The 70,966-nt window shown below is 40.7% G+C and overlaps 7 protein-coding genes across 8 annotated transcripts in view; all 7 read left to right on the forward strand.

Annotated features, from left to right (window-relative positions):
- Positions 1-4,442, forward strand: part of nagk (N-acetylglucosamine kinase) — an 8,120-nt gene extending 3,678 nt beyond the window's left edge. The window contains exons 7-10 of the mRNA XM_084042978.1: positions 1,211-1,298; positions 2,136-2,233; positions 2,727-2,805; positions 3,394-4,442. Coding sequence (XP_083899104.1) covers positions 1,211-1,298; positions 2,136-2,233; positions 2,727-2,805; positions 3,394-3,596 — 468 coding nt within the window. The 3' untranslated portion in view covers positions 3,597-4,442. The remainder of the gene's footprint in view (positions 1-1,210; positions 1,299-2,135; positions 2,234-2,726; positions 2,806-3,393) is intronic.
- A 1,359-nt stretch (positions 4,443-5,801) lies between these two features.
- On the forward strand, positions 5,802-21,510 carry mcm9 (minichromosome maintenance 9 homologous recombination repair factor). Its single transcript, XM_084042580.1, has 16 exons — positions 5,802-5,853; positions 6,936-6,995; positions 7,941-8,125; positions 8,224-8,368; positions 9,032-9,138; positions 9,340-9,546; positions 12,483-12,564; positions 12,766-12,966; positions 13,382-13,507; positions 13,816-13,935; positions 16,749-16,923; positions 17,212-17,414; positions 17,524-17,733; positions 18,121-18,203; positions 18,639-18,784; positions 19,455-21,510. The coding sequence occupies exons 3-16, from the start codon at positions 7,961-7,963 to the stop codon at positions 21,457-21,459; spliced, it is 3,975 nt and encodes a 1,324-aa protein (XP_083898706.1). The 5' UTR covers positions 5,802-5,853; positions 6,936-6,995; positions 7,941-7,960; the 3' UTR covers positions 21,460-21,510.
- A 1,366-nt stretch (positions 21,511-22,876) lies between these two features.
- Positions 22,877-28,552, forward strand: LOC311035257 (uncharacterized protein). The gene is made up of 4 exons (XM_084043358.1): positions 22,877-23,407; positions 24,395-24,535; positions 26,112-26,522; positions 27,005-28,552. The coding sequence occupies exons 1-4, from the start codon at positions 22,999-23,001 to the stop codon at positions 27,274-27,276; spliced, it is 1,233 nt and encodes a 410-aa protein (XP_083899484.1). The 5' UTR covers positions 22,877-22,998; the 3' UTR covers positions 27,277-28,552.
- A 3,690-nt stretch (positions 28,553-32,242) lies between these two features.
- Positions 32,243-33,070, forward strand: LOC311034425 (E3 ubiquitin-protein ligase RNF13-like; the record flags this gene model as incomplete). Its single annotated transcript, XM_084042306.1, has 1 exon — positions 32,243-33,070. One exon carries the CDS (start codon positions 32,243-32,245, stop codon positions 33,068-33,070), a length of 828 nt encoding a protein of 275 aa, XP_083898432.1.
- A 5,724-nt stretch (positions 33,071-38,794) lies between these two features.
- On the forward strand, positions 38,795-45,458 carry LOC311035338 (uncharacterized protein). The gene is made up of 7 exons (XM_084043487.1): positions 38,795-38,958; positions 39,922-40,076; positions 41,033-41,143; positions 42,339-42,392; positions 42,722-42,922; positions 43,052-43,174; positions 44,251-45,458. Exons 1-7 carry the CDS (start codon positions 38,952-38,954, stop codon positions 44,284-44,286), a joined length of 687 nt encoding a protein of 228 aa, XP_083899613.1. The 5' UTR covers positions 38,795-38,951; the 3' UTR covers positions 44,287-45,458.
- A 325-nt stretch (positions 45,459-45,783) lies between these two features.
- On the forward strand, positions 45,784-51,566 carry LOC311035339 (uncharacterized protein). The gene is made up of 7 exons (XM_084043488.1): positions 45,784-45,923; positions 46,754-46,905; positions 47,133-47,243; positions 48,349-48,402; positions 48,526-48,696; positions 49,328-49,450; positions 51,029-51,566. The coding sequence occupies exons 1-7, from the start codon at positions 45,917-45,919 to the stop codon at positions 51,065-51,067; spliced, it is 657 nt and encodes a 218-aa protein (XP_083899614.1). The 5' UTR covers positions 45,784-45,916; the 3' UTR covers positions 51,068-51,566.
- Positions 51,567-51,668: 102 nt separating this feature from the next.
- On the forward strand, positions 51,669-55,545 carry LOC311035337 (uncharacterized protein). Of its 2 annotated transcripts, none has more exons than XM_084043486.1 (7): positions 51,669-51,790; positions 51,883-52,201; positions 52,309-52,422; positions 53,860-53,913; positions 54,012-54,212; positions 54,819-54,941; positions 55,184-55,545. In XM_084043486.1, exons 2-7 carry the CDS (start codon positions 52,064-52,066, stop codon positions 55,220-55,222), a joined length of 669 nt encoding a protein of 222 aa, XP_083899612.1. In that variant the 5' UTR covers positions 51,669-51,790; positions 51,883-52,063; the 3' UTR covers positions 55,223-55,545. The 2 variants fall into 2 exon arrangements, with proteins under 2 accessions (XP_083899612.1, XP_083899611.1); XM_084043485.1 differs by having other exon boundaries at positions 51,670-51,790; positions 52,050-52,201.
- The last annotated feature ends 15,421 nt before the right edge of the window (positions 55,546-70,966 follow it).

Raw genomic sequence — 70,966 nt, forward strand, 5'->3', positions numbered from 1 at the left:
GTGCCATCCGAGCACCCGACAGAAAGAAAATGTTGATTCACTTAATACGCCTCCAGTTGACATTTAAATGTCAAAACAAAGGTCTATGGAAATAAAGTGGTTTCACAAGCAAGTGTGTTATCTACCAGGTCAGCCAAGCTGTGAGCTGAACAATAATTATCAGAGTTTTTATTGCGTTTAGTTGCATTTGGGAGAGTTTCTGCAAATCGCCAAATTCAATTCCTGTGTACAGACGTGGTGCAGACATGTCGCTGTTGATGATGAGGTGAAAAGTGCACGTGTAAGGTGGCGATCACACCTAAAAGCGTCACCAACAAAATCATCTTCTTGTGGTTTTGAGACACTCATGAAGTTAAAATATTCTCATCTTTTCAGTGCAAGGTGTGGAGTCGCATCGCTCGTCACAGTATTTGTCCTAATGTAACTCAAATTAGTCGAAGCATATACCTGTATAGCTTGCTGCTTGGCAGAAATGAGAATTCAAAAATATATTTTATACATTTTTGTGAACGGAAATGACGAACAGATGACAACTTCCTTTCTAGGCTTTCGGGAGTTGTAGTTCCAGTCTCTATATAGCTTTCAGAGATTGTGGAATAGTTGTCTGGCTATGTTTCATGTCTCTCTCCCCTGTAACTATCCAAAACGGGCAGAAAATATCTGGGACCTCCATGGTTCCATGAGGGGGTTCCAGGGGATCCCCAGCAAAATGAGTCACAATTTAATTTCAATATTATTTCATTGGCTAGAAGTATGAGAGAATGTATAAGAATGACCATTCAGAGCCTAGGTTTCACTCTCTCCACTGTTATCTCCCCACCTACAGTAATACACAGTTGTAGATTAAAATAATTCTGTCCCTGGCATAAAACCTTTTCCAATGGGGGTTCGCGGCCTAATATTTATTTTTGGGCATCCATGATATGAAAATGTTTGACAATCACTGCCATAACTGACCAGTTAAACATAGCTCCTTTTCAGACACGTCCACTAGCCAGCATGGGTCATAATTGACATTCTGCTACATTGATCGTTTGCTTGAATACTTTATTAACACATTTGCAAACAGTTGGACAAGTACAATTTAACAAGCTATGCTAAAAGGATAACACAAAAAGTCGTGGGGGCTTGTTTCCATTGTGGTCCTAAAATAACTGTGTGTTTTTCTGCAGTACTAATCCACCCTCATGTGTTTCCCCCTCCCTCTCAGGTGTCAAATCTGATGGGAATGCTGACCCACCTCTACAGAGACTTCCAGAAATCTCACTTTGCTGGCTTCTGCAAGAAGCTGGCTGAAGGTATGCATTACTTCCTGCTTGGCAGGGGAACGTGAAGACAGATTAAAGGGGTGGAGGACGTGATTCACAGGTCAAAATGGGAACATTCATTGGTGAAAAATGAAAACATATACAGTAACAGGATAAGTTCAAAGTACAGCATGTGATTGGTCTGTACTTTTACAAATTCATTTCACACTCATCGTCGCTGATGGGCAGAAACCTTGTATCTCCATATTTTATCTTTTTAACGTTCTTTTTTATTCATAATTAATGCTTACGTTGTGTGACAGTGTTACATCAAAGTAATGGAAATAGCTAGCCTACAAGCTCACAACGCTGCACGATGCAATGTGTTGTGAGCTTGTAGATATGCTATTTATTACTTTTGATTTTTTTTTTTCGCCTATAATGCCATGCCCTAAATAGCTACACCAAGTTGAAAGTGGTTAAATCTGTCTGTGTTTTCTTTTAATATTTAACCAATGAAAAGTATTAAGGAGAGCTTAGTAACTAAATAAACTCTATAAAACACAGGTTATTTTTTCAATTTCCTGAAAAGTAACGATTTTTGACATACAGCGTTTCCACCCGACAGAAACAATTTTAGAAAAGGGATTTGCTCAAGATCGGAGACAGATTATTTAATGTGTGTGCACGTGTTTCAAGGTTCAAGGTTATCTTCTTTATTATCCCAGAGGGGCAGTTCGTAGTACAGCAGTAACCACATAACCATCATAAATAGACAATTAATAATACAATAAAATCACATTGAATTATTAAAAAAATCAATGGCAACAGGGACAAATTATTTCTTCAGTGCATCTTTGAATGTGCATCTTTATATATGTGTTTCAGGTGCAGCAGCAGGTGATGCGTTGTGCCAGTATGTGTTCACTCAAGCAGGAAGCGTTCTGGCAAAGCATGTTGAAGCAGTCTTACCTAATGCACAAGAGGTGAGCTAAACACAAAAGATGAAAACAGAAAAATTAGGTCTGCACACTAGATCATGCTCCCAGGCATATTTATTATAGGGCTGCAACTATCTTCTTTTTTTCCCCCATAACAATCATTCTATCGATTACTTTTTCTGTTAATTGAATAACTGATAAGCCATTTTGCTTCAACAAATCAGCGTAATTCTAATCGAATAGATTGATTAACCACTTAAACCTTATTTTATACAACTTTTTACAACACGTTCACACAATGTGTTGGCGATAATGGATTGGTGAATGATGCTGAACAACCACTGATGGTTGCATAATCTCTCTCTCTCTCTCTCTCTGTCTCTCTCTGTCTCTCTCTCTCGCTGTCTCTCTCTCTGTGTGTCTCTCTCTCTCTCTGTCTCTCTCTCTCTCTCTCTCTCTCTCTCTCTCTCTCTCTCTCTCTCTCTCTCTCTCTCTCTCTCTCTCTCTCTCTCTCTCTCTCTCTCTCTCTGTCTGTCAGTCTCTACTTAGTGGAGAACAGGGTCTGCCCATCCTCTGTGTCGGAGCAGTTTGGAACAGCTGGGATCTTCTGAAGCCAGGTCAGTCAGTGCTGATGTAGAATGATTAAGCCTGATTTATTCTTTGTTGCGTGCCGGTGACACTGACATGTAACTGAGTATAAATTAAGCATTACAGTATAAGAAGCCAGCAGTGACATGTATTAGTTTTGAATCCACTTGATGGGACACTGTGAGGTCTCACTTGTCTTCTCTCTTTTCCTCTCTTTACACTCCCTCTGCATCTCTTTTAGGGCTGAAACTATCGGTTATTTTCTTAGCGATTATTCTGTTGATTATTTTTTGGATTAATCAAATAATCAGGAAGAGCGTTTTTAAAATGTATTTTTTACATGTTTTATCAACAAATTGATTAACCAATAAGTGTTATTTTAAACTTCGTCGCACAACAGTGTTTTGCAAAAATAGTGAAAATAGTCAAGCTCACAATGTGTCGTGATGCAATGCTTTGTGAGCATGTAGATTTACTATTTTGCTTAGTTTTTGCCTATAATATCATGGCCAAAATAGTGATTGATTATAAATCAATTATTTTACTAAAGGATCAATTATCGATTATTGTTTATAATCGATTAAATTGGTCAGAATCTTTTTTTTCTCTCTCACCAGGGTTCACGGAGTTCCTCGCCAGAGTGGCATCATCTGAGAAGTTCAAGGGTTGTTTCCGTGGCTACAGCCTCCTGACTTTGAAGCAGTCCTCTGCGCTGGGTGGGGCCTTGCTCGGGGCCCAGAGCGTGGGCGCCAAGATAGCCCTGGATTACGCGGCCAATGCCAACGTGTTCTACCAGCACACCTTCAGCAGCAGCCAATGAGAATTTGGCCTCACGACCACCCAGCCTTAACCAATCAGGATTCACTAAGATGGACCAACTAGTCTGTGATGGGAGTTGTCCATTGTGACAGAATGGGAGATATGTTCAAATTCCATATAAATGTGCGGGAATAGAAACTGCTTTATTGCTTTAATCACTTAACAAAGGAGGACAGGTCCATGTAATGTTAATATTATAATACAAATTTGGCTGCATCCTTAATCCAGTCTCAGGATTTATGTAAAATGTAACCTGTTATATAAGAACTCGTAAGGCAGTAATAAGAGTATCATTGGAAGCTGTCTGTTTTTTTTACTTGAAGAAAGCTCTACATCATCAGGTTTCAAAATTGGAGAAGCAGTTGGAGACGACGGTGCAGAAAAATTAAAACAATTTGAAATGGTAAGAAACACATTTACAGCATTTTTATTTTAAATGTAAAGTGCTTCAAGAACCACATTTAATCGATTCCACTCCAACATTTACAATGGAATTTGTAATGTTGAGCTTTTTGCAAACAAATGAATGCTATTTCTCTGGCTTGTTATTATTATTAGCCTGGAACAAAATCCAGGCTAATCTGCTGAGCCTGCAGTCCTTCAGTAGTGGGGCTTTTTGGTGCTCTTTTGACAGCCTTCCAACATACTGCAACTCAAAAGAGCAAGTCTTTAGTAAAGACCTTTCCGCACAGACTATTAGCCTTTGTTAAAAAGAATTATGTCTACCTATGGTCTGACAAAAATGCTTACTGGAAAACATCATTATAGCCTTTGTGAAATCCTTTTCTGTAAAACTTGTATAATGTTTACCAATCACTTTTGTAATAAAAGAAAAATCATGCATAGACCAGTTTGTCATCTTGTCACCTAGATGGATGTGCCATTCTATCATACAGTGGTTCTACCACTGTAAAAAGTTCATAAGGTATGAAATTATCAATCTAGCGCTGCCCTTTTGTATATTTTAGTACTTCTAGTACGTCTTCAAAAAAGGGAAAAGTCATACTATAGGCCTACTACAGTACTGTATGTTGTGAAAAAGAAGAGCAAGGGTGCCATTTCACAAGCTCTTAAGTTGATGTTTAAACGAGGTGAAGCTATTAAAGACAATAGGATGTAATGCACAATCTGTATGGCAGGAGTAGCCTGTTGGTTTGATAATGAAACTGGATGACATCTTCAAAGACGTGGTGCTGGGAGGATAGTGGACTAGAAAACAAAGGGAGGAAAATATGACTTGTCTGAGAGTAGGTCAGGTCGGATGGAGGGATAGACAGACAGACAGACAGACAGACTGACAGACCATTATTGATCCCAAAAGTAAGCACCCATCTGTAACATGCAAAAACTGTAACCAACCAGAAACTTTGGAACATTTCATAATTTGTTGAAAATATATTAAGGTCACCTTCACCTTCAGTCACTAAGAATGACAAAACAGCATTAGGTCTCTTAGGGACAACAGCAGGTAAGATATAGTGTCACATTATTATTATTGTCTCTATTGCTTGTACCTTAGATCTTACATTATATTAATTATGTTGGAATATTAATGTGAATAAATTGACTATGACTAAAATAATAGTTTTATAATGAAAGAGAAAATCAAATATACATTTTAAAACTATATAGGCTACATTTACAATATATTGACATAAACAAAATTGATTAGAAAAAAATACTGATTCACATGACAATAGTACTGTTGTAGGTGTGCAACAGTTTATCGAACAGTAACCGTAGAGTGGGCACCTAAACATTGTGGGCTCCACCAATGTTAAATTGGCATTTTTTTTCTCAAAATGTAAAATAAAAGAATTTGGAAAATAGTCTGAAGTAACGTAAAGCATACATGATTTGATCATGCATGGTATACAAACCTTGTCAGACTTAAATTTACCCTTCAACTAATTGCCCCTAATGACTGGCTGGTCACATGGTTTTGTAGCAATTTGTTGCAAGTGTAGAAGTATTAGGCCTTAAATGTCAAATGTTCAAACCTGTTCAGATCGTGTATACTTTAAATGACTTCAGAGTATTTTCCAAATTCTTTATAGTTTTACATTTAGAACAAGTAACATTTTGAGGTGCCCGCAATGTTTTATTAATAAATGAATCTAAAGATTTTTTTTCTCTCCTTTCTCCAGTTGGTGGCAGTAATGCGTCTCTAAACTGGTTTACCTTCCTGAAATAAAACTACAAAGAAGAAGAACGCGGGAGGTTTTGTTTTGTTTGGTCATCATGTAAATATAAACTGGGTACGTACTGTACTTTACTTAACTCACATTTGTCGCCGTATCGTTTGTCTTTATATGGATCGTGTTGTCAAAGACGACACACCGATTCAATGATGTCGGGTTGTTGTCTGTCTAGCTTAGCTCTGGTCCATAACGTTATAAGGAGTTCTAATGCTATGTTACTTTTCAGCCGTTGCCCACACACCCCCGGTAGCGCAGAGTCTCCTCTCTTGTAAAAGATAAATACAAATAAAACACTCTTTCGCTACTCATCAAAACAAAGACGGTGTTAAGATGTTGAAAGCCTACTTCCCTTAGTGGGAACACTCAGCGCCCCCCACCTCACGTATAAAATACACTTTTTGGCCAGAAAAGAAAGTATTGAAGGAAAAATGTTTTATTTACTCTACTGACGCCCCCTACAGATCTTGTCAATAGGAAAGGTCCAGTGACCAGATCTGTAGGGGGCGCAGTGGAGCAACTAAAAATATTTCCATCCGGTGACATATTTTCTTTTCTGGCCTAAAGTGTATTTTAGGCCTAAGGTGGGGGGCTCCGAGTGTTCCCACTAAGGAAAGAAGGCTTTCAACATCTTAAAACCGTCTTTGTTTTGGTAAGTAGTGAAAGTGTATTCTTTATTTTTACTGGAGACGAGAGGCCGCGCCACCGGAGAACTCCTTCCAACGCTAAGGACCAGAGCTATGTCTAGCTCAGTGGTTCTCAAACTTTTTAATTTCAAAGACCCTCATAACTCTGAGAGTGTACAAATCAAATGGGTCCATTTGACCGACCCCCGTCTAGGAATCGTGCACGCGTGCGTGCGTGTGTGTCTGTACCCCACTTTGAGAACCACTGGTCTATAGCTGTTTACTTCAGACATTTACTGTCTGTCAACAGATAACAGCTGCATTCATTAATACAGGAGGAGGTAATTATAATCACACTTGAAGTGTATGTGTTGTTCATTGAGGGACGTTAGTATGTGTTTAGTGCTGCTGTGAATGCCATCCCGTCGCCTACATATAATGTGCTCCGTGTTACTTTATCTCGTGGAAAAGTGAGATTTTTTACTAAATATACACGTTTTCTGCTGAATCTTTCAGTTTGATATGAAACTAAATGAGAAGAGCTGACTCCAAGTCACAGCAGCAATTAATTATTGGGTGAGTACACATGGCAATGCATGCGTGACATGTTGTAATCTATGGCTGTGAATTCAACATGCAATATATGGAATATCAACTAGATACTACGACAAAGAGAATTGATTGATTGATGTACTTTATTTAGTAAGACATGAGAACAACAGTACATGGAAGTACTGTTGAAGGGGAAGGGGATTATGTCACAGTTTATAGATATCTGAAAATCCTGTGTTTGCTATATGTGTTTTTTTTTATTGATTGAATACTTTATGAACAGTTTGCAGATTGTACAGAGGTATGGTTTACAAAGATTGTTAAAAGGATAACACAAAAAGCCCTAGGGGCTTGTTTCCATTGTGGTCCTGTAGTGTAGTTCTCCTCCTTAAACACCTTGATAGTAGAATCCTCTCACCCCAGCCCCCACCCCTCCATCCTCTGTAAATATACCTTATGATTCTACTAAGCTTTATTCAAAAATGTTTTGTATTGTATCATGTATTATATATATGTATGATGAATTGAATATGAATTGAGTGCAATGGACCACAATGGGAAACAAGACCCTTTTAGCCTTTGACTGTACTACCAGTACTGTTAATAATCATGTTAATAAAGTACCGTATTCAATCAATCAATCTGCTGTTCAGCTAGCCTTGGACAAGACGAGACTGACAGATTTTGTGTATCGATTCTGACGTTTTTGTGTCTCTGTCAGATATGCAAATGTCAGAATTAATTAAATAAAGTCATGTCCCAGGCTAGACTATTGGTGACACTACGTCCACTATAATATGGGTTGATGATCATTACAAGGAAGGTATACTGCCCTGTTCACTCTGTGAGAGGTGCTGTGAACTCATTTTATTTATTTTCTAACAGACAGAACAAAGCTCTATCCCTCCAATGAGTTGTACACCACTTGTCTCTGTTGTTAAGCAGAATGAATGTGCTCTCTCCCCCCAGCTCATGGGAACAGGTCCATCATGTTGATAAGTGCAGAGCAGAAGGCCCTCATCAGCCAGGTGTTTGAGGCCTACGTGACTGAGCATCATCGTGGTGGCATACTCCAGATTGTCACGGAAACCGATGAGAGCTTACACCATGCAATCGTCATTAACGCCATGACGCTGTTTGAAGCCAACATGGAGGTAATGGCAGCAGTAGCTAGATTTAGCATATGAGGATATAAAAAAACAACTCGGGAAGGTGTTTATACAATTTAATCTCTGAACTTCTCTGGACACAGGTTGGTGACTATTTCAATGCCTACCCCAATGAAGTACTGGCTATATTCGATGAAGCTCTGCACAGAGCAGCAGAGGACATCGTTCAGGGGGCTTCGCAGGCAGGTGGGGTGAAGGTCAAACCCTCTCTTCACACCCGTATTACAGGTTGGTGAGGTTTAAGGTTGTTCATGTTTTTCTGTTTTTCTGTTTTTCATGCCCTATTACTCCTACTCTTAGTCAGGGCAAAGAATGGATGGAGATGTCACACAAGTCATGAACTGCATTCAACCATCTTGATTAAGTGTCTTCCTGTGTGGTATGACCAAGATGTGATCTGTTTGGAGATGTTCAACCCAATTTGTTAGTGACTTCCAGGTCTTTCTTTGGAATCCAAATCACTTTGTGGATTTGATTGTGATGTGATTGTAACAAAGGTAACAAAGGTAAAGGTCTGAAGGGTAGTTTTTGTGGTGTGGAGCTTGTTAAGAATGTATTCTGATGTGCTCTGACACCTCAGTCCTTTATTTACAACAGACTGAGATATACAATATGGTTCAGCAGGAAAACGGCATCTCCATTTTAATTAATTTGAGAAGCTTCTCTCAATGAGCCATTATAGAATAGCCCAACCAAGTGTTTTTATGCTATAAATTACTCTGTTGAATTATCAAGATGTGTGCAAATGCACTTTTGTGTATGCAGGCACAGACATGTTGTGAAAGCCTTTAATTGTATTATATTGTCTGTTTTTGATTTGAAGACTGATTTCCAAATGTGCGCATTAAAGTTTCTCTTGTATTCTGCTTTATATGAAATGCTCTTCCACAGGTCTTCCAGTGTGTCCAGAGCTGACTAGAGACACCATTCCTAGGTCCAGGGATGCAGGACACTTCCTGTCTGTTACTGGGACTGTCATACGCACAAGTGTCACTAAGGTAACATCATGGATCGGATTTTGTAGTCTGTAGTCTGTACAGGAACAACTTTTAACACCTTTTAAGCCACACTACGTGTCCCAAACTGATCTCCCGACATATTCTGTTATAGTCGGCACAAGTCAGTTTGGTATTTCGGGAGGCCTTTTATGTAGTGGTCACATCCCACTAATTCATGAAATTAATGTGCACCCCCCACAGGTCCTGGAGTACGAGAGGGATTACATGTGTGCCAAATGTCGCAATGTGTTCACAGTGCAGGCTGACTTTGAACAGTTCTACACCTTCGTCCCTCCTTCCTCCTGTCCCAACGAGGACGGCTGTAACTCCTTCAAGTTCACCTGTCTGTCTGGGGGCTCTGAGCCCGCTGCCTGCAGGGACTACCAGGAAATCAAGATACAAGAGCAGGTGAGGACACCTTTAAAGACGCACTGAAGTGACATTTTCGGTCATTTTATTTTGAAGGTTCAGCCTGAAACGTCGGCTCAACGACTCTAAACCAATCAGAAGGTCCCATCCCTTCAGGCTATGGGACGTTGGATCTCAATCACTTCAGCCTTGTGCAACACGGCTAGTGTTTGTTTACAAGTGAGAGAGAGACGGCCAGTGAAGCACGTTTGCTACTACCTGGCTTATTTCTAACCTATAATGTTTTCAGCTACATATTTTAGTGTGCAGATGAAGTTTAAAATGAGTAATACACTCATCTTCAATGAGATTCAAAACAGAGTATCTCTGTAATTAAAGTCAGCTGTGTTTGAAGAACTTGCAGCTATGGGAATCAAACAGGTGCATGTAATCAAGATTAATTTATTTTCATGAAGGCTGCGTTATGTCATCACGCAGCACGTTTTCGTTTACAGGAAGTAATTAATATTGGCTTTTTAGGGACTTTAGATGTAAAAATAAACAAAAATGTTTTTTTTTTCATTTTTTTTTGCATCTATTGTTAGGTATGCCCATATGATGACCACGGATATGCTCTAAAAGTGTGAAAAACATATTTTTCATTTCACTACACCTTTAAGTACACCAGCAGTGGGTTGTGTGTGCAGTGCACATTTGTGGCTGTGATCCTCCACTTTTATAATTATTAGCCGCGAGCTGAAAGCGCTGCGGCTCTACAGACAGCCTCAGACATCGTCACTCGCGACACGACATGTTTTCGACATGTTTTCGGGACACCTATTTGTCTATTGGCTGTCCTGGCTGTCCTTCACTACTTTACAGCCAATGGGGAGACACTACTTTAAAGCCCATGGACGGCCAATGGACGGCCGTCATTCACAGCACCCGCCTCCCCTCGCAGCACCCCCCCCCCCCTCCGTCTCCATCTGTCCCTCTCCCAAGTCCCTCTCTCTCTCTCTCTCTCTCACACACACACACACACGCACGCACGCGCGCGCGCGCACGCTCTCTCTCTCTCTCTCTCTCTCTCACTCACTCACTCACTCACTCACTCACTCACTCACTCACTCACTCACTCACTCACTCACTCACTCACTCACTCACTCACTCACACACACACACACACACACACACACACACACACACACACACACACACACACACACACACACACACACACACACACACACACACACACACACACACACACACACACACACACACACACACACAGACACACCAGCTCCAGCGAAAAGTTTGTGGTTGCTTTGTTGATGTGTTAGCAACATGCTATGCTAACCGTAATAGTGAGAGGACAGAGTGAGAGGCTGAGAGTCATAAAGTCATTAAGTCATAAAAAGTCGGCCAGCGGAGAATCTTCTAATCATCTGTGACTTACAACAGCCGCAGGGGCGGCAGGGCTTCAGTGTTGATTTAACTCTGAGGAGCAGTGGAAGTACTCAAATGTTTTACTTGAGTAAAAGTATTAATACTGCAATGTAGAAGTACTCTGTTACAAGTAAAAGTCCGCAATTCAAAATTTACATGAGTAAAAGTACAAAAGTGTTGGTATCCAAATGTATTTAAAGTACCAAAAGTAAAAGTACACAAATGTTTGAAAATAGCCTTGGTATAAAATAGGGCTAAAGTGGTTAATGTATGTTTTATAATGTAATAATTTATATCTGCAAAGTAACTAGTAACTCAAGTTTTCAAATAATTGTAGTGGAGCAAAAGTACAATATTTGCCTCTGAGATGTAGTGGAGTAGAAGTACAAGTACTGAAAACTGGAAATACCACAGTAAAGTGAAAAATACCTCAAAATTGTACTTAAATACAGTACTTGAGTACATGTAGTTACTTTACACCACTGATGACATGCCTGTCTAAGACAAGTCCCAGAGTATTCCTAAAACTGTATATATCTGTAGGCTATTTTTATTTAGTTATTATTGTCCATTTTATTTTCTTGCTTAATATTTTCTTTTCTTCATTATATCAATTATATGTAGAACCATCTGTGGTACAAGTTCCAACAACATTTCGCTGCTTGTATCTTTATGAGTCAGTAACAAATAAAGCTTCTTGAATTCTGCACAATCCTAATGTTGTAATTCACTGCAGAAGGACTTGTTTTGTACCACAATAGGTAGCCTAGTCCTATACCGGTTACTTATTTTTATTTTAATGTTAAGACATTTATGCTTGAATGACAGTGATTAGGCCATAACATGTTACAGCACTATACAAAAACAAGACATGACAAAGTCATAATATAGCCGCAAAATGTCATATTGAGGTATGCCATTTTTTGGCAGAGTTCTTCTACATTGCAGTATTGATACTTTAACTTGAGTAGTTGGGGGGGGACACACACACAATACAGCTGCTAATAATATGAATGTCAAATCCTATTCAAAAGGACATATTTTTTTTTTTTTTTATGTTTTTTTCAAAAAGTTTTTTTTTTTTCATTTTTTTTTTACATTTCAATTTCTCAACGGCAGATTGGGGCAAAAAAAGCCTGCCGCTCGCGGCTAAATTATGACTTTAGTCATTTCTTGTTTAAAGCAATTAATCATTTATATTTGAGCTATAGCATGGCACATCGGATATCCTGAGAATGATGAAGTGTATCTTGGATGGATCGCGTCAGTTACCTGACCTAGCCTAGTCTTGCATTGTGCATGTTTATTATCTATTTATTACGGTGTGGCTTTTATTTTATAAAGTAAGTAAGTAGGCTGTGACTGTGATCATGCTGAAAATTGCCCAAATTTGAGCCATGCATTTTCTATGCGGATGTCGAGATCCACATGAATTTCTACTTATACTTTGCCTACTTCAATCCCAACATGCAGTCAAGTAACAAAAGAGGTTCAGAAATGTGTGCAGGAGAGTGTTACCATTTCTATGTGGCTGTTTGTCCCTCCAGGCTCAGAGGCTTTCAGTGGGCAGCATTCCTCGTTCTATGATTGTCGTCCTGGAAGATGACCTGGTGGACAGCTGCAAATCTGGTAAAATATTTAAATGGCAAGGTGCTTGAGATTACATTAAGTCACTAATGCGAAATTAGCAGCTCTACAATCTCACAATGTATGTAATATCACAAAACCATGAGCTTGTAGATTACCTATTTTCGGTCGTAGTAATGCCTCTGATGGAAGCAATGTCCAGTATAGCTGTAAGTGTGTCTGTCTGTCTGTCTGTCTGTCCAGGAGATGATGTAACAGTGTATGGTGTAGTGTGCCAGCGCTGGAAGCCCCTCAATGATGACACGCGCTGCGACGTAGAGCTGGTCCTCAACGCAAACAACCTAGAAGTCAACAACCAGCAGGCTAGCGCTGCTCTCTTCATGGAGGACATTCAGAAGGACTTTGATGCCTTCTGGGACAGCTACCGACATGACCCCATCTCTGGTACCCGTTACTGACCTCTCACACTTTATTACCTTTTGTCAGGGAGCTTTTTTGACAACCTCTGTATCTGCAATCATGCAGACTCACACTCACAGTCACACACACACGGGGGCAAAGGCATGATCTACTGGCCGCAATAATAATGTGCAATGCATGTATGTTGTGTGCGGCACTAAGAAGAAAAAACAATGTATTAGACAGTTGCTAGACAGTGAGTGCGTTTTATATTGGACAGAAAATATAGTATGTTAGAAATCCGCATATCAATAATTCAATGGTTAATGGCGGCTGGCTGACCCCAGCCAGGACATTCAATTTGTCCACTGTCGTGAAATGAGACATTTGACATGCTCTCTCTTTCTCTCTACCCCGTCCCTCCACAACTTCGTTGTGTCCCTGCCTGTCCTCTTCCAAGGAAGGAACCACATCTTGCTGAGTCTGTGTCCACAGGTGTTTGGCATGTATGTGGTGAAGTTGGCGGTGGCTCTGGTGCTGGCTGGGGGTGTGCAGAGAATAGATCCTTCTGGAACCAAAGTCAGGGGTAAGGTAAGGAAGGCATTTTGACACTAATGCCTGATTTATACTTGGTCGTGCAGACGCGCCGCTAAAATAGCTGATCTACAAGCTCACAACACGTTGCTGCGCAACACATGAGCTTGTAGATCTACTATTTTAGGTGCACAGCCCAGGTGACGTGCTTCAGTCTTCATGCTTTGAGTCATGTTTAATATCTCATTGTATGTTATATACTAGAAATGAATAGTTTTTTAATACGCTGAATGTTTTTCATATTTGTTAAACAGTAGTTGAAGTGTATTGTTGATTATCAGGGTTGTGTCCCATGTATAGGTGAGTCTCATATGTTGCTGGTTGGGGACCCAGGAACAGGCAAGTCTCAGTTCCTGAAGTACGCTGCCAAGATTATACCTCGCTCTGTGCTCACAGCTGGAATCGGCTCTACAAATGCAGGTACTCCTTCCACAAGCTAGGCTGAAATGATTGGGTATTACTGTTATATATCCCAATTTAGGTGCACAGACTGCACACATCCACTGCCCAGTGCCAACTTGACAGTTAAAAGGTCCACAATTGCTTGACTTCTTTGATATTTCTTTACATTGACATTTCAATTATTGTTATTTTGAGCGATGTGATTCAATATTTAGTCAATGTGATGGCTCCCCGTAGCAGCTCGCATTCAGTTTAAAACCCTGGTGCTAGCCTATAGAGCAGTGAAAGGAACAGCTCCTTCTTACCTCCGGGTTTTGGTCAATGCCCACACCCCTGCCCGACCACTCCGGTCTGCCACCTCGGGGCGACTGACTCCCTCGCCACTCAACGGTCCTTCTGGTCGATCGACACGGTCACGACTTTTTTCTGTTCTGGCCCCACAGTGGTGGAATGAACTTCCCACTGATGTCAGGACAGCAGAGTCACTGCCCATCTTTCGCCGCAGGCTGAAAACCCACCTCTTCAGGAAACACTATCCTTCCTCTTTGCCTGGCCTACTTGTTGTTAACTAGTTGTACAAACTCTTGTTTTATTTTTGTATTGTTTTATTGGATCTTGTTTAGTCGATACACTTATTTGTTTTAGCTCGTGCTCATTTGATTTTGCCATTTTTGTCTCATCTGTTTAAGAAAGTAGGTAGCTGATATATTGCACTTTTACCTTAGCGCTAGGTATACTCTTGGTTGCTTGTTTTTGCAGGAAATGTACTTAAAACTTCTGGTGATTAGTAGTTTTCGTTCCCTACCTATGTTGAATACACTTATTGTAAGTCGCTTTGGATAAAAGCGTCTGCTAAATGACTGTAATGTAATGTAATGGAGGTACATACATGGTCCTGAACCATCAGGAGTCCAGTCTGTTCCATTTACCCGTTTGCCAGAGAAGCTTGCAACTTACAGTGGCCACAGTTACATGGACCATCATGTATTCATTCAGAATGAATTCATTCCGAATGAACTCATTCTGAATAGAGGAATCTGATCCACTCACCTGTTTACATGAGACCTGAATAAAAGTATTCCTCGTTTACATGACCAAAGCATTCATTCAGAATATAACTTTTGACATGCGCAAAGTGGTTCCCGCCTACGCCCGGGCATGGACCAGGGGCCACTACCCGGAGCAGAGCTTCCCCTGGTGGGCATGGGAGGAGGCAATAGCCCCCTTGTGCCTCCGCGGCGGAGGTCTATCGGTCGTAGGCAGGCCCGGAAGCAACGCACCAGGCAGCGTTGTATGCGGTGCAAGCCTGTGTTCCTTTGTCATCGGCGTTTTAATGCAAAAGTAGCAGATCTACAAGTTCAGACCAGTTTATTTTTTTGTATTGGTACCAGACACGGTAAAACGTAGGCTAGCCTATAGTATTTGTCACATTTCTCATGTAGGTACCGTACGATGATGAGAGAGAGAGAGAGAGAGAGAGAGAGAGAGAGAGAGAGAGACTATAAAACAAGGCACGCTCATTTATGGCAAAAGTAGGCCTACAAAAGTATTGGCATCAAAATATACTTAAGTAGAAAGTATAAGCTACTCATTATGCTGAGTGTCACGTTTTCTTGCTTTGAAACATCCTGTAACTCATTCACTGTGACGAAAACCCTCTTTCTGCGCCGAGTAGCACGCGGTGCGCACACAGGGTCTGTCCATAGAGGTATAATATGACGGGTCTGTCGCCCTAAAACACAATCGCCCCGGGTCAAAATCCAGCCACCATGGAGCAGCCGTGGATGGCCCGCTCAAAAGGTGCGTGGGGCGGGGTTTTTTGGGACGACCGTTCCGGCTGCCCATGTAATGAATTGATGAAGACTCATCTGTTTCCGCTGCCGTTGCGCCCTAATAATGTTGTTTTCATTTATTTTTGTTCACGTATGCTATTAAAATATTGCAGTATTGGGCCTTAACATGTGATTAAAAATGTATATGTATTTGGCCCCTCATATATAAAATAAATAAAAATAATAAAATAAAATCTGATTTAAAATTGAAACTTGCATGCTGATCAATGCGTTTCTGCGTTTACGTGTGGACAGGGATATTTTTTTTTTAAATCTTTGTCATGTGGCCAGGGATTCTTTTTAAAAACTGAGGACTAAAATACCTGTTTAGAAAAAGATCCATATAAGTGTAGCCTAGGCCAGCAATCCTCGGAGCGTCCGTTCTCCTGGACAAGTCTGGGCTTAACCATTACAGGCTTATTAAATGACGCTATTAGAATCATTAATTTTATCCCGCAGGAGCGAGCGCTTCTCAGCACCAACCGTGGCCGAATTAGAGATTTGATAGGTCATTTTTGGACAATTCTGACAGCCCTACTAAGCACGGACATGCGCAAAGGAATGCATGTATTCCAAACAGACAGGAGCGTTTGGAATAAAGTGTTTACATGGTCAATTCTGATTGATTTAACCCGATTCAAATGGTCTATACCACCCCTCCTATTCCGAATGAAAATGCATTCGGGTCAGACTGGAATGGAATATTCTATTCCAATTGGGGTGTTTACATGAGCAAATCTATTCGGAATGAATTCATCCATTCATTCATTCCGAATAGAAGTGTATTCATTCCGAATACAACTGTCCATGTAACAGCAGCCAATGAGAATCCTAAAATATACAGGCAAGATATACTCCACATTTTAACCACATTGGGTGCGATCTAGAGAAGTAATGTCAAGTCCTTAGACAAATGAAAAACTGAAAACATACCAAAATCACGGCACTGCTGATAGTTGATTGTTTATTAGTTCTGTCATTTTGTGTAATTTAATCCAGGTTTGACCGTGGCAGCAGTGAGGGATGGAGGGGAGTGGCATCTGGAAGCTGGGGCTCTGGTGCTGTCAGACGGTGGACTGTGCTGCATTGATGAATTCAACAGCATCAAGGAACACGACCGTACCAGCATCCATGAAGCTATGGAACAACAGACCATTAGCGTGGCTAAAGCTGGGTATGGCAAACACACCAAGATCTAGTCACTTGCTTAGATGATTTGTTAAACTATAATTACATTTATATTAATTGTCTTCACCTCACTTAAATTAAGGAGAATGATTAAGAGAAATACCTTTTGAGACCTTAAAGAAAATATTAAGAAATGAACTGGAAGGATGCACAACTTAATTAATTTATCCTTGATGTCTAAACATTTTTCTCCGCTGTACAGTATGGTCTTTAATCTTCTTATCACTCTTCTTCTGTGTACAGTATGGTGTGTAATATGATGTTCTGTGTCCAGTATGGTGTGTAAACTGAACACACGCAGCAGCATCCTGGCAGCCACTAACCCCAAAGGCCAGTACGACCCCAACGAGCCAGTGTCTGTGAACGTGGCCCTGTCCAGCCCGCTGCTCAGCCGCTTTGATCTGGTTCTGGTTCTCCTGGACACCAGGAACCCAGAGTGGGACCGCATCATCTCCTCGTTCATCCTGGAGGAGAAAGGTACAAACTGGTTCTGTTTCTATATCAGGGGTGTCAAATTGCCCCCCGACCCCAGTGGGAAGACAGGATATTGCCCCTCATTAAGTGCCTGATTCCTCATCTCTACCAGGAGAGGCCAGTGATGCTTCTTCCTCCTCGCTGTGGCCCATGGAGAAGATGAAAGCCTATTTCTGTGTGATAAAACGGCTGCAACCGCAGGTATCCGAGGAGGCCAACATGATCCTAACACGCTACTACCAACTGCAGAGGCGGAGCGACAGCCGCAACGCTGCGCGCACCACCATCCGCATGCTGGAGAGCCTCAGTAGACTGGCTGAAGGTACGCAGAGACAAATTAATTGACAGAATTACTGCTTTACTAGATAGTATAGTACAGTAGAGGAGATACACAGTAGAGATACAGGAAATACACCTTTACTTTTGGTAGTTTTATAAGACGTGTGTGGCTGTGGGTTGAGCTTGTAGTTGTAGATTATCTATTTTCGCTCTTTCACCTATAATGACATGAAAGTCCTTAAATCTGTCTGTGGGTTTTATAAATATTGAATCCCTGAAAAGTATTAACAAGAGCTTTTGACTAAATAACTACACTGGAACACAGGTTATGTTTTCCATTTCCTGAAAAGTAACGGTTTTGGACATACAAGGTTTCTGCCTTACAGAGACGATATGATATGACTATCATTAAGGTGTTTTTCCTGTGCAGCCCATGCCAAGCTGATGTACAGAGAGACAGTGACCATAGAGGATGCTGTGGTAGCCGTCTCTGTCATGGAGTGCTCCATGCAGGTGAGTAAAATCGGCAAAAGACACCATCCTTGAAGTATGTCTATGTCCAATTATAAAGTGTGCATGCGTATTTCCATAGCCAAGCCACTAATAGACTTTTTCAAGAACTTCTACTTCTTGCCACGTACAGTATTATTGACTATAGCCTTATTTATACTTAGTTGTGCGTCATGATTGTGCACCTAAAAGAGACGATCTACAAGCTTATGTTGCGACTTTATAGATGCTATTTTAGCCAGTATCTTATCTGGGGAAAATGGCTCATATTGGGGCTAGGGTATCACCTTTCATCAAAACCTTTCCACAAGAAACAAATGAACTGAGTTGACTTGATTTCTATCACTGCATCCTCCCCTAGGTTCAATTTTCCACCATTGTACTGTTATCTGGTATTCTTTGTTTGCCCATTGGTGTTTTGTCTGCTCTTGTCCCCAGGGTGGCGCATTACTGGGAAATGTGAATGCCTTACACACCTCCTTCCCTGCTGAGCCCTGTCAACAGTATAGAACACAGTGTCAGATAGTGCTGGAAGGGCTCAACCTGCCTCACCTACTCAACAGAGACATGGACAGACTGGCCAGGTGAGGATACGCTTTATCTACATAGAATGTGCCATTTTCTTTTAGGATAGTTCAGACTAATTAGGACTTCAACTATCGTTTACTTTGTTTGTGATCGATTACTTTTTGGATTCATTGAATAATCAAGCTAAAATCTAATGGATTGTTTTATTATCAACTTAATTGATTATTGTGATTAAGCAGTTAAGCCCTACTTTATACTTTGTCGTACAACTGTCACAAAAATAGCGCAATAGCTCACAACGCGTCGCATTGAGCTTGTAGAGATTATTTAGAACGTATGTATTGTGAGCATGCGTTCTGAACGAGAGTATAAGTGGGCCTTAACCACATACACCCTATATAATTTACCAGAATCCCCCAGGGGTCTTTATACTAGCCTCATCTTTTTGTCCCGCTACACCAAATATTTTCGCCGAATGTTTGCCCCAGAATAGGGACGCTAGGGCTAGTGGTTAACTACGCTAGTCTTGGAATACTGTGTTCATCTCACTCCATATTCCCTCTCTTAGTCTTCGCTGTCTCAATTTTCTCTCATTCCTCACACTTTTATCATGTTTCCATCTATTCCTGTTTTGTGTTTTAAGTACATAAGTTATTATAATGATATATAATTATAACAGTGCTTACCAACATTAGGCTAATTATTTATTTTGTTTGTGTCCCCTAGCCTGAAAAGTATTAGCCCGGGCTCTGACCATACAGATTCGCAGATCCTTCCGCCCCACAACCCAACCACTCCCGACAACAATGACGTGACAATGGACAGCAGCCTGGACTGGTTCCAATCTCTAGCAGCCAGCGAATCCGTGTCTTCCCTGAACATCACCTCCCCCACCATCACTTCAACGCAACAAAACCTCAACAGACAAGCGAATCGTACGAAATCACCAGAAACAGCCATGTTACCCCAAAACCACAACAACCATACTTCAGCGCAAGTCCAGCGAGCATCGAAAATTGGTGACGACACATCGCTAGGCAGCAAACAGAGGAGCCACAGTGAGGCCGAGAGACAAAAGGAGAACTCTACAACATTACAGGAAAGAAGGAAACATGATCGAAATAGGCAGAACCAAGGAAGTAAAGTGGTGCCAACAGCTGATTCAGAAGCTCCAGTCTTTGTGGTGCAGAAAGTCTCCAAGAAGCTGCGAGATAAACGAATGAAGCAACTTCAGGTGAGTTATCACCACAAAGACGATTGCGAGGAAGGAGAAAGGACAGCAGGAGGCAGCAACATCAGGAAAGATAAAAGAGATGGTTTAGAACAGGAGTTATCCTGGGACGCCCCCATAACCCTCCAAGGTAGCAGCACCCCCGTGGTGGGAAAGAAACGCAACTCAAAGAACAATTTCATCGATCGGTGCCCTGAGGAGGAAGGGGAGTTTGAGAGAGAAAAAGGGAGTAAGATTGTGTCTACTGATGGGGTTCAGGAGAGGACGACAGGGTCAGACCTACACGCCATGTTGTCAAGTTTCAACTTCAAACCAAGAGATAAGATGAACCACAAGCAGCAGCAGCCAGAATCTGCTCACCTGGACAGAATAGACGTTAACAGCACTGACAGCTGCAGAACAGCCATGGTTAACAATCCAACAAGTACATCTACAATCAGTCTGGACTCGGCTGCCCCAACAAGAGAGCCACCCAGACCAGGGGAGGGTCAAGATAGGCAACACCAAGATCTGCCAGCAGGTGGCATCAGTGTAGAAATAGTTGCTGCGAAGAGAGCGGGTGGCACTGCTCCCAAAGTAGGCAGGAAGAAGGGAGGGAAGGAGGTGGTAAGAGAAGATGGGAGTGATTCAAGAGAAGCTGTGGGAACAAAGCTCTGTGAAATAAGGAAAGGGGCCAGTTCTATCCCCAGGAGCGATGGCACACAGCATAAACGGCAACAGCTGCTAAACAAACTCACTAGCTCTGAGACAAGAGCAGATACCTACAACATTTCGGCCCCTAAATCTAGCTCCTCCATTGATCCGCTGATCACACCACCCAAACCAGACGGGAGCAAGCCCACTGTGGCCACCTCCACCTTGGCCAAGCTCTCACGCTTCTCCTTCACAGGCTCCACAGAGCCAAAGCCTGTATCTGAAACCACATCTACGAGACCCAGAGAAGTCCAGACTGTGTCTAACACAGATATCCCTGCCAACTTCTCAGGTTCTAAAGAACAGAATACTTTCACAGCTATTAAAGACCACAGAACGTCCTCAGCACCCAAAGGACAAGTGGCCACATCCATCATAACCACTGTGGACAGTGGATCACAGCCAGCTCTTGGCACACAGCGTGCACCAGGGTGGCAATCCAACATGGCTTCAGCTTTTCCAAAGCAACCAGCAACCTTCCAAAGGCAAACCCTACCTCAGTACAGTGCCGTTAATAGGCACACATCACAACAAGACGTGACAAATCACACTGGTATTGTCAGCAACACAGTCAAACTGCCAACGACCAATGGTGGCCATGGTGACAATGTCGCTGATGCCACTGTTGGGAGCTGTGTTAATTCTAAGAAGAGGAAGTGCTTCGAGCTGGCTCCTCCATCCAGAAGTGGAGGTCTGGGATCCAAGGGCCTCTTCTCTGAACTGTCCCTGTTCAACTCTGAAGACTTCAATGATGACGATCTTGACGTTGACTGGAACACAGAGGCCGGGAAGAGAGCCAAGGTCTAAGTGTGTGTCTGTGTGTGTGTGTGTGTGTGTGTGTGTGTGTGTGTGTGTGTGTGTGTGTGTGTGTGTGTGTGTGTGTGTGTGTGTGTGTGTGTGTGTGTGTGTGTGTGTTTATCATGTGTGCGTCATAATCCATGTATTGCAATTTATTTCTGTATAAAAAACAACAAACCATGATGATCAAATTATTTTGTAATGAAAGGACAAAAGACCTTTTTTTTCTAAAAAATAAATAAAAGAATTACACAAACACAGGAATATATATATATATATATATATATGTGTATATATATATATATATCTGTGTGTGTGTGTGTGTGTGTGTGTGTGTGTGTGTGTGTGTGTGTGTGTGTGTGTGTGTGTGTGTGTGTGTGTGTGTATATATATATATATATTTGTACTTTACTTGAGTATTTCCAATACTTTTACTTCTACTCCACTACATCCCAGAGTGAAATATTGTACTTTTACTCCATTACAATTATTTGAAAACTTCAGTTACTAGTTATTTTGTAGATTTTGAATATTATTACAAAACATACATTAACCACTTCAGCCCCATATACATTTCGGCCATTTGAAAATAGCCGATAGTCTACAATCACGACGTATGTGAGCTTGTAGATCTGCTATTTTCAAACGATTTTTATGCATTTGAAAACTTGAAATGGGACATTCTGCAAGTACATTTTGATACCAATGCTTTTGTACTTTTACTCAAGTGAATTTTGAATTCCGAACTTTCACTTGTAACAGAGTATTTCTACATTGCAGTATTGATACTTTTACTTAAGTAAAAATGTGCATACTTTTTCCTCCACTGATCCGATCAGATCATCAGTCTGTTCTCCATCTCAAATTCAAGTGCACAAAGGGAGACATCATGTCCTTGTAGGGCTTCCATACAATACATCCGGGTCCACATTAATAATCCTTTTCCCACATCATGCATTGAGCCGTTAATCAGTGTTGCCATGTCGGCTTATTATAAGCGACTTTGGGCTTATTTTTCTGTAAAGTTGCTTGTAAAAATTGGTGCTTGTGGTTTTTTGGGCTTGTTTCTAACGTGTACTTGCTTATTTCGGCTTGCTTCCAAAGTTTTGTAAAACATTTTTAACCAGTGGTTCTCAAATATTTTCATAAATGTTTTGTGCCAGCAGGGAGCATTTGTTAGAATGTTTCAAAAAAAGATTCCAAATATTCCACATTTTATTTCAAGAGTTTTTGAAAACAGCAGATCTACAAGCTTGAGCTTGAATATCAGCTATTTTCAAACAGCCGACGCATATTATAGGTTTAAACTTTAAAGTGCTCATGTGGCCTAGTTGCTTCTTTTGGGTTTGTTTTCACACTGGTTGCTTATTTCTCTCATGAAATATGGCAACACTGCCGTTAATCCACAGGCAACGGTTTTGTTCCATGTCGGTGTAATGTGGGAACAGGACCTGCACGGGACATACACAAACATCATATTTTTGTGAAAAACAATGCAATCAAAACCATAGATATAAACTAAACAGCCAAACACAGCGTTAAGCCATCATGCCCAACGCCTGCCACACGGTGTCCGCCAACTGGACCGACTCCGAAATCAGGGCTCTGCTGTCGATCCGCTCCGAGGCCGACGTGATCCAGCAGATCTCCGGCACCGTCCGGGACGCGGTGGTCTACGACAAGATCACCGACACGCTGCGCGGACGAGGGTGGATCCGGAGGAAGGCGCAGGTGATCAGCAAGCTCAAGAGTCTGCGGAAGAAGTACCAGACGGTGAACGAGCATCACGGTGGTGGTAGGAGCGGCAGCGCAAGGCTGCAGTGGCCGTACTTCGACATCTGCGAGTCGATCTGGGGGTCCAGCGGCGGCCAGGCTGCGAACCCCGGGGCTGTGAGCACCGCCGCGGAGCCCGAGGAGTCTGAGGAGAACACCACCGAGACGATGGATGGTGGAGCCGGTAGGGATGTCACCATTATCATCAGAGATGTATTTTATCGAGTCTGACTTTTACTTTCGTATCTACGATAGTCTTGGCATCTCCCAGTGCTGCCTGCACTTTCACCAGTAAAACCCGTACTTCTCCGTACATGTACAAAGCTTACCCGCTTGCCCCAAATGTTAACTCGCGCTCCGGAGTCTTTGTGCAATGTATTAGTCTGTATTTTTCAATAAAGAAGTGTTTTAATCCCGTCTGTGGCCGAACGCCATTTCCCCCCACGTTTACTTCCTGTTTACATTGAGTGTAATTCCGGTTTTCACCGGGTGCGCCCCGTCATTACCGCCCATTGAGGAATAAAGGGAACTTCCTACATAATCCGACACAGACGGGATTAAAACACTTCTTTATTGAAAAATATGGACTAATACATTGCACAAAGACTCCGAAGCGTGGGTTAACATTTGGGGCAACCGGGTAAGCATTTAATTTCAATTGTTTTGTACATGTATGCAGAAGCACGGGCTTTACTGGTTTAAGTGCAGGTCGCACTGGGGGGTGCTAGCCAAGACTGTAAATATAAAAATGTAAAAAACGATAAAATACATCAATGATAGTCTTGATCCAAGGCTATCACCTTTACAACATTTAAATTGACGATTAATTGTCATGCAAATAATTGCGATTAACGATATAATTGTGTTTGAACATGTTGGCATTGGAACAGAATAAAGATTTAGGGCTTTGTAAATAAAGTAAATTGCACAGGGCAGATATGACAAATAATTTACTTCAATATACAAAGAAATTACTGACATTTAATCATTTTATACTTGTATAAATATAAAAATAGCGGAAATAGCTGATCTACACGTTGACAAGGACATGTTGTAAGCTTGTGGATCTGCTATTTCAGCTATTTTTGGAAAATGTATGGACATTTTTCAACATAGAAACGATTATGGCGATTATGCAAAAATAATTGCGATTATGTAATAATTGTGACAGGCCTAGGAGCCGGGGATACAACCATGGATGGAGATCATGATGATGATGAGACTAGCGGCGACAGAACCACACATACAACCCCAAAGGAAGAGGAGGTCGAAGTGGGCCTAGAAGAACCTGCTACAGAAAGCTGTCCAACAGGTGAGTTTTTAGACTGTAAAGATATGATTATTCAGTGGTGGAAAATGTACTCAGATATTTTACTTAAGTAAAAGTAGCAATACCACAATATAAAAATACACTGTTACAAGTAAAAGGCCTGTGTTCAAAATGTTAATTGAGTAAAATTACAAAAGTATTGGTATCAAAATATACGTTCCAAAAGTAAAAGTACCAAAATGTTTGAAAAATAGCCTATGTAGAAAATAGGGCTGAAGTAGTTAACGTATGTTTCGTAATAATAATCAAAATCTACAAAGTAACTAGTAACTAAAGTTTTCAAATAATTGTAGTGGAGTACAATATTTGAGTAGAAGTAAAAGTATTGAAAATTGGAAATACTCCAGTTAAGTCAAAAATACTTCAAAATTGTACGTAAGTACAGTAATTGAGTAAATGTACTTAGTTACTTTACACCACTGTGATTATTGTAATGATCAGTGAGTTGAACATTCACTGGAAGTGACATATCTACTTCTAAAATGTATAAACACAGGGGATGGGTGCTCATCATCGTCCATGGTTTTGTAACAAAAAAGCACATATAAAGAAAAAGGACATAATAGATTATTTTAGGCAGACAGAATAAGATCAGGACTAAGATGGATGAGGAGTTACCGGGGCTTGGGTGCAGTGTGCCATATTTGGGTAGAGAGTCTTGTTTTTTACCCTGGAGGACCAGGTTGGTGGATGCAGGCCATGGGCGGATTTAGGGTCAAGAAAGTCCCTGGGCGTAGTATCCATGGAAACCCCCTCAGATATCCAATTCCATTCTCACATGGCATCCTGCATCAAGGCTTATTTATAGTCCCATTTTAAGAAAATTAAACTCACCCCAAAGGTCATTATGCATGTTTGCCATACTGTATCATTACTCCCCAGGCCACCATACAGTAGTAATCTAAGGTGACTCCACCAAACAGACATTCATTTGTGGTAAATCCTTGCTGCTCAGGAGCTTCTGACTTCCAGGAGCCTCTGGCTACTGGGCAAAGTATCATAAGTTTGCCCTGAGAACCAGAAGCCTCACATTAGGGTTCAGATATAATTGTATTAATATTTGCAAACGGTACATCACCATTAGCAACTTATCGTCATGCATATTTCCTTTATCCTTCCTGTGATTCTAACCAAACGTAAACCCAGGACATAAATCACAAATGAGACATCTAATCTCCATAGAAAATAGTAGCACAATAACACAACAATAGAACAATAAAAATGTGTGTGTGCACACTGAGACATGCTGGCAAGTCCTTCTGTCATCCAATAGCACTGGGGTGTGCTATTGGATGAGAGAAGGACTTGACAGTAATGTCTAATACTGCTGCTAATTAAGTATAGTTGCTTGCTTAGAGTTATAGCCGATATGTGGAAATCCACTGTATGCATACGACCATTGAAATTGAGATTTTACTTAACAAACATGGCATTTTATTTAACAGGACAGTTTTGTACCTTGCTTGGTCATCATACAAGTTAATGTTAACTTGTATGTTAAGCATAATGGTGGGTGACTTGACTAATAGTTGTTGATGTCCTTTTGTGTGTGCTTTAGAATCTCCTCATCCGCCTCTGCGAAAAAAGGCCAAAAAAACCTCCAGGCTCCAGCAGATGTCAGAGGACATGCAAAAGCTTTTTGGTGAAATGGACAGGGAGTATTACCGCAGAGAGCACCTCCGACTGCAGGAGCAGAGAGACTACGAGGAGAGTCTTCGGAAGAAGGCAATGGAGAGGGAGGAGAGCGAAAGGACCTGGCAAATGTCCATGTTTAGAGACATGCAGGAGACTCAAGTCAAACTCTTCAGAGAAGTCCTGGGTGTTCTCCGCCAACCTGCACCACGACATCCGTTTTACCCACCGGATCGCCAGCACCATGGACCCGATTTACATTACAACAGCTTTAATGCAAGTCCATTTCATGAGTCCATTTGGGGAGCATCTCCTGCTACTCATGGAATGTCTGAAGGTATTTAGACCTTTTTAGTTTAATACAAATACTGATTTGAGTATCATTCTAAAAGTGAAATAATAAACTAATTATGTTCTCATTTTAGAATGCATTCTGAAGTGAGTTCTGAATGATTTCCGGTCATCTCCCATTTGGGCGGGAACCCCTATTTGTAGCTATACCTTTCAGGACGGGAACCCCTTTTGGGGTTCCTGTTGCTATGTATGTTGCTAGTATATAGCAACATACATTTATTGTAATTTTGTATTGTAATTTTTTTTTTTAGTTTGAGTCAAAGTTAACCACATCAATCCTAGCATTCTGAAAATAGGTGAGCATTTGGTAAAAATAGCAGATCTACAAGCTCACACGTCACATTGCGACATTTTGTGAGCTTGTAGATTCCTAGTACATGCAAATGTATCTGCCAGTTGTAAACAAGTTTTCTGATTAGGATAATTCTTGCATCCCACGTTAAATAACATGTCGTGTGTTTACAGGTAGATCATCATATGCATTTGAAATGATGAAATCCGTCTCAGACTTGACACGATTGCTACACATGGGCCACAATGCAGAGAGAGCGACACAGACAGAGTCCGAGAGACACCACCAACAAAGCGAGACTGAAAATGAGACCGTGGTAGAGGAGAGGCCACAGCATGTAGCAGAGGAGACAATAAAGCAAGAAGCAGAGGAGAGACCACAGCCTTTGTCGGAGGAGAAAATAAAACAAGAAATCGAGGAGAATATAAAGCAAGTTGTAATATAATTTTCTAATAACTTTATTTCCATTTTATATCATTTTTTATATCTTGCATGCAAGCATAAACTGTAGAATACTTTAGTTAGATTGTGTGAGACTGGTTAGAGGTATGACCTTTTTACCTGTGGACACTGAGGAGACATTCCTGCAAGAAGGACAAGTCTCTAATGAATTGTTGTGAATAGCAACTTTGATAATGCCCAGATATGGGCACTCATCTTATCCTTTGTCTATTTTGTTGGATTCGTTTTTCTTAAGTGGGTTACGTTTTCATTGGATTTCTTTTGAAACTTTTTCCTTTCGGTTTGGTGAGCGCGTGCATTCGGACTCGTATAATATCCTATGGGTTCAACAGACTGGTGGTGATTGATTATTTTTGATTCAATTAGATAAACACAAAGATCTGAGCGTTATTACTGTGTTGGTGTCTGTTGTTTATTTTGAAATCTATTCATTGCATGTTGCGTTTTGGAAACATGAATTTTATCTTAAAGAGGATCATTCACAACCTGTGATTTGTTTTAGTAATAGTTGATAGCAATATCTGACAGTTACATATGGTTATCAGCAAGAAGCCGAGGAGTTTGCTCAGCGTCTTCATCATGGGCCAGCGACCGTAGTGGGAGAGAGAACAGTGGTTTTCTTCCGAATCTGTTGCCAGGTGAAATGGTATTGGCTGTGGAGTGTAGAGAGATGATGTGTGCAGAGGTGAAGATCCCAGCATTTACTAAGGTTATTATCAGTTTGATACAAAGCACCTTGGGGGACAGCCTCCGAATTCATGGGGAGAGAGTTATTGGAAATATGTGTCAGTAAACATGATACTAACTGGAACTAATCCTAACAGTGTGGTTCTGCCATGTGACTGGAAGGATGGAACTAGGGCTGGCGATATGGACAAAAATCAAGTCTGTTGGTGCTTTCACAAAAGTATTAATACTTTTTTTTGATAAATAATCATTAATATAATCACAATTATTTGATTGGTTGTATTTCTATTGACTAAAATGCATATGAACATATTTGTACACAAAGATTTGAAAACAAGACGTACAGTACAGTACCAGTATGTGACAGTTGTACTCCACCTTGCATATTAAGAATAACTGTTGTTATGATAAAAATAAAGACATCCAGAGCAAAAATGGAATTAAACAGATTTATCGATTTGTCTCAATTTAATCACATAAAGCTAAATATATAAACAGGTCTCACTACCTGGTATGAACGGATTTAGTGCACTTCATAGCTTAAATATTATGTTCACTGTTGTAGCATTTGCTACTTCAATCCGTTTTTAAATAGTTTCAATAATTCAAATTGCTTCTCTGGTCCACATCCTTGTATCAAGTGAATGCTATTCATAATAGTTCATGTCCAGCAGGGGGAGGCCCAGACTGACAGAATTAATTTACAAAAAAACAGCTACTGAATATTGAATAAATATAAAAAGTTATCACAGTACTCACAGGTGGTGTACATTTGGGAGATTATGTATTAATTAAGCTCTATATTCCATATAATCATTGCTATATTGTTTATTCGGGGAACAGGCATCTCTCCAGCTCTTTAGCAAACAGAAAATACATTTAAGGTCAGGATACCAACTTTTTTCCAATCAGGAGAGAGAACTCCACAAAGATAATTTGAATGTCTTACATTTTGTAGTGTTCCGGCTCATTTTATTTTATTTTTGTTTCATCACTTCCAATTTCACTTGATTATCCTGAATTCTGCATGAGTTCTCTCCTGTTTGTATAAAATTGGTGTCACAACCTAAAAAAAATAATTCTGTTTATTAAAGAGCTGGAAAGTTGGGGACACCCCTGTTACGGTACAAGCACTAGCAATGATTGCTAGCAATGAGCACCAGGTCAAAGTGCATTGAACACTGACATGTCTGATAGACTGTTAGCAGTGAGGTCGCTTACTGTCACCTTTGTATGCTTTTACTGTCACATTTGTAGTGGTCTTTTTGTTATCTAACTTTTTATTTTTATATTTGGTAATCTTATAGCAAATCATAGAAGTGGGATTCCTTATAAAATGTGTATGTCTCTGCGTTTTGGTGTGTATATTATATCCTGTATATTTTCCCCCCGTTTCATCATTCTGCTCACAACAAGTGACACAACAAGCCTAGACAAAGGTCCTGGGTCAATTCATTTATCTTCACCTGAAGAAGACCAAATTTGGTCAAAATGTAATTTGCTGATTTTGCACTGTGAAACTTTTTCAGAGCATCAAGCTGACATTTTCTTTCTTTTGATACTTAATCATGGCATGTCATGTGTGCTCATCAGTTGACACGTGACAGACTATCTGACAGCAAAATCCATACTATAAATGTAGCTCTGAAACTAACAAATTCGATCTTTTTGGGTCCATTTTGAGAGTTTAATGAACACACTGGATATTACTGTAGACAAATAATTATGATGATAAATATGATTATGAATTGTTACACACAAAGACTCACTAATCCAATCTGCATGTAATGTTAGATTTGATTGATCCCTGTGGGGATCTGTAGAGATAAGAGTAGAGAGATACAACTTAACCACATTAACCCTGGGGCGAACAGTCAGTGAAAATAGTCGATCTACCAGCTCAAAATGCGTCACATCGCAACTCGCTGTTTTTTGCAAAGATATTTAGTGTAAAGGAAAGAAAGGAGGGGGAGACTGGGCAACTCTAATCGACTAAGTATATAGGGTTTAAGAGATTAATTAAGATTAATTAAAACTAGAAAGTGCGCTCAGTGGAACAAATCTGTCAGGTTGAGTGGAACTCCATATTTGGGAGACTGAAGTCTATGACGTCAGTCATCCATAACATATCTATGATGTCTGACTCCATATTTGGCAAGGCTTCAGCACGATCCGACCGGCATTGATTTTCCATTATGTGAACAAATGTGTTCCTTCCTTGGTCTACTGGCAGTGTGCACGAGAAAGTTTCCGCTGATCGGTCCAGTAGTTTGCGAGATTAGCCCTAGACAGACAAGCACACAAACAAACAAACAAACACACATAGGGATGAAAACATAACCTCCCCCTTGCCTTTGGTCTGGCGGAGATAATAAGAAATAACAATAAAGAATAAAATAATTAGACTAAAGGCCAGTACACACCAATGCAACTCCTTGGAACATGCAACTACTTAGTTACAACCATTATCCCCAATAGCAGTTGTAAGGAGTTGCATTGGTGTGGACTGGCCTTAAAACAATTTTGTTGCAAGGAGTTGCGGCTAATTGCATTGTTGCGGTCTGGCCTTGACCTAAACTGTCTGCTTTTGGTCTGACGGGGTTAGTGAATGTGCAATAATCTGTTAACGTCTTATAAAAAAACACCATCCACCGTGACACAGTATAGCTGATCAACCTGAGCTTGTAGATCTGCTATTTTTTTCCCCCAGAATAGGCATGCTGGGGTCCAAGTTGTTAAGGGAAAAACAGATATGGAGGAAAATGTCTGAGAATTTTGAAAGTGATGGATGGTATTGAGTTATGGTCATTAATGTGATAGGCCATGCCCTGCTCAAATTCATTAGCTCATAGCTCACATGCTGGAAGCTGGAAGCTTCACAGCTTTTACATGTGAGTTCTGCGAAACTCACATGCTTCAAGGGAACACTCAAACTAGTGTTTTGAGTTATAATCTGAGCTTTGTGGGGTGTCAAAAATAACTAATGTAATTGTATCAACCAACCACAACTGCTGGCAATATTGCAACAACAAAGTTTCAATAGTCTGAAATATGACAATCCAGGGCCAGGGCAACTGAACAAACTGTGCTGTGGTCCATTTAGTTCTTTTTGAAGGAAACAAATATTTATTTTAGCCTATTTATCGAATTAATATAAACAATGCTTGTCATTACATTGAAAAGAATGCATTATTTGTAATAAGAAATAATGGTTCGTGGTAATGCATTAGCGACCCCTTCTTGCTCAGCTCCCACTCCCACAGGCTCCCACACAACTCAAACCCTTCTTACACTCAATTTTGGGTGTCAATCACACAAAGGGTGAGGGAGTTGTGGCCTTTAAAAAAATGCATTGACTTGTTAACTTTAATTATAGCACCAATGTCCACTTTTCACACATTTATTATGAGTGTGCATCGTTTCAAATCTCTACAATTTACATAACATCATGGCTGAATATAGCAATTGTGGAGGAGGAGATAAAACAATAGCCTGAAGGCTTAAACTCCTGATAAATGAAAAGCCAGTTTGTAAAACCTATAGTTCAGACCAAAGATTCACAACGTTTCATCACATTGCGAATAGACTTAAGAATCTTTAAGTGTGCTTTAACCACTATTGACAGGGGTCCCCCAGGGGTCTATACTTGGCCCCCTCCCTTTTCCCCTCTCCACCTTATCTCTTGCTGAAAATAGCACATCTACGAGCTGACAATGCGTGACACATGTACATCTGCTATTTTGCCTATTATGACCAGAACAGGGGCGTGTCATAATCATTAAAAAAGCATTTAAAGGAAGGTTCACTTCATACTAGATATGCTCATTCCTGAGGCAGCGGGCAGGACACTAACCTTGTGTGATATACCTGTAGCACTCCTCTGGGCCACAGCAGTGTCGGAGACAAAGCCCCACATTAGCATGTCCACCAAAGGCATGAATTTTCTGAGCTAGACTGAAAAGCCAAGCACCATGGGCACCAGAAACCAAAGCAGCCTGTCAGAGACGCTGAGGGCCAACCCATTGATATGCAATAGGGCCAGTCATGTTAATTTGCGCTGTGCCACTCCACTATGATTCGCTGGGTTTCACATTCATTCAGAGGTGTGTCTCAAAGAATGGAGTAAAATGTGTGAGACCTCAGAGCCCTGTGGTGTGCTCACTACTCACAAGATCCTTGGCTGACTGTTGACTTTCTAACACACTGAAAAGGCTCCTTCATGGAATTCTGACTCCTTGATGGAATTTAAGTTCATAACAACAATGCTGTCGACCACAGGGATCTATATCATTTTAACTGTCCTCCTCAACCTGCTGCCTGTACAGGCAGACATCTCTGCTTACTCATACGACAACAAAAGGATGAATTTTGAAGACCTTCCAGTGCATCTCGGCAAACACATCAAGCTCTACGATGGACTGAGGGGCCTCTTGGTTGTAGCGCGGCCAGAGAATGCCTGTGAGTCCATCAACGCACCACCACCATCTCTGAGAAGAAGAGCCTTCCCCCTGCCCTTCATCATCCTCATCAACGGATCTGACTGCAACTTTTACATCAAGGTCCTCAACGCTGAAGAAGCAGGATACCAGGCGGCCATAATTCACAATGTGGACTCCAATGACTTCATCAGATTGGACTCCAAAGATGTTAGGAAGCAGATACAAATTCCAACTGTGTTTGTGACTGAGGAGACCGCCATCTACCTGAAAGAGGACTATACTTATGACAAGGGGGCCCACATTGTCCTCTCCATCTACCCGCTTTTCCTCACCTATCTCGTCATCATTGTACTCACCATCATGCCTGTCTGCATAATCATCTTCCCCTTTATTGCTATACTCCTGATGAGCAACTTTGTGCTAAATAGACTCCTGCTGAAGAAGCTCCCCATCCACACGTACAAGAAAGGGGACGCGGCGTACGACACGTGCGCCATTTGCCTGGAAGACTACGAGGAAGGAGAGAAGCTCAGGGTCCTGCCATGTTATCATGCCTACCACACAAAGTGTGTGGACCACTGGCTGACCACCATGAAGAAGACGTGTCCTGTTTGCACGCAGTGCGTGGAGGTGCTGTGCATCAAATCATAGTTTTTGTTTAGTTTAACTGTTTGTTTTTTTGCATTATATGTGTTATTTCTACGCCATAAACGTGAACATATTTATTGTTATAACAAGATGGTTTTAATTTGATGTGGCATGTTGATAGCCTGTATAAAGGGAGTGATTGATGGCTTTTCAAGACTACAACAGACTGTGATCCCATGGTCATCGCTGGTTATTTCAATTGGTGGACAGTAACTTGAGTACTGTACTGTAAGTAATTTTTTTTAGTATCTGCACTTTACTTGAGTATTTACTTCAGTTTGTAGATCTGCTATTTTAACTATATTATGATGGTGGATATTCTTTTTTTTGTGGGGGAGGGGGGGTCTAAATTCCATACAGTCAGCAACGCATTGATGTAAAGAAATATACGTTGTAATTTGTACTTTTGAATACTGACTCAAGTACTGTGGTTGAGTGCTTTATCCACTACTGGTTATTTCATAGCAGAAGTTGAGAAGAGGGTGGGGACAGCTACTAGAATTGGGAACAAAAAGCATCACGCATAGTATTGGATGAATCGTCTCCAGGAACAAACAGAAAAGCAATCAATGACTGATTCTCTGGAGATTTCTTGGGAAGCAACTTGCCATCAACGAGGTGTGTGTGTGTGTGTGTGTGTGTGTGTGTGTGTGTGTGTGTGTGTGTGTGTGTGTGTGTGTGTGTGTGTGTGTGTGTGTGTGTGTGTGTGTGTGTGTGTGTGTGTGTGTGTGTGACTTTCCAACAGCAGAAGCAAAAATATTCAGCTTGTATTTCTATTTTTTAAGTTATTTTATTTTATTGTACCATTGGCTATACTTGACTACAAAGCTGCACTAGTACACAGTGCATGCAATGTCTCATTGTTTTAGTAGGGCTACTGTATATTATTAACTGTACCATTTTTTTGTTTGTTGATTTCACACTTTCTTTGACAATGTAAATGTGGCCTACTATGTTTCCCATGCCAATAAAGCCCCATTGAATTGAATTGAAGTATGCTACCTGCCAACTGTATAAGACACAGATTACAAACCATGAAAGAGAATTCATCCCAATATCTGAAGTATTTTTGGTTTGTATATTTATTAGGCTAGTTTCATTATTTAATATATTGATCGCACAATGTGACATGTTTAGACATTTCTTTATTCTATTTTAATTGTACATACTACGTACATATTTCTAAATAACTAAAGAAGACTTTCTCCAGCAGTGGTTTGATAGTAGTAGCCTACACACCCCATTGATATGCAACAGGGCACTCCACTATGATTTGTTGGGTTTCACATTCAAACCACCAACTGTGATCCCATGAATGACTTTCAGAGCTTACTGTGGTGCTACATCTAATGTGTGCATAAATGTTAATCACTTAAACCCTACTTAATAGACCCCCAGGGGTCTATGGTCTCCTCCTTTTCCCCTCTAGTCTACACAAATCTCTTTGCTCAAAAGAGCCGATCTAAGTTCACGATACAACGCCTTGTTGATGCACATCATCCAAAACTCTTAAGAAACAAACTATTAAGAAACAAAATGTAAAAGTAATTGATTTGTTTCTGTCTCATAAAATAAGTCACTGTCAATTTGTGCTGTACAGATTGAATTGATAGTCACACCTGACATGTTTGCCAAGTTGTTTAAAAAATCTGCATCAGCCACTGCATGCAAGTACAGAAATATCAACAAGTTCACATACAATCGAGGGAGTTTCCTACAGTATATTAACCTTCCTGCACTATACCTGCACCCAGTGATCTTGGTACATAGAAATTGATCTATTGAAGATTATGACTTTCAAATGTACATTTTTTGTTTTGATTGTATTGCTGTATTGTTGTATTGTGCTTTTTGCTTTGGCAATGTAAACGTATGTTTTCTCATGCCAATAAAGCCCTTTGAATTGAATTGAATTAACCTTGTGAACCGTATTGTTACAAGCAATAAATCTCAGCATGGATATTCTTGATTAAAAAACAAAAAGCTCTGGACTATATTATTGATTACAGGCTACATACATTATGTCAACTGATGCCCTGGGTGTTTTTTTTTGTTGTATTTTTTTTGCCACCCTGTAGGGCAGTGGTTCTCAACCTGTAGGTCCGGATCCCTAAGGGCGTCCTCAGGTGACAATGTAAGGACTTTTAAGACCTTTTTAAAACCTTGAAAAGAAAAAGACCATTACTGCATTAAAAGTAATGAATCTAACTATATAAATGGCGAGCAACTTCCGCACCCTAGGTGCGACACCCCACAGCTCTGTTATCGAATAAACAACGCACCGCCAGACCACATGTCGCCAACTGACTCGCCACGGCGGCCGCGCTGAATTTACGCCTCGCGTAGGGGACATCTCACTGTTCACTACACCTTTTCCACCGCGCAACATAATTAATTCTACTCACCAAATGTCGGACAAAACGGAAGGGGAGGCAGCTTCGTACCGTTTACCGTGCGCACGACCTCATCACCACAACAGCAGGCAGCCGCTGCGTTTTTTTTTTCCTTTTTTTCAAAAAAAAAAATTTGGTCACCATTTTCTCCAGGCACCATTTCTGGTGTAACGTCGGGTGTTTCTTTTCACCAGCCAATCACCTTTCACGTTGCCACGTCCGTTGCCACGTCGCGCTGACGTACGCTAAACAAGCGCTGCCGTGCGCACAATGCAAACGAGCCCAAAGGCGCGCAAAAATAAGCCGACCATTGCTTAGACACAAAGTCAGACCTGGCAACGCAGCCTACGCCAATCATGTGTGAGAGATCTACAAGCTATGGGGCAGAGACGCCACCGTATCTTAGCAACAACTACAGCGCTCACTCTCATTGGTCGTGTCACGCTAAGAGCAGTCTCCAGACAATGGCATCGCAGACAGCTTGCTGTTACTGCTGTAGCCATCACAGGCAGTTGCAGCACGACGGACAGGGCGCTGTGATAGCTGCCATGTCGCTAACGCTAACCTGCTTGTCATGCCTGCAGCGGCTGTGCAATCACTTTGTCAACAATGCACGTTCGTCTGGTGAATGTCTATATTGCTGCTCAGTTCGTCCATTGTAGATGGTGTATGTTTGTGTGTGTCTTCTGGAGAACTATGTAGCTCCACAGCAACTACAGTAACTAACGTAATGGCAGGACCGCCCCGTGCAACGCATGTTAGGCTGCATTATGGTCATGTAGTCATTTCAGATAATTTCGCTCCGATTAGAGCAGTGTTTATCAACCCTTTCACGCCGCCCCCCCCCCCCCCAAATACACGTACTTGATCTGGGACCCCCCCATTCTGTTTGACTCCGTTCCACAAGTAAATATTGTGAAAATAGCCGATCTACAAGCTCGAAACGCCTCACGTTGAGAGGCTTCGTAAGCTTGGAGATCGGCTATTTTCTACATGATTGCCTCTTTCTTACATTCTTTGCCAATGTGGCCGATGTTTTCAGAGCATACTTTATTGACTACATCTGTTGCAGAAATGGCCATTTCCTTTACTTTCGGTTTTTTATTGTCTCCGCCAGGCCGAAAGGCATGGCGCAAGACTATGTTTCACCCCCTGTCCGTCCGTCTGTGATAGCTAATCTCTCACATCGTTGACTTGATCGCAGCAAAATAACAGCCCGATGTGGAGAGTCAGTGAGAGCTGGATAAACGACGTAAAATGTGTCAAAAGGAGTCTGTACGGCTGTCGATAAATGAACACATGACGTCGGTGGGAGAGGAGATATTGTGTCTTTTGGACAAACAGCAGCGTGGTGCTGATGTTTGTTGTGTGAAGCAGCTTAATGTCAGAGTGTTTGTGTTGGAGCGCCTCAGTGCGGCTGCAGAGTTCATGTGCAACCTCTTCCAGAGAGACACAGAGACACTAGAAACTCTGCTGGGGAAAAAAAACACTGCTGGGCATTGACTTTCCTATGGACATTGATCTACACACTGCAGGTATATCTGCTACACACACAACATCAAACTACACACTGCAGGTATGATGCAGCGTTTGCATTACAGCCAGCATGCCAGCGTAGTTCCCATATGGTTTCAAGGTGGGCTAAACCATATGGACCCCATGTCAGCAATGTCAGCGGCATCCACTTCAGTCCCAACTGCGATGCCCATGCAGGCTATAAGTAGCTTCTACCTGGCCCTTAGGTGGGCCCCAACTTGCCATTTTTATGTGGGACCAAGGCGGGTCCTAACTGGGTTTGCCCATGCAGGCTTTAACTGGGTTCTACCTGGGCCCTAGGTGTACCCTAACCAACCACAGTGCAGTGCCCATCGCTCCAATTGTTGTGACGTCAGGGCTCTCAATACTGCACATTGGTGGAGGAGGAGGGGCCGCAGGGCGACCGCACACATCGCTGAACCAATGGTAGCCCACGGATGTTTCCTCTGTGGATTTACAATCTGCCCCTCTATGCCACATATCATCCGCACTACAGGGTCTTCACTGACCGAGCCACGGCCCCACTGACCCTCATGACGCTACGCCACTTAAACGTGCGGCAGCATGCGCTGGGTTGCCAGGTTTGCACAGCCTGCGCCAGAAACAAGCAACCACCTTCATGAAAAAAAAAAAAACACTGAAATGGTCCGCAATGTTCCAGGGGTGTCCCCGCGCGTCCCAACACTCCACAGGGGGTCAGTGGACCATCAGGGGGTCCGCGGACCCCCTGTGGACCCCCTGAAACATAACAAATATTATTTCTTCAAATTTTTTCCTTTTTCAAAAAAACTTTTCCACAGTTTCACTCCGGCGATTTGGGTCCCCCAATATACACACGGCCACGCTGGGCCCCGTGCGCGGCTGGGGTTGAGGGGGGCGTAGCCCCCCGAAACTCTAGTTATACTATAAAAACTGTCCAACATTGGCCAAATTGTCAAATGATATAAGAAAGAGGCAAACATTGTGAAAATAGCTGATCTACAAGCTCACAACGCCTTGTGTAGCGAGGTGTTGTAGGTAGATCTGCTATTTTCACATACATTCCAAGTGCTTGTCAGGATGGGGGTCCTCAGTTCAGGCTAGGGTACATCTACTCAAATAGTTAAATTGATCAAAATGGATCTGAAATATGTGATTCTGGAGAGTCTTAACAAATCATTTGTTTTGTTAAGTTGTAAGGATGTAATGTCCCTCCCTGGTCTGGACGCAGAGGCTGATACCAGCTGAAGTTATCAACACATAAAGATGCAGTCCATAGTTTCATGCAATAGCACTTGTCAACCAACAGGTGTCCTCCTGGCACAAGGGTCTAAATTTCTCAACAGAGTATGAGAGTTGCAGACCACCTCCAACTACTGCAGAAAAATGTTGTAATTGTTTTTAATTGACACAAAGTTGATTTGTTTTATTAATCTTCTTTTGAAATACATAGTATTTTTTTTTAAATGTAGGAAACGAAAAAATGGGATATTTTCTCTGCGACCCAAACATGAGCCACTGTTTGGGAAACAGTGTTCTAGCCCCACGGTTCTCAAAGTGGGGTCCGCGACGCATGGCCAGGGGGTCTGCGAAATATTTCACAAATAGTTCCAATGGCATCTAAATGTACACATGTGGTTGTAAGTATATGCTTATCGCTGCTGCGAGGATGAGGGGGTACCTGGAAAAAAATCTCCCCTCCAAGGGGTACCTGGGCCAAAAAAGTTTGAGAACCCCTGTTCTAGCCTATGTACCAACAACAAAGACTGATCTGTGGTCAGATCGTCTCACAGACAGTGATAGCCCTTTTAAAGCGAAAGGAATGTGTTGCAGGCAGTATTGGGGCCACGGATCAAATTCCACTGACTAAAGGGGGTGGGGTCGTTATATAACGGAGACATCCTGAGTCTGGGGGTGTTGCTGTAAACTTTGCTGGTCCTTAGCTTGTAATAAACAACAGTCTGGATCGTGAAACCATGGCAGGTAAGAAACACTTTCCTATTGTCTCATCAGCTCTTTTGTTTGGAATCAGAAAAAAATGGTTCATGCTTCTTTATTTTGCACTGGTGTAAAGTAACTAAGTACATTTACTTATAAGTACAATTTTGAGGTAGTTTTACTTTACTGGAGTATTTCCATTTTTTTATACTTTTACTTTTACTCCACTACATCTCAGAAGCAAATACTTTTACTCCATTACAATTATTTTAAAACTGTATTTACTTTGTAGATTTTGATTACAAAACACACTAATCACTTAATCATCAACATTCTGCACAACGAGTACTTTTGCTTTTGTTACTTTAAGTACATGCTGATACTTTTGTACTCAAGTATATTTTGAATACGGGACTTTTGTTACAGAGTAGGCTATATATCTTATGCTTTTACTTAAGTAAAACATGATGTGAGCACTTCTTCCATCACTGGCCACGGGCATCTGTTCTTTGTCAAAAACGTAAATGAAGTCCACAATCACAACACCAGTAGATCCACTGATCACGTCCAACCCAGATTTGGCACAAACAATTGGGTGAATAATTCGTTCTCCTCCTGCTATATGCAACAAAAATGTGGAATGCCCTACCAAAAGTAGTAAAGGAGTGTAAAACCCTACTCACTTTCAAAACTGCCCTAAAAGAATACCTTCAGGAGGCTGCAATTCTAAACTGGCCCCTGTAAAAGTCATAACCTAGATCCCCCTCTTACTTTTAAAATGTTTATATGATTTATATGAGGTTCTGCATAGTAGTGTATATCTGTCTGTCATTTAATGTCTCCATGAATTGAGTACGTGAGTACCCCATTTGAATCCCCCGGCGGACATGGAAAAGCAATAAGATGCCCGAGACCAAGACTATAGCACTGAATAATATGTTTGATGAATGCATATATGAATATATGCTATAAAATGATGTATGGACACGAGCAAATTTGACTTTGTAGACGACGAGGCAGCTACGGGGACAGAAAGCAGCGTATCATCCAAGTGGACTGGAGGACAAGGGACTCAACAACAGGATCCCCTCGTCGCTGTCACCTTCCAGAAGAACCCCAACCGCAAACACAAGTTCCTGGAGGCAGAACCCAAAGCTTTAGGGGTACCTACCTAATATTTACTACCTACCTAATATCTCCTACCTAGTATCTCTACCTAGGTAACTCTCTACCTAGTATCTACCTACCCAGTGGCTATCTACTTAGTTACCGCGTTTACAGCTGTTGATCCATAGAAGTTTTGAAATCTCCAGTGGTGTACTACTGTACTTAAGTACAATTTTGAGGTATTTTTTACTTTACTGGAGTATTTACATTTTTCAGTATTTTTACTTCTACTCCTCTACCCCTCAGAGGCAAATACTGTACTTTTACTCCACTTCAATTATTTGAAAACTTTAGTTACTAGTTACTTTGTAGATTTTTATTATGATTAAAAAACATACAAACACTTCAGCCCTATATACATTTCACCATTTGAAAATAGCCTATGAGTACTTTCTACTTTTGGTACTTTAAGTACATTTTGATACCAATACTTTTGTACTTTTACGCAAGTACAAAGTATTTCTACATTGCAGTATTGATACTTTTACTTTTACCACCACATGTATCTACCTACCTAGTATCGGTACGGTATCAAGAAGACTCACCCCAAAACCAACTCACCCCAGAGGTAGGAAAACTCACCATACAGGCTTGGTGTAGAGGGGAAAAGTTAAACCCATCCACAAAACAAAAACTCACTGTACTTTACACCATTGAGTTTTTCTGGGGTGAGTTTTCCTACCCCCGGGGTGAGTTTTCCTACCCCCGGGGTGAGTGTTCCGGGGTGAGCTTTCTCAGGTCCTGGGGTGAGTTTATCCACCCCCCGGGGTGAGTGTTCCTACCCCCGGGGTGAGTTTTCCTTTTTCAGTTGGGGTGAGTTCGTCTTGGGGTGAGTCTTCTTGTATTGTATAGTATCTACCTACCACGTTTACAGCTGTTGATCCATAGAAGTTTTGATATCTCAACCAAATGTGCAATTGTCTTCTAATCTAATGTTGTCTTCTTTTGCAAGATCACTCAGATTGGACTGTGTGTTTATCAAATCACCTGGTTTGGGGTGGCTCTTTCCAGTGACCTGGCTAATACGACACAGAGCATAGTTCACATCACTCTAAACCTGCCGGTAAGTGCTTAATACTAATAACAATAATAATAATACTACATTGTAGCTACCATGTACAAATGATGCATTTGTACACTCATTTGATTTGATTTAAATAAGCACTGAAGGTTTTACTTTGATAATAGTAATAATAATTGAGTGCACTTTAAAACACACTTTACAAAGAGTCATAGCCCATAAAAGAAACCAGCCTAGAACGAGTAAAAACAAGTGAACCAATGTTTCAGCCAGGTGATGTCTAGGAAGCGAACAGCCTTTTTGCATGTAGTTTGGAAGCCTCACCCCGAAGGACTTCTTTCCTCTACATTAGAAGAGTTAGGACGTCACATTCTAATACAGCCCGAATACCCAATCTCAGCACCGGCCTCAGTGGCGCACCTCGCTAATCACTAGACTCTAAAACCATTACCACTGGGAGTCTGGGTTGACTCCCGCTTGGGACTACACTTTTTCAAACAACCGCGGACTCTTTTTTTTCGCCGATAAAGTATAGTTTTGGACCATGACGGAGGCGCGCCGACTCAGCAGACCTTGAGGCCGAGGAGTCGCGCCCGAGCGCCTCCAGGCGTGAGTGCCGATGGTCTGCTAGTCGACTAAGCGCCGTCCGAGTTATGTACCGATAGGCACAGAAGTGTAAATGATGTTGTGGGGACTGCGTTTGCCCCAACTGCCAGTCAGTGCACTAACATAGCTCACGTCGCCAGGCTCTCTCCCCACCCGCCCCCCCGCCCCCTTGCGCTTAAACTACATGCAAAAAGGCTGTTCGCGTCTAGGAAATGTGTACAAGATGATAGGCTAGGTAGGCAATGTGCAATTATGTTGAGAGCTGCTCCACTATTTGTGTGTATGTCTGACATCCATAGGCCTATGTGTGCATTACAAATGTTCATATACCAACCTTGTAGAATACTAGAATGTCCCACCTGCTCCTCTGGGTACACCATCCCCCATCCCCCTTTGAATGCATTTTTGCAAAGGAATTAACAGACTTTAGCGGGTTTAACCACTTAAGCCCTATTTTATACTTTTCCGTATAACAGTGCAAAAATGGCCAATCTACAAGCTGACAATGTGTCGCATGTTAGCTTTATATCTATAATAATGACATGCCCAAAATAGAGATGCCAGATTATAGTGAAACTGACTTGAAACATGCTAATGTCGTTGACAATGTTGTTTACTGTGCTTTTTACAGGTGATAATAGCTGGGAGCCTCGCCATAGCAGCACAGAACCTCCACCTCCCTACTGTAAGTACTAGACGACCTTCAATTTAAATGCCTGGATGCATGCCCCACTCAGTTATGTAATACCCGCTGTACCCGTTGTACCTGTCTCTGTCTGTGTCGCTTTATACCTTTATATGGAGATTTCTGTATCTGTCGCTCTGACCCCTTTATGCCCATATAGGGAGTTTATGCGTGTCATGCATGCTATGGATGGAAAACTAAAATCAAAACAAACAGTATACAATCCACATACATTTGATTTTGTGTACACATACAAATATTAAGAATCAATGATGAGTGATTTCCACCGTTTTTTAAAAACATATTTATTTTATTAATCTTTCCATCAGCTTAGGGTATGTCTGGGAATGCAGGTGTTGGCCTGTATTATATCCATATTAAATGCGTTCTTAAGTGGAGGTGACTTGGTTGATACTCCTGAACACACACACTGCTTTGACTGGGATCTGTGGGCATACAATGACACTACATTGCAAACATTGGAACAGTGGAAACAAAGTGAAGAGAACACCATCTGCCGTCAATTTCAAGTGAGTTCATTGTATTATAATAATACAAATGACACTAAACTTAAAGTGAGATGTATATGGTGGTCAACAGTACTTGGTCAGAGTGAATTATGTGTACAGCACACATAATAATGTTTTTGGTCCCAACAGAATGGCTACAGGCACCTCTTCGCCGGGTTCATTCTCGTCCAGGCTGCTTTGGTGGCCATCTCTGGCACGCTTGCTTCCTATTGCTGTAAGGTGGTCAACTGCTGCTCACCAGCGCCCAAAATGGTAAACATACAGGGAGCACTCCATGAAGGATATTTGTAGAAGGAGCTAAAACATTCGTAAGGCAGCGTGACTCGTCAATTCACCAGCTGTGTTTCTGCTGGAATACCAACACATAACTAATAAAAACTAATAAAAACGAATTGCCGGCATAGGCAATGGGAGTCATTCCCACATGCTTGATGGTTAAGTACAGTCATGTGACTTTTCTCACCTTAGTGGAATATAACAGGTGCATTTGGGGATTCTACATTATGCATTTGGGATGAACAGAAACAACAAATATCTATCTGCAAACTGGCAGACTGGCTAATATAACCATATCTCTTTTTCTCTCTCTTGCCCTTGCCCACTCCCTACACACATGTACTGAAAGGAGTTACACTACTTGAGTGAATTTTCACTCACTGTCAATGGTATCGGTAATGGGACGCTTTGCGTTCACTGTCACTCAACGTAGAATGATATTGATGGTGTGAAAGGTACCGTCAGAATCAGTGCATGTTCCAACAGTACACCTAAATTAAAGTAAATTGCAGGAATTTCAAGTGAGTGGGAACAGTGTTAAAGTGAATCATAATGGTAAATAGAGAGTGGACTGCATTTACAGTATATAGAGCCTTTCTAGTCTTTCCGACCTTTCAAAGCGCTTTACAATGTACTTCACATTCATCCATTGCAGAGAAAACTATGCAAAGCACCAACCTGCTCATCGGGAGTAGTTACTGTAGGGGTTCAGTGTCTTGCTCAAAGACACTTTGACACTTATATTAGCCAGGAGGAGACGGGGATTGAACATGGGACCTTCGGATTTCAAGGCGGTGAATACGTGACATGGCACATGCCTCCTCTGTTTGAACGGTACCACTAACTATTAGTTAGAGTGGAGATCCTTTGTTGCTGCCGTACATGCCAGCTGGCATAAAGGGCAGTAAGTAAGTACTAACTAGTATACGTGACATGGCTCATGCCTCCTCTGTTTGAACGGTACCACTAACTATTATGTACTGCAGGTAACCTACCACCACCAACCTGGTGATGAATAAATACATGACAAACCTTTTGTTTTCCTTTCCCAGCCGGTGATCACAGTACAAGCCTCTCCTGCTCTGTAATAAGACTAGACCTTGCATGAGGGCAACTACCAGAGACCTTCTAGCCATGGGAGTGCTGAAAATGGAGGAACAATATATATATATAAATATATACACATATACATCCATATCCTAAATACAAAATACAAAATACTACAATACTACCCTATATTCTATGTATAGTACATACTATATAATAAACAATACATACAAATACAGCAAATAACCCTGCTATCCATTCCCGTCCTCTCTGTAACTTGTGAAACCCAAACCCTTGTGCATTGTTTTAAAATGATTGATGTTTGGACATTGCTTTATACCTCACCTCACTCAAACTGTTCCATATATTTACACCTGTAATTGATACGCAAAAACCTTTCATGGTGGTATGTCTGTTTAATGTTTTAATGTTTTAATGTTCTCCCCTCAAGTTATAACCCCCTCACGATCCTGAAACAAAATTTGGATGTTTACTGGTAGATGATGGTTCTTAGCCTATGTACATTATTATTGCTGTTTGATATGATACTATGTCTGTACATTTTTATAATTTCTTTTTTTTTTAAAGATGCCTCAGTATTAGAAATATCATTGACTAATATTAAATACAGTGATATTTGTCACTGCAGCGGAACAAGCAGCTCCCCTGTCTATTTAACCCAGTGGTTCTCAGCCTTTTAAGGCCACGACCCCCCAAAATAATATTTAAACTGGGGACCGCCACCCTGACAAGCACTTGGAATTGTAGGAGTTGAGGCATTACATTTAGTTTGACTCGGTTCCACAGATAAAAATTGTGAAAATAGCCTAACTACAAGCTCCTGTGAGCTTGTAGATCAGCTTTTCAAAAATGTTTTCTTTATTCTTTTCCTTTTTATTTTTTAGGTATTAAGGTCTTTAAAGTCCTTCAATTGCCACTTTACTACTGGTCTGGACCCCCCACCCCAAGCACAGGTTGAGAACCACTGATATAACCAACCAACACAGAAACAAAGCTTTCCAACAAGCCATGTAAATCCTTAATATGTACTGTAAGTACTCTGCAGGTTGCTTGGAAGTTTGAAACAAGTTTGAAACACTGCTTCTACTCAGTAATTGGCCTGTGCCATTTGTGCTGTTTGTTTATGTTTTTATATAGGCCTATATTATTTAGTCGGAAAGGAAATGTATCGCATTGGCACTGCAAGTAATACATTAACGTGTACAGAATATAAAATAAAGATGATTGTATTTTGTATGTAATGTTCGTGTGTGTGTGTGTGTGTGTGTGTGTGTGTGTGTGTGTGTGTGTGTGTGTGTGTGCGCGCGCGCGCGCGCGCGCGCGCGCCACAGAATGCTTTTTTTTAACTCTTCGTCAAGGCAGTGATGGAAGAAGTACTCATATGTTTTACTTATGTAAAAGTATCAGTACATACTGCAATGTAGATATACTCTGTTATAAGTTAAGTACAGTACTTGGGTAGGCCTACTTTACACCACTGCGTAAAGGGACAGGAAATGTGTTATTGGGGCTATGAGTCCAAATCCACTGAGTAAAATGGGGTGGGATTGACTCCAAACCGCTGCAAACATAACGGTGAGAGTTTTGGGGCGTTGGTGGTGTAAACTTTGTTAGTAGCTTGTTAAAAGCTGCAGTCTGGGACTGGAAAGCATGTCAGGTCAGAAACACTTTTGTCTGTCTATTGTCTTGTCTCTTTTGTTTGGGATAACAGAAAATCCTAGCATTTACCACTCGAGCGTCTACGTTCTCCAGAATAAATTAATTCCAGCTGCGTAGATGGAAAACCAAAACGGAAGACTCCGGAATCGTTCAGTAGTGGAAGAAGTACTCACATTTAAGTAAAAGTACCAATTCCACAATGTAGAAATACTCTTTTGCAAATAAAAGTCCGGTATTCAAAATTACTTGAGTAAAAGTACAAAGGTATTCACATTAAAATATACTGTACGAAAGAATGTCCCATTTTACAAGTTTCCGAATGTATACAAATAAAAATAGCCCAAAATAGGGCTGAATAGTGAAGTGGTAATGCATGTTTTGTAATAATAATCAAAATCTACAAAGTAACTAGTAACTACGTTTTCAAATAATTGTGGTGGAGTAAAAAGTACAATATTTGCCTCTGTAGTGTAGTATTGAATATTGGAAATACAAATACTCCAGTAAAGTAAGAATTCCTCAAACGTGTAGGCTACTTAAGTACAGTACTTAAGTAAATGTACATAGTTGGAGCAGTACACCACATCTCATCTGTTTTGTTTGGGATAAGAGAAAATCTTAGCATTTGCGATTTGCCACTCGAGCGTCAGAGAGTGTTCTCATGAATTTCCAGCTGCGGAGATGGAAAACCAAAACGGAAGTCTCGCGAATCATATTACATGTTTTGATCCTATGCAACATATCAAAATGATGTTTAGACACGAGGCTATACGCTCTAAATAACCAGTATAGGCTTTTGCTGTGTAACTTATACATTATAATTTGTAGACGACGAGGCAGCTATGGGGACAGAAAGCAGCCCATCCCAGTGGACTGGAGGACAAGGGACTCAACAACAGGATCCTCTCGTCGCTGTCACCTTCCAGAAGAACCCCAACCGCAAACACAAGTTCCTGGAGGCAGAACCCAAAGCTTTAGGGGTATAGTATCTACCTACTTACCTACCTAGTGTCTACCTAGCATCTAGTATCTACCTACTTAGTATAGCTAGTATCTATCTACCTACCTAGTATATACCAGTATCTACCTCCACCTATCTACCAGTACCTACCTAGTATCTACCTACCCTTTACAGCTGTTGGTCCATGGAAATCTCAATCAATGTACAGTTATTGTCTTCTAATTTAATGTTGTCTTCTTTTGCCAGATCACTCAGATTGTACTGTGTGTTTATCAAATCAGCTGGTTTGGGGTGGCTTTTGCCACTTACATTTCTGATACCGATGTCTTGGTAACCTTCGTCATTCTAAACCTGCCAGTAAGTGTTTTTTTTATAATTTAAAAAATAATAATACACACAAGTCCTAAGTGCTCATTTAACTGCACTGTAAGTGAACAAATGGAACCAAATTCTATTTGGAAACTCACTGCGGATTGTGCTGTGTAAAACAGCAACTACTGCTGCTACTAATGATATACACAAAGTTACAAAGTTAGTTTTGCTCATAAATGAAACCAGCCTAGAACAAGTAAACAACAACAACAAGACAGATGAAAACACAAGAACAGGGAAAACAAAATAGGCTTATATAAAGAGGCAGGGCATACAAGCATATAGGACATAAGAAGAGATAAACAAGACAGTTGTAGAGATGTATTTAATTATTTATGTTTGTGCTTGAAGAAATACAAAAGCATTGTTCTTACAGCTTTCTTGTTTAACTTCATATAGATGTAAAGTACAACATTCCAGTGGTTCAGCTTTGGACTTAAAGCTACAATACAGGGCTTATTTTAATGAATAAAATGATATTTTTACCAATTTGTATGGTGGCGTATAAATACAATGTATGGTTGGAGAAGGTCTCACTAGTACTACTCTTCCATTGAGACATTTAGACCGGTGGTGTCAGTTACAGTGCGTATCAAAGTGGGGTCCCCCAGGGGTCCTTGGGGGAGGGGGTTCCAGGGGGTCCCCAGCAAGGTAGTTAACATAGCATCACAATCATTTTAACCACTTTATCCATTTATACGTTTTGATTTTTTTTAAAGCATTTGAAGTTTTGGACAATTTACAATAAAAAGAAAGTTTGAGAACCCTACAACAACAACTTATTTGAAGCTGACGACTCACCGGGACACTAGATGCACCACCACCTTTTTGTAGTTTGGACATTGTTGTAATTACCTCTCTCCATCAGGAGAGGGAGACCATATATAAAACTTACTGATTATTGCTTTAAAATGTAAATAGGATTTAAAATGCCCTTGGTTAGGGACAGCATAGAGCTGGGTGGGTGTAGGCTTATATTTAAACTGAAACAAATTCAGAAAGAAAAAGAGGCCAATTCAGGACCATACAGTATATGGCAAGACTGATCGTTTATTGACAATGTATTTTTTTTTTACTGTGCTTTTTACAGGGGATAATAGCTGGGAGCCTCGCCATAGCAGCACAGAACCTCCACCTCCCTACTGTAAGTCCTAGTTGACCTCCAACATAAATCCCTGGCATGATATGGATGACAAAAACGTACAATCAAATTCAATTAAATGTATCAAACGATCAAGTAAAAGATGTCCCCTCCGTTTTCTATCAGCTCAGGGCATGTCTGGGCATGCAGGTGTTGGCCTGTCTTGCAACCATAGTAAATGCATTCCTCAGTGCAGGTACTATGCTGGCCGGTCACCCACATAGCGACTGTTGGTACTGGGAGTGGGATATATATCGCAACGACACTACATTGGAACATTCCTGCCGTCAAGTTAGGGTGAGATCCAAAATTATTATATATATTATTATATTTTTAGAAAGCCTTCCATGCAATTTGATAAGAGGGTTTCAAAGCTATCTCACAATGTTTGCTTATTGTCTCATCAATGTCTGTTCAAATCATAGATTTGTTTGACAGCACTATCATCACTGTTGTGTAAATAAATGCTTGGTTTATTTGTTTACAAATTATCTTTGTTATTGGATTTCTGTTATGTGTCTTTCAGACATTAGGATTTTATGGGAAAAAAAAAAAATAAAATAGGTTCCTTTCACACTCAAATCTGTTGCCCACCCTAAAGGGGGGGGCGGGGTCCTATGTTGACCCATGCTCTAATTCTTGCTATTTTTTATCGTGATAATAGGCTGACATTGTCATTGACTTTATCTGGCATACGGAATGTATACACCCTATGACGTGAACGACGCAATGTTTGATGTCATTGTTTGGCGACATACTGTAGTTGCTTCTAGCGAGGCTGTCTGGGAAACAGAAGGTCAGAGCCAAAACAAGAATTTCATTTTTTATAATACACATGACTATAAAGTTAAAGTGAGCAGGATGGTCAGCAAGTATTTGGTCAGAGTGCCAATCCATGCACACATAATGGTGTTTTTGCTCCCTACAGGAAGGGTACACTCACCTCTACGCAGGATTCATTCTCGTCCAGGCTGCTTTGGTGGCCATCTCCTGCACACTCGCTTCCTATTGCTGCAAGGTGGTCGACTGTTGCTCACCAGCCCCCAAAATGGTAAACATACAGGGTTAATGCACTCAAGATAAAACAAATATGCAATATCCACCCACAGAGATTAGATCAATAATAGTGGATCCATATATGAAGGATATTTGTTGAATGTGGAAGAATGATTCTGGTGCGGACAGCACAAATGAGCTGGCGAGAGAGAGCATAATATGAGATGTATGGAGAATCAAGATGACTGGAGATACGGATTGAGGGCTCATCTGAGGATGACATAGAGAGAGGGAGAGAGAAAGAGATTTGTAGAAGGAACTTAAACATTCGTAAATCAGGGTTGCTGATCAATTCATAAGCTGTTATCACTGGAATAGCAGCACGTTGCTGGCTAAAGAAAATACATAAATTGCCGGCCTAGGCAGTGGGAGTCTCATTCCCAATCCCACATGCCTCAGTCATGTGACTTTTCCCACTTTAGAGGAATATACTACTGTATAACGGGTACAGTAGTTGATTAATGATTGTGAAAGAGGTATCTATACGCGCATGAGACTATGCATTTGGTGATGCTAAATTATATATTTGTAATGAGAAGAAACAAATAATGATGTGCAAGCTTGCAGACCAGCTAATTTAAACCTCTACTGAAAGTAGTTACGTTACTTTAAATCACATCATAGTTGGACTCTCCACCCCATGCAAATATATTTTCACCTTTCTTTTGTTTACATACTTAGGAAGCATTTTGTTCATTAAGCACACAGTCTAGCCATGGTTGAAGGCAGCCTCGCTGTCACACTGACGTACACTCTCTCGTCCCAGTAAACACAGGCACGCTCGCTCTCCCACCATACCCGACGCTCTCTCGACCCTATTCTCAACACACGCACGCACACACACACACACACACACACACACACACACACACACACACATGCTTTATCTCCACCACTATGCATACAAGAGCTGTTTTCAGCGAATCTCTTGCACAGGGTGTCAAACTAATTTGAGGTCACAGGCCAGATTAAGTAAGACACGGCTTCATGCGAGCCACACCAGATTTGTGGTTCTGTGTGTTTTTTCCCCCAACCTGCTCTCATGTGTCTCAGTCCCTGCTATAACTATATAATCTTTCACTTTGCGACTTTTGTTTGGCAAACAAGCGAAAGACAGCAAAATGACGTAGTGAAATGAGTTTTGTTCATGGAACTAATGTAGAACTAACTTCTTTTACGTCCGTCATGACGCACTGTCTTGATGGTAAAGGGACACTTTACGTTCACACTCATGGTAGGGTGACGTGATATCGATGGTACGAAATATACCAGCTTTTGAAATCAGCACACGTTCCCACTGGATACCAAAATGAAAGTAAATTGCAGGCATTTCAAGTGAGTGGGAAGGGGTTTATAATGAATCACAATCTAGAATGACCATGAGTAAATAATGACAAAAGAAAATATATTTAAAGAATCAACTTACATTTGATCAACGTTAGATGGCACATTCATGACATGGCACATGCCTCCTCTGTTTTATTGGACACTTATGTATTGCAGTTAACCTACTGCCACCAAAAAGGCAATAAATGACAAACCTTTTCTATGTCCTTGTTGTTTTCTTTCCCAGCCGGTGATCACAGTACAAGCCTCTCCTGCTCAGCAATAAGACTAGACCCTGCATAAGGGCAACAGAAACCTTCTACCCATGGCAGCACAATGGGGCTGAATATTGAGGAACATTCCACAGACCTTGGACTAACAAAAATGCTCCAGTTTTAGAAATATCATTGATATGTATCAAATACAGTGATATTTGTAACAGCGGAACAAGCAGCTCCCCTGTCTATATACTGTAACTAACCAATGCTTTCCAACAAGCCTTGTAAATCCTTATGTAAGCTCTCTGCAGGTTGCCTGGATGTTTGAAACACTACGTATACTGTAAACTGTTTTTTTCCCTTTCTTTTTTCATATAGACCCTAATTATTTAACCATGAAGCAAAGAAAGTAGAAATATCACACTAATAACATTGACTGTTCATGTTGCAATGTGGTTCTAGAAAAAACAAAATATTGGAAATGTATCACATACTGTACATTACAGGTACTATACATACTACATTAACATGTGAAGAATATGCAATATAAATCAGATGTCTTAATGAGTTTGACTTTTGTTTATTGGTATGTAGGTCAAATCGTTCCACAGAATGTGTGTGACTCCTCATAATGGGACAGGAAATGTGTTGAGTCAAATTTCACTGACAAAAAAAGGGGTGGGATTTGACTCCAAACACAACAGAGAGAGAGAGAGTTTTGGGGCGTTGGTGTAAACTTTGTTGGTCGATATAGCTTGTAATAAACAGTCTGGATCTTGAAACCATGGCAGGTAAGAAACACTTTCCTGTTTTCTCATCATTTGTCTGGGATTGTCTACTCTAGGATTATTTATTGTGCTTCTCCGGCGTCTATCTTCTTCAGAATAAATTAATTCCAGCTGCAGAGATGGAAAAAACAAACGGAAGACTTGTTTTTGAATGCAAAATAAACCAAAATGATGTTTAGACACGAGGCTGCGCTCTACATTACCAGCATATAGACTTTTGCAGTGTAACTTATAAATTATAATGCACATGTTGAATTTGTAGATGACGAGGCAGCTATGGGGACAGAAAGCAGCCCATCCCAGTGGACTGGAGGACAAGGGACTCAACAACAGGATCCCCTCGTCGCTGTCACCTTCCAGAAGAACCCCAACCGCAAACACAAGTTCCTGGAGGCAGAACCCAAAGCTTTAGGGGTACCTACCTAGTATCTACCTACCCCGTTTACAGCTGTTGATCCATGGAAGTCTTGAAATCTCAACCAAATGTCATTTATTGTCTTCATTTTGTCTTCTTTTGCAAGATCACTCAGATTGGCCTGTGTCTTTATCAAATCACCTGGTATGGGCTGTCCTTTGCCAGTCACATTTCTACTGATGTGTATGTGTGTGTATTCTACGTCATTCTAAACCTGCCGGTAAGTGCATAATAATAATAATAACTAGAGGTTATCCCCTGGCATGTTTCCATATTTCCATGTTTATCAGGGTGGGGGGTCCCCAGTTCAAATATGATTATTTTGGGGGGTCGTGTGTGTGTGTGTGTGTGTGTGTGTGTGTGTGTGTGTGTGTGTGTGTGTGTGTGTGTGTGTGTGTGTGTGTGTGTGTGTGTGTGTGTGTGTGTGTGTGTGCTGTCAAAGCTTGCCAGACTTGTCTGAGAGTTACTAAGTTATTTGACACCACACCAAACTGGACACTAGATGCACCACCATCCTTTTTGTAGTTTGGACATTGTTAACATGTCTGATCCGGTATAGAGCCTGCCTACTATATCAGGTAGTCTGCAGGTGCACATACAGCAGGCCTATATGCACACACCATTTCTGTATTTACTCTAGTTCTGTATCCACTCTAGACCCAGACCAGTAACCTGCACAGCAAACTGATCTCATTGTAAAACTGTAACTGTGTGGTTCAAAGAATTGCCTGAAAAATACCATGGGCATTTATAGTAATCTTTAGTAAACCAATGCTTCAGCCAGGTGATGTAATGTGTAAAAGATGACATGATATGCAAAGTGAAATTATGTTGAGGGCTGATCCACTATTTGTGTGTATGTCTGGCATCCATATACACATGTGTGCAATAAAAATGTTCCCTATGTACCAACCTTGTTGTCCCTACAATGTAAGATGACAGGATAGACAATGTGCAATTATGTTGAGAGCTGATGTCTCACATCCATAAAAACAAAATGCAAATACAAAATAAAAAAACGAAATATGTCCAAATAAAGATAGCAAAAGTGGCAGATCTACAGACCCACGATGCCACTCGTTGTGAGCTTGTAGATCGGTAGTCCTATCGGTGACCTCCATAGAAGATCGGCTATGTTCGTTATTCGTCATACAACAAAGTTAAGGGCCTAAGTGGTTAAAGTGAAACTGATCTAGTATTATTGATTGATTGATTGAAATGTTTATTAGGCAAAAGAATGTAAAACAACACAGTTACATTTATAATACTTTTGTCTAAAAGGCCCAACCAAAAAAGTCCTTGCGGACTTGTTTCCGTTGGGGTCCTTAAATTAATTTCATAGACATATATAGTAGCAACCAAACAGTTCAAAAATCAACATAAAAATACAGAGAAAAAATACCACTATGTACAAAAAAAAGCATGAAAAATAAAAAATGTATACAAAATAAAAGGGGAGGGGGGTCGTCTGTCTACAGGGAAACTGGTACTAGCTCCTCTTTTGGCCTCCAGAAAGATGAGTTTTTAGGGCTGTTTTGAATGAGCCCAGCGAACTGCATTTTTTGAGGTATGGGGTTAGACTATTCCATACCTTGGTGGCTTCACTGTTGAAACGTGCAAATGTCGTTGACAATGTTGTTTACTGTGCTCTATACAGGTGATAATAGCTGGGAGCCTCGCCATAGCAGCACAGAACCTCCACCTCCCTACTGTAAGTCCTAGACGACCTCCAACATGAATGCCTGGCATGATATATGGATGAAAAAAAACTATAAACAAATTCAAAATTTCCCTCCTTATTTCCCTCAGCTCAGGGCTTGTCTGGGCATGCAGGTGTTGGCCTGTATTGCATCCATAATAAATGCACTCTTCAGTGCAGGCGTTATGGCCGACGGTTACAACCCACTACTACACAGACTCTGCTATGACATTTATGATTATTACGACAATGAGACTTCATGGAAACAGTGGACACAAAGTCAAGATTATGCCATCTGCCGTCAGCATAAGGTGAGGTGATTTGAGACTAGCTTTGAAGTATTCCACAGGTTTTTCTTTTAAGTATCTATGGGTTATCTCCAAGTGATGCTGCAGCTCTGATGGCTTCATAGACTTGTTTGACAGCTAACATCAGTGTTAATAAACATTTTGTTTGTTTGAATAAACCTTTGCTAATGATATGCTGGATTCATGTTAATGTGTCTTTTCAGACATTTGCATTTTTGAAAAATAATATCTTATCGCACAAAGTTGTGGCGGCCACCCTTAAGTTAGTCTGAGGACCTCCTAGGGGTTACGGACCCTCTGTTCACCCATGCTCTAATTCTTGCTATATTCTTAACATGATAATAGGCTGACATTGTTATTGACTTTATGTAGTTTACGTGAAACGTCATTTAGTGCTGTGAACATTTAGCTGATAAATGCACAGAATACATAGGGTATTTTTGCCACAGTAGTATTGGTCTCTCCACATCAGAATGAGATTTAGTTTGAAAATCTGTGAACACAATACATGACAATAAAGTTGAAGTGAGCTGTATGGGATGGTGAACAGTACTTGGTCAGAGTGCAAATCCTGGGCAGCACACATAATGGTGTCTTTGCTCCCAACAGGATAGCAACAATCACCTCTTCGCCGGGTTCATTCTCATCCAGGCTGCTTTGGTGGCCATCTCCTGCACGCTCGCTTCCTATTGCTGCAAGGTGGTCAACTGCTGCTCACCAGCTTCCAAAATGGTAAACACAAGGCTCATCAATTTATAATTCATCTTAATTTAGAATGAGCATGAGTAAATAATACAAATTAAAAGATATTTTAAAAAATCAGCTTCCATTTGATCAATGTGGTGAATTCTTGACATGGCACATGCCTTCTCTGTTTGAATGGTACCACTAACTACATTTATACTGCAGGTAACCTACTGCCACCAACCATGCAATGAATAAATGTCAAACCTTTTGATGTTTTCCTTCCGCAGCCTGTGATCACAATACAAGCCTCTCCTGCCCAGCAATGAGACTAAACCCTGCATGAGGGCAACTACCAGAGACCTTCTAGCCATGGCTGCACAGTGATATTTATCACAGCGGAACAAGCGTTTCCCCTGTCTATATAACCAACCAACACAGAAACAAAGTATGTTTGCATATAGGCTTATAATATTCATCCATGAAGCAAGGAGAGTAGAAATATCCCTCCTTGAGTAATAACATTTGACTATTCATTATTATGGTGCAATGTGGTTCTGGAAAGACCAAACTGTATTGCATATATTAAATGCTCTACAAATACTACTTTAGCATGATAAGAATATTAAATAAAAATCAGACTTCTTGAAGAGTTTGGCTTTTATATTTTATTGTTTTTATCTATTGTTGAGTGGTCTGTTTCAGCAGGGAGATGAAGGTGTATAGAAGAAGCCCTATTACAGATTTGTTTGTGATAAGTCCTTGGTGCTCAGGGGCCTCTGACATCCAGGAGCCTCGGCCAACCTGGCCCCTTTTAATAATGGGCAAAGTATCATAAGTTTGCCCAGAGAACCAGAGGCCTCACACTTGGGGTGGTTGGGGCTGAGGCCCCTGGGCACTGGCCCCATTATCAAAACGAATGGGATGAGGGTATGAGGCAACACATATGTTAACTGACATTTAGATACTTATTTTGTCAGCTTTAGAAGTCAAGATACTAACTTTTGGACACATTTCTTATTTAATACAATAGCTCCACCTAGTGGTCATAAAATACAATACTAGACCAAAACCTTGAAATGCAGTGAGTGTTCTGTTTGAATGGGTACCACACTAACTGACTGACTATAGTGTGTAATGTAGCTTACTGCAGGTAACCTACTGCAACCAACAAGGCAATGAATAAATGACAAACCTTTTCCATCCCCAGTCAGTGATCACACAGTACAGCCTCTCCTGCTCAGAAATTAGGCTAGACCCTGTACGAGGGGAACTACCAGAGTAAATAGCCGATCTACAAAGTCATAATGCGTAGATGTAGATCGTCTTTTTTCACTATTCTAAAATGTTTTTCAAAACTTTCAGTTAGTAACGTTAGTAACCATTAGCCACATTTAATAAGCAACTCATAAAATTATAAACCACGAGTTATTGAAGTTCCAGGAGTTTTGTCAGTACAAAGAGAACAAATCACAGCTCAAAAACTTATGAATAATATATACTCTAACATTTCATTCCATTCCATTGTAGTCATTATCCCAAGTCCCCTTGAACAATTATCTGTTGCTGAAATTCCCTACAGACCCACATGACCAAGTGGCTCTCTATCTAAATTTAGACCATTTAGTGGTCTATTGACAGACATAAAGAGGCTTTATATAGAAAGGTGAAACCATGGACAGTTTCAGGTGTCTGAATGTGGCAAGAGAAACTCAGAAGCTGAGTTCCTAGCTGAGAATATTTCACAAGTGACAGCTAATAATAATATTATAATAATACAATACATGCTGTGGAAGTGTGAAGTAACATTTAGGTACAGTAACACCACGTAAACATTATGTGCATCGATGCATATATGTTATAGCTGAATTTAACAGGAAGGCTGATACTTCTCTCTTAATGCACGGCCTTAAACACATTTGAAAACTTCAAACTTAAGTCACATCACATGAATCTTTTGCAGATGTGACAATTAAAATGATGCGTGGCTAAGCAGCTTTTGCAGTTTCAAGGCCTAACAGAGTAATGTTCGCATTGGATCTTTGACCTAATAAGGACAGAGAGGCTCTAGTTGTCCTATATGCACCATTTAATGACATGCACATGCGTTCACTTGACTTCTCCCAGCTCCTAAACCAGTGGTTCTTAGGCCAGGGACCCCATTTGTGTATTCACAAATGGGGTCAAGATACCGATGTATGCAGGGGTAAAGTGATTAAACTGATCTTGATGCTATATTTAAAAATGTTACTAGGGGCCTACACCCTGGAACCCCGTCAAGGACCCCTGGGGGTTAACTTCCCGGATCCCACTTTGAGAACCACTGCTCTAGGCCACCGAATGCTGCATCTAGAATTAGAGGAAGGTCATTCGGTCACTCAATAGGGTTCATCCCTCGAAGAGCTAAACAAGTTTCAAGACAATTTGCCCTTTATGTTAGCTAGGGGACATTTTGGACTAATACCGCTGTGTGTGTGTGTGTGTGTGTGTGTGTGTGTGTGTGTGTGTGTGTGTGTGTGTGTGTGTGTGTGTGTGTGTGTGTGTGTGTGTGTGTGTGTGTGTGTGTGTGTGTGTGTGTGTGTGTGTATGTGCGCGTGCGCGCGTGCGTGCGTGTGTGCGTGCGTGCGTGTGTTGTAGGAGATAAATGGACCAGCTACAGTATACATTGAGGGTGACAAGTGACATGACAAAATCACCAGTAGAGGGAGCCATACTAAAGGACACACAGACTGGGGTTGAGGTGGGTACAGATGTTTATGTGAATGGATCAAATGTGTTATTTTCAATCTAGGATTACGATGCAATGGGTTTTGCATCTATCTGTGTATTATAGCAAATGTTCTCTTTCCAGCAGCAGTACACATTCAAGGGAAGAAATGAGAGCAATGGAAGGATTGTTGTCTTGTTAATGCTAGCATATAGAGGGGTGATGAAGTAAAGGACAAACCTGAATAACTGACAACATAATTATTAATGCATATGCTTCCATACAGATGCACTGCATGATAACAATTAAGCTATTAATATTCTACAGTATCATGCTCTGCAACATGCTGAGCAGGCCCAGTTGTCCTATATATTGTTTATCAAGATGGCAAGTGAAAAAGATTGAAGTAAAAAAAGGTTCATTATTGTGGCATTGATGGCAGGAGCTTCAGTCAAAAAGACTGCATAACTGGCTAGTATTTCAATAGGAACAATGACTAAAGTGATCATTATTTTTTCGATCAATGGGAAAGATATCTGTAAATAGAGTTGGAAATTGTGTTTGAAAGTGCACACTTATTTACTCTGACTGTCAGTGTCACAGCAACAAAAGTATGTCAACAACTCCATTATAGTAGGGTTGCAGTGACTAAACCCCTCACTACAAAAACACATGCACATTTGACACTTGAGGTGCAAAAAACATTGGCACTGGTGTGTACAGGGATATGAAAAAAAGTGATCTGGTCAAACAAGTCATCCTTCACCATATTCTCAGTGCATGTGTGGCGGTACAGGCTTGACCCTGCAGTTCAGCATTAAGACAAAACGATTTGAATTAACTTCCTTTGCTGTACTCATTACTCAATCATGTCCAAAATAGTTTTAAAGTTGTGCAAAGATGTCACTAAGAAATATGAATGTCAGAATGTCTAATAATATATCTTCTTAAAGTTGTGCATATAGCATTCACTCATTGTCATTATCACAGTGTGTTGAGACAGGACTTTAATTAGAGGATTAAACGAGGTCACACAGCTCTGTTATCCTGTGGGGGGGCATTCCCCTGGCATGGTTTGGGTCCACTTGAGGGAAGGCCACAAATTAAAACAAAGTTATTCTGAGTGATCACCTTTATCCTATGATGAAACACTTTCTATCCTAATGGGAGAGGTCTCGTCCAGGATGACAACGCCCCATCCAAAGGGCACCAGTGGTCACTGAATGGTTTGATGAGTATGACAATTGTGTGAATCATCAATGTAGTCACCAGATATCAACACAATTGAACACCTATGGGAGATTTTTTTAAAACCGTTGTGTTAGAGAACGCTTTACATAACCATCATCAAAACACCAAATGAATGAAGATCTTTTGTTAGAATGTTCCATCACTCCAGTAGAGTTCAAGAGAGTCGTACAATCTATGCCAACTTGGGTGCATTGAAGTAGAAGGATGACTCATCTGAAATATCACTTTTTCCTCATCACTGTAAACCAGTGCCTGTATAGTTTTTGCACCATTGAACTCTCAAATGTGCATTTGTCTTTGTAATGAGGGGTTGAAGCACTGCAACCCGACTATAACATCCCTCTCTCTGTAGAAGTCGACAGTCTGTTCTTGCAGATACAGTCTGGTCACATCCTACATTTACATTTTTATCAGTCACCTGGAAGAGTTGATTTTCTTTTTGTCCTATAAAGGGAAGCAACATAGGAAGCACCATAGAAGACAGAGAAGCAACATAGGAAGCACCATAGAAGACGGAGAAGCAACATAGGAAGCACCATAGAAGACGGAGAAGCTACAAAGGAAGCACCATAGAAGACAGAGAAGCAACATAGGAAGCACCATAGAAGACGGAGACGCACCATAGGAAGCACCATATCATTGAAGACAGGGAAGCACCATAGGAAGCACCATACCATAGAAGACAGGGGAGCACCATAGGAAGCACCATACCATAGAAGACAGGGGAGCACAATCACACTAATGCACGAGCATCACAGTCATCGAATGTGCGCTTTCAGCCACAATTCCTATTCATTTATGTCTTTCCCATAGATCGAAATGCAGATGTCACTGTTCCTATTGAAACACTTTTGTGACTGAAGTTCCTGCTATCTGTGGCCCAATAATGAACCCTCTGTCATAGTCATTTACTGTAGATAGTTTCCTCTTGCCATTTTGATCCAGAGGTTAACTGGGCCTGCTCAGCAGTATATGCCACATGGGAGTTGATGCATTTGTTATGTTTCTCCTATAATTTATTCAGGGTTTTTTTAACCACTTGAACCCTAGCTGCTCTATTCTGGGGTGAAGATTTGGTGAAAATAGCAGATCTATGGCTAAAGAGATTTGTTGTAGAGGGAAATACTAACAGACCTAGTACAGAGCCCTGGGGACCCCCTGGCAACTAAGAATACACTGTAAGGTTTGTCACCTGTCTGTGCAAACACATATTATTTAAATTATAGGCGGGCCGTGTATCCAGTAAACATTCAGAAACATCTCCTCACAAGCAAGATACACACTCCAGTGATTGTAGTTATGAAATCTACTGTACGGGCGCCACCTCAATCACCCTGATAGTCAGACCAGCCAGGCGAGAACGATTATTTAAAATGCACGCACACAAGAGTTTTAATGACAGACACACACACACACACACACACACACACACACACACACACACACACACACACACACACACACACACACACACACACACACACACACACACACACACACACACACACACACACACACACACACACACACACACAGACTAACCCTTGTCCTCCCCTGATCTCGGAATCCGCATTTCTCTTACATAAACAGAATTGGCTGGCTCATATATTTGAGGTGCATGCTCACACGCACACACTCACGCACGCAACAAAGCATAACACAACACAACACAACACAACACAACACAACCCAACACAACACAACACAACACAACACAACACAACACAATACAACACAACACAACACAACACAACACAACACGTGTGCGTGTGCGTGTGCGTGTGCGTGTGCGTGTGCGTGTGTGTCTACGTGATGGCCTGGAGTGACAGATGCTGTGTTTTTGTGTTCAATGTGCTGGAAAGAAGGGAACAAAAAAAGACTGTAAAGGAACAAGTGGAGACCTAAAATGGACACAATACACTCTGCTCCCAGCCAAACCCATGCAACTCCTCTTTCTGTCTCTCCACCCACCATTCTCTGTTTCAATAGCTCCTTCTATTTCTGTTTCTTTCTCTTCTCTCTGTCTCTCCCTTCCTCCACTTTCCGTCTCATTCCCTCCCTCTCCCTCTGTTTGCTGCCTTTGTTTTCTCTCTCCCTCTGTCTCTCCATAGGCCTACCATTGGTTTCCATTTGACTTTTCCCACCTTTCATGTTAGTTTGTTTTATAATAGATGTAAAGCTGTCAATAGGAACACTCTATGAGTTGACTCACTGTTAGCGTTATGACTAGCCTCCCACTCAACAGTGCTTTAATATCACACCACTATTCGTGACTCAAAGTTCAGACCTCAGACTGCGCACATTTACATGCACACAATAATCCAATAACTGAGAATAATCAGGTCATGGCTATAATTGGAATAACTTTAGTAATGCGATAATAATAAAAATAGAAATAAACGTTTTTAGGCCTACATAATTCAATTAATGGATTTCTTTCCAAGGATGGGAAATTGTGTGAAATTCAAACTTCCTGCCGAAGGTTCAAGAGCCTCATGAGGGTCACAGGAAAATCCAAATAGGAACTAAACAGAGAAGATCTGCTAGACAATGTTCAAGTCCTTGTTAGTCTCTCAAGCCAGAGAAACAATAACACAATCTTCGAATGCAACATAGAGACTAACTACACATGTGAAAAGCAGCACACAGGATTCATGACAATGACACATTTCCATTCATGACAATATATTTAAAATATATTTTCGAATTTCCATTTCTTCTAAGCAGCAACCTAGATATGCTTTGACTAATTTAACAGTGGGACACATTTTCGTGACTTCAAAAACAAAGGTTTGCACTTTTTCAGAGCTTCCGTTATATGTACGGTATATATTATATTATGGCGGAAGCATTTCTGAATTGTTTGAGCTGTCTCAGGAGACTGAACACTGCCACATTAACTCAGCAGTGTTCATATCTATTTTCACACTCAGAGTTACGTTAACACAGGATTCTGGGATGCCCCCGAGTTACTTTTAATCCTACTCCTGTCATGTCTCACATGTCTCCACTCTCTCTGCCCTAGGTTTCCTGTCTCTCTCCGATCTAAGTAAAGCATCAAGTTTAAAAAAACTCAGGATTCTGACTTGCACTGGAAGACGCCACAGCAGAAGATGACAAGGTGATTCTGTCTCTGTTTGTCTTGTCTATTAATTTCCCTTTATGTGATCGTCTCGCCTCTGTATTACCCCCCCCCCCCCACACACACACACACACACACACACACACACACACACACACACACACACACACACACACACACACACACACACACACACACACACACACACACACACACACACACACACACACACACACACACACACACACACACACACACACACACACACACACACACACACACAGAGCAGTCTTTATTACTGCCCCGGGCTAACATTAGTGCAGACAGGTGGGATAACGACTGTGATTAAGTTTAATAATAGAAGCACATCAGTGAGAAAGAGAAAGAGAGAGAAAGAGTCTGTGTGTGTGCGTGCATGCGTGCGCACGCGCGTTATCAGTGAAATACTGACCCCTTCCCTTGTCCTCCTCCCCCTCACCTTTCACTCCTTTACTCGCCTGCTCTCACTTTCTCTCCTTCGCTTACTAATCATTTTTCTCTCTATTTTCAACCCATTCCCCCCCTTGATTGATTAACCCATTAAGACTTATTCGTAATTCAATTTAAAACTTTCAAGATTTTTTTAGAATGTTCAAAAATAGCAGATGTACAAGCTTGCAGCGCGGCACGAAGTGACACATGTGAGCTTGTATATCTACTATTTTTTAATAGCCAACGCTGAAATCCAAAATGCACAGATGCTTTCCAGGTTTTAATGGGTAAACCACATGAAACCTAGCTTCCCTTTTCTGGGGCAAACACTGAGGCAAAAATAGCATCTACAAGCTCCCGTCGCATTGTGAGATTGTAGATTGAATAAAGATTGAATAAACATCAACAGATAAATACATTTCTTGGTCTTTCTTGGTCATTTTTGCAAGCGAAGGACGAACAAGCAGGAAAATATACATTATAAAAGTTTTTCCAGATGAGATCGCTGTGGAGATCCGCCTTGTATTTCATTATAAGCAGCTTTTTTTTTTAAATTATTTTGTTAATCTTTTTATGTCCTGCCATCTCTTTTTCTTTTTTACATCATCAAGATTGTTTTTTGACTCCTAATACAATTAGTAGTATTTATTTGAATTGCTGGGTTGGTTGAAGGCTCCATGTTGCAAAGTTCCACCATTCAACAGTACATTTTTAGCAGAGTGCTTCACATGCAAAAATGCAACCATAAGGCAGTCCCATTTGCTGATTGTGTAATTAGGTACTGCCTTTATACATATACATTAATTTCACACAGATTGCAGGCACAGATTGCGAGTGCAAATTGCTGCACATTGAACGCAATAGAATATAAATCTGGCCTTGTCCTTGGACTCTTGCAAACCAAACATTTATCATCTTGTCAGTCTACTGTTCATTCCCACAAAATGTCATGAAAATCTTCCCATCCAATCTTGATTTTGACCATGACATTGATTGTGACTTGAGCTTTGGGGAGACCTGTGCTCCGAGGAGCTTACTTTTCAAGGTTATTTTCAAAGAATTGCCACAAATTGTCAAACGTTTTTAAAAACTAGCAAAACTAGCAGTTCTGTAAGGCAGCTCACAACGCATGTTGCATTGTGATCTAAATCTGCTGTTTCCGCCATGTAAAAGCGTTGTATGACAAAGGATAAAATAGGGCTTAAGAAGTGGTTAAGCAAGACTACCGGTCCAAGACTAACATGATTGAGATCCTGTCCCAAGCATCTTTCAGGTATCTTTTGTGACCTTTTCAACTGATCTTAAAAGAACACTGTGTACCCATGCTGTGGAAGTCATCCATTATATGCCCAATACCACAGAAAAGTCATGCAGCCATGAACAACTTGCTAAGGTGTTCTTGCCAAATGTCAATCACGTTTATTCTTCTTGTGCAATTTACAATGTCTAAAGATATCAACCTCCCAATTCTTGAAGTCTTTTACAGATACTTGGAATTGGTCATCTCTTTTAGTGGGTTGGCTCATTCAAACCAGGAAAACTCTTATCATACACTAAATCAGTGTGTTTACATGCACACAAATAATGGCAATACTGTGGTTATTGAAAATGTAATGTAAAGGTTATTTGATTTCCAAAACCATGGTAAGAGATTTTAAGAGTTTTTTTCCCCTCATATACAGGTATAGTACAAGCAGCGAAAAGTTGGTGTGGCATGTTCCGCAAGACTGTGCTAACATCAATACAATATAACAAGTAAATAATACCAGAAACCAGAAGGCGGATATAAGAAACTCCCAGCATATCCATGCTTTCTTCATTCAATATGTTCTGTCTGATAACAGAGTTCTCTTGTTTACACTTCATACTCCTCATGACCCAATTATTTTTTATCCAATTAAGGCCTCTCTTATATGTCTAAGAGATGTACTCTCTTGCACAAATGTTTTACTTTTTCATTGTTTTATTGTATTGAATTTGAAAATACATTTGAGTTGCAATTGTCAATTCAACCACCTGGCGAAGTCACACTCCACTGCAGAATGTAGTTTCCAGCAGTGGGTTTGCTGTGAGTGTGTCATCCCCAGGTTCTAGGTTCCCCACTTACCTTAGGGTTAGGGTAAGGGTAAGGGTAAGGGTTAGAGTTAGAGCTAGAGGTAGAGGTAGAGTTAGAGTTAGAGTTAGAGTTAGAGTTAGAGTTAGAGTTAGAGTTAGAGTTAGAGTTAGAGTTAGAGATAGTGTTATGGTTAGGGTCAGGGTTACAGTTCAGAATTACTCTTATATGGCTCCTTTCGAAGGACCCCAAACCATAATATGGGCTAAAGTGGAGTCTGAAGAGGTGAGTCTTCAGATTACGGCGGAAGATTGGGAGTGAGTCTGCAGTTCTAAGAGCACTGGGGAGTTCGTTTCACAGTTTGGGAGTCAGGAGGGAGAAGAGTCTGTGATGTGTGGAGCATTGTCCTGTGAAAAAAAAATTGTTCCCCAAAAACCTGTTAGGAGTACGTTTCAGGCAATTTAAAGTTGATTGGTAGTGACTTTTTTTTTGGTCCCTAACATTCATCGAGCTCTGGACTTAGTAATTTTTTTTCCGTTTCGGTAGTGACACAATGGTGTCACTACCGAAACGGAAAAAAAAATGTTCCCCCAAAAACCTGTTAGGAGTACGTTTCAGGCAATTTAAAGTTGATTGGTAGTGACTTTTTTTTTGGTCCCTAACATTCATCGAGCTCTGGACTTAGTAATTTTTTTTCCGTTTCGGTAGTGACACAATGGTGTCACTACCGAAACGGAAAAAAAAATGTTCCCCCAAAAACCTGTTAGGAGTACGTTTCAGGCAATTTAAAGTTGATTGGTAGTGACTTTTTTTTTGGTCCCTAACATTCATCGAGCTCTGGACTTATTCATTTTTTTTCCGTTTCGGTAGTGACACAATAGTGTCACTACCGAAACGAAAAAAAAAATGTTCACCCAAAAACCTGTTAGGAGTACGTTTCAGGCAATTTAAAGTTGATTGGTAGTGACTTTTTTTTTGGTCCCTAACATTCATCGAGCTCTGGACTTAGCAATTTTTTTTTCCGTTTCGGTAGTGACACAATGGTGTCACTACCGAAACGAAAAAAACATTTTTCCCCCAAAAACCTGTTAGGAGTACGTTTCAGGCAATTTAAAGTTGATTGGTAGTGACTTTTTTTTTGGTCCCTAACATTCATCGAGCTCTGGACTTATTAATTTTTTTCCCGTTTCGGTAGTGACACAATAGTGTCACTACCGAAACGAAAAAAAAATTGTTCCCCCAAAAACCTGTTAGGAGTACGTTTCAGGCAATTTAAAGTTGATTGGTAGTGACTTTTTTTTTGGTCCCTAACATTCATCGAGCTCTGGACTTATTAATTTTTTTTCCGTTTCGGTAGTGACACTATTGTGTCACTACCGAAACGAAAAAAAAAATGTTCCCCCAAAAACCTGTTAGGAGTACGTTTCAGGCAATTTAAAGTTGATTGGTAGTGACTTTTTTTTTGGTACCTAACATTCACCGAGCTCTGGACTTAGTAATTTTTTTTCCCTTTCGGTAGTGACACTACCGAAACGAAAAAAAAAATGTTCCCCCAAAAACCTGTTAGGAGTACGTTTCAGGCAATTTAAAGTTGATTGGTAGTGACTTTTTTTTTTATCTCTAACATTCATCGAGCTCTGGACTTATTAATTTTTTTTCCGTTTCGGTAGTGACACTACCGAAACGAGAAAAAAAATGTTTCCCCCAAAAACCTGTTAGGAATACGTTTCAGGCAATTTAAAGTTGATTGGTAGTGACTTTTTTTTTGGTCCCTAACATTCATCGAGCTCTGGACTTAGTAAATTTTTTTCCGTTTCTGTTGTGTAACCAGATTTCTATTGTATTTGTTTGTATTACGTTTGACACCCCCTGGTGGTTGTTTCTGTGTATTTGCACACATGTATTTTATTTTGATAGCCACACAATCAGGAAGTGCTTGTGTTTTATTGTGATAGCTTCACAATCAGGAAGTGTTACTCATTTCTGTCCAAGACCTTGCCAGAGGCAGCTGCATGTTACTGTTGGCTGCCTTCATGGCTACCTTCATATGATATCTTCTCCCTTCATAGTTTACACATGGCATCATCTGTAAGTTGCTTTGTTTATTAGCATAGAAGTGTGCATCTGTTTGTTAGCTTCATACTGGATACTTCATTACTTGTATGAAATGTTTGTTGGTCATGCTATTTGCTAACTACCCATGTTAACTATGCTAATTGTTAACTGGCCATGCTTACTGAGTATGCTACTTTGGGTTATGGTTTCTTTGTGTTTTCATTGCTTAGTACATTTAAAACAGTTTGTAATGCTGACATGTAGACACACTTATTGTCTTTAAATGTGAAGTTGTAGACTTACATTCACTTTGTCTATAAAAGTTAATTAGGCCTCTTATGTTTGTGTTGGTGAAATGTTATGTAGGCCTTATACTATGCTTGTCTGTTATTGTGTAGTGATGCAACATGCATAGTATCATTTTTATTTGTATAATGCTGTACATCATTCTCATTTGTGTGTTCCTGTCATTTTGTCATTCTGCAGTTTCACACTTACTCCAGTAAAGCTACTAAAATCAACACTACTGCCTGTTCTTTGGAGCTTGATTAGGAGAGTGTTTAGCTGTCTGTCTAGCTGAACATACGTTCATGGGGACAACGTTTTGTGAGGACAGAACAGTTTCGGTAGTGACACAATGGTGTCACTACCGAAACGAAAAGAAAAACAAAATCGGTAGCACTTTACAATAATGACCCGTTATAAAGCATTTATAAACGTTTATAAGTAGTTTGTAGACTATTAACAAATCATTAACAACCTGTTTGTTGACATTCGTAAATGATTACTAAAACCTTTATAACTACAGTTACAAATCATTTGTAAAGTATATACATCTGTAAAAGATTATTAAATCATTTGTAACGACCCATTCTAAAGCATTTATAAACGTTTATAAGCAGTTTGTAGACTATTAACAAATCATTAACAACCTGTTTATTGACATTCGTAAATGATTACTAAAACCTTTATAACTACGGTTACAAATCCTTTATAAAGTTATTAGTAACCATTCATGAATAAGCCATATATAATAAATCTGTAAATGATTATTAAATCATTTGTAACTGATGTTACATAATATATACAAGCTATTGGTAGCTTGTTCATGTTTAACATATGCTTTGTTAAACATTCCTAAAGTATCTATAAATCCTTAGTACATGTTATTATGTGCCCTATAGTAAAGTGAAGACAGTTCATCATTTACAACTGTCTGTTAATCTGTTTGTTCATGTTTAACATGCTTTGTAAAACATTCCTAAAATATCTATAAATCCTTTGTACATGTTATTATGTGCCCTACAGTAAAGTGAAGACAGTTCATCATTTATGACTGTCTGTTAATGTGGACTTTCTCCTTACCTGTTGCAAACTACCTGGCTTTCATGAATGCAGACACCAAACAATTACTAGAATTATCATTCATGTTAAGCAAATGATGCGTAAGACATTCGTAAAAAGTATGTAAACCATTTGTGGTGTTAGGGACCAAAAAAGTCACTACAAAGTACTACCAATCAACTCTAAATTGCCTGAAACGTACTCCTAACAGGTTTTTGGGGGGACGATTTTGGCCTCCACACTTAGTGATTATTTCGGATTTAACTTTCGTTTCGGTGGTGACCAACTTTCGTTTCGGTAGTTTGATTACAAAATGTAAGTTGTGTAAAAAATAATCTGACTATACTAAGTTGTTATTTGTTTGTTTAAGTCAGGCTATACTCTACTCAGAGTCATAAGTTTACAAAATGTACTAAAGTACAGTGAACGTCTGTGCGGTTTGTCTTCATCACTGAAAATAACGTACATGTAAACTGATGTCATGTGCAGTTGGGGTGAAGAAACACAACCATTTCACTCCTAATAATACCTATTTGATTTGACATCCTGACTTGCTGCTGTAGCTGAGGCTTGAACCTGTTACCTGCGGCTCACTAGTCAGTGACTCTATCCATTCACCTACAGCTGTTTCCTTGGAGTCTGTGGTTCTGAAACGTTTTGTTGTCAACCCCCGAAATTGACATGTATTTGGGCAGTGGACCCCAATGTGAAAAGATGTAGTGTCAGGGCCCCCCATGAAAAAGATTTATATTTATGCTGTAACAATTTTTTTTAAAGTTATTTGTCTTGTTTGTTGTTCAAGTCAAAGGACCAGAAAGGCTGTACTTGTCAGCCATCTGTTAGCTCAATGGGTTGAGACGCAGTATTCATGATCCAGAGGCCATGAGTTCAAATCCCATTGATGTCTTTCCTATGATTCTTTCCTTTGCAGACTGGCTTCCAGAAGATCAACTGAAAAGTACCAGGAAGGCTGTACTTGTCAGCCATCTGTTAGCTCAATGGGTTGAGACGCAGTATTCATGATCCAGAGGCCATGAGTTCAAATCCCATTGATGTCTTTCCTATGATTCTTTCCTTTGCAGACTGGCTACCAGAAGATCAACTGAAAACTACCAGGAAGGCTGTACTTGTCAGCCATCTGTTAGCTCAATGGGTTGAGACGCAGTATTCATGATCCAGAGGCCATGAGTTCAAATCCCATTGATGTCTTTCCTATGATTCTTTCCTTTGCAGACTGGCTTCCAGAAGATCAACTGAAAACTATAAGGAAGGCCGTACTTTTCAACCATCTGTTAGCTCAATGGGTTGAGACGCAGTATTCATGATCCAGAGGCCATGAGTTCAAATCCCATTGATGTCTTTCCTATGATTCTTTCCTTTGCAGACTGGCTTCCAGAAGATCAACTGAAAACTACCAGGAAGGCTGTACTTGTCAGCCATCTGTTAGCTCAATTGGTTGAGACGCAGTATTCATGATCCAGAGGCCATGAGTTCAAATCCCATTGATGTCTTTCCTTTGCAGACTGGCTTCCAGAAGATCAACTGAAATCTACCAGGAAGGCTATATTTGTCATCCAACTGTTAGCTTAATGGGTTGAGACGCAGTATACATGATCCAGAGGCCATGAGTTCAAATCCCATTGATGTCTTTCCTATGATTCTTTCCTTTGCAGACTGGCTTCCAGAAGATCAACTGAAAAGTACCAGGAAGGCTGTACTTGTCAGCCATCTGTTAGCTCAATGGGTTGAGACGCAGTATTCATGATCCAGAGGCCATGAGTTCAAATCCCATTGATGTCTTTCCTATGATTCTTTCCTTTGCAGACTGGCTTCCAGAAGATCAACTGAAAACTACAAGGAAGGCTGTACTTGTCAACCATCTGTTAGCTCAATGGGTTGAGACGCAGTATTCATGATCCAGAGGCCATGAGTTCAAATCCCATTGATGTCTTTCCTATGATTCTTTCCTCTGCAGACTGGCTTCCAGAAGATCAACTGAAAAGTACCAGGAAGGCTGTACTTGTCAGCAATCTGTTAGCTCAATGGGTTGAGACGCAGTATTCATGATCCAGAGGCCATGAGTTCAAATCCCATTGATGTCTTTCCTATGATTCTTTCCTTTGCAGACTGGCTTCCAGAAGATCAACTGAAAACTACAAGGAAGGCTGTACTTGTCAGCCATCTGTTAGCTCAATGGGTTGAGACGCAGTATTCATGATCCAGAGGTCATGAGTTCAAATCCCATTGATGTCTTTCCTATGATTCTTTCCTTTGCAGACTGGCTTCCAGAAGATCAACTGAAAACTACCAGGAAGGCTGTACTTGTCAGCCATCTGTTAACTCAATGGGTTGAGACGCAGTATACATGATCCAGAGGCCATGAGTTCAAATCCCACTGGTGTCTTTACTGTGATGCTTCCCTTTGCAGACTAACTTCTAGAAAAACAAGAACCAAAACCACCAGAAAACCTGTAACTCTCAGCCAACAGCATAGCTCAACTGGTAGAGCGTCTGTCCAATAACATGACTTGACTTGACTTGAGTGGGTTCGATTCCCACTCGAGTCAAGTGTCCCCGGTAACTACAAGTTATTCTACGGATATCAGTCAATTTATCCGTTGCCCCAAGTTACCTGGGACACTTGACTCGAGTGGGAATCGAACCCACTCAAGTCAAGTCATGTTATTGGACAGACGCTCTACCAGTCGAGCTATGCTGTTGGCTGAGAGTTACAGGTTTCCTGGTGGTTTTAACTTGTTTTCTAGAAGTTAGTCTGCAAAGGGAAGCATCACTAAGGATATCAGTCAATTTATCCGTTGCCCCAAGATACCGGGGACACTTGACTCAAGTGGGAATCGAACCCACTCAAGTCAAGTCATGTTATTGGACAGACGCTCTACCAGTCGAGCTATGCTGTAAGCTGAGAGTTACAGGTTTCCTGGTGGTTTTAACTTGTTTTTCTAGAAGTTAGTCTGCAAAGGGAAGCATCACTAAGGATCTCAGTCAATTTATCCGTTGCCCCAAGTTACCGGGGACACTTGACTCGAGTGGGAATCGAACCCACTCAAGCATCACAGTAAAGACACCAGTGGGATTTGAACTCATGGCCT

This window comes from Gymnoscopelus microlampas (genome assembly GCF_963454915.1).
Source record: "Gymnoscopelus microlampas genome assembly, chromosome: 19".
NCBI lineage: Eukaryota > Metazoa > Chordata > Actinopteri > Myctophiformes > Myctophidae > Gymnoscopelus > Gymnoscopelus microlampas.

What these genes read in the sequence shown, in the direction of transcription:
- mcm9 (XM_084042580.1), top strand. Translation starts at nt 7,961, where the DNA reads ATGTTGATAAGTGCAGAGCAGAAGGCCCTCATCAGCCAGGTGTTTGAG. An exon ending in CCGACATGACCCCATCTCTG is followed by an intron (nt 12,967 to 13,381) that starts GTACCCGTTACT and finishes TCCTCTTCCAAG; the next exon opens with GAAGGAACCACATCTTGCTG. An exon ending in AATCGGCTCTACAAATGCAG is followed by an intron (nt 13,936 to 16,748) that starts GTACTCCTTCCA and finishes AATTTAATCCAG; the next exon opens with GTTTGACCGTGGCAGCAGTG.
- LOC311035257 (XM_084043358.1), top strand. Translation starts at nt 22,999, where the DNA reads ATGCCCAACGCCTGCCACACGGTGTCCGCCAACTGGACCGACTCCGAA. An exon ending in GACGATGGATGGTGGAGCCG is followed by an intron (nt 23,408 to 24,394) that starts GTAGGGATGTCA and finishes TAATTGTGACAG; the next exon opens with GCCTAGGAGCCGGGGATACA. An exon ending in TACAGAAAGCTGTCCAACAG is followed by an intron (nt 24,536 to 26,111) that starts GTGAGTTTTTAG and finishes TGTGTGCTTTAG; the next exon opens with AATCTCCTCATCCGCCTCTG.
- LOC311035338 (XM_084043487.1), top strand. An exon ending in AGAACCTCCACCTCCCTACT is followed by an intron (nt 42,393 to 42,721) that starts GTAAGTACTAGA and finishes TCTTTCCATCAG; the next exon opens with CTTAGGGTATGTCTGGGAAT. An exon ending in GCTCACCAGCGCCCAAAATG is followed by an intron (nt 43,175 to 44,250) that starts GTAAACATACAG and finishes TTCCTTTCCCAG; the next exon opens with CCGGTGATCACAGTACAAGC.
- LOC311035339 (XM_084043488.1), top strand. An exon ending in ATTCCTGCCGTCAAGTTAGG is followed by an intron (nt 48,697 to 49,327) that starts GTGAGATCCAAA and finishes TGCTCCCTACAG; the next exon opens with GAAGGGTACACTCACCTCTA. An exon ending in GCTCACCAGCCCCCAAAATG is followed by an intron (nt 49,451 to 51,028) that starts GTAAACATACAG and finishes TTTCTTTCCCAG; the next exon opens with CCGGTGATCACAGTACAAGC.
- LOC311035337 (XM_084043485.1), top strand. An exon ending in AGAACCTCCACCTCCCTACT is followed by an intron (nt 53,914 to 54,011) that starts GTAAGTCCTAGA and finishes TATTTCCCTCAG; the next exon opens with CTCAGGGCTTGTCTGGGCAT. An exon ending in GCTCACCAGCTTCCAAAATG is followed by an intron (nt 54,942 to 55,183) that starts GTAAACACAAGG and finishes TTCCTTCCGCAG; the next exon opens with CCTGTGATCACAATACAAGC.